The following is a 72,089-nucleotide window of genomic DNA, read 5'->3' as shown; positions in this document are numbered from 1 at the left end:
TTAAAAAAGAGGTTGCGATGAATGGTTGGCTAGGTGCCGTTGTGGGTCCCTGGGCATGGCGGCCTGATGGTGGGCACAGCCCTGGGGGCCTGGCCCAGGCAGGGGGAAGCTGGGCGCCTCTGCAGTCAGCTTTCCACTGGAAGTCTCTTAGTGGGAATATGAATGCTATACATGCGTATATACGTGTACAACACACATCTCTGCTGGCCCTAGCGGGTCTGGCCTGTGTCTGGCCCCTGGCTGCCCATCCCCCAGCTGCTGGCACCGGGGCCTGCGAGCCCTCAGGGCCCACAGCCCCACACCAGTTGCTAGCACGGAGCCAGCTGCTCATTTGGGAAAAATTCCTGTACAACTGAGCAAGCTAAAAGAGAGCTTCGGGCTGGCAGGAGGAGTTCAAACAAAGCCTGACAAGCCTGAGGCCTCACAAAGTCAGCACAAAGCCTGTGGCCTGTGGCTAGCAATGGCAATGCTGCGCTGGCTGGGCTGCGACCTGCAAGCTGCAGTGTACGCAGACAAGGGAAGCTGAGCAATAGGTCTCAGGGTTATAAAGTAATGCCTGTTGGAAGTGGAAAATTCAGCTTAGTAGTTTCAGTTAAGCATATTCAAACATGTACTGAATTTGGCACCATAATTTGATAACAGATTTCACTAAAAACATACGCCATGCAGTCTATTGAAAACTTGCACAATAAGGTAGCATATTTATAATAGCGCGGTTTAGCGGTGTGGATTATTTGGTCTTTAGATGTAACCAGAAATCAGCCAGTCCTATTGTAGTTGTAGCTCCAGGTTTTTTTTATTATTATTTTTGTTTTTAAGCTTGCATTGCAAATCCAGTGTGACCTACGCAAAACAGTTTGCTGGATGATGATGATGATGAGCATTCCTATAAACAGGAAAAAAGCATTGGTTCTGAGGGGTTTTATAATGTTTATCAGTAGGAAAACAGAAGTAGCAATTGCTTTTAATTGCCCAATAATTTTATTATTCAAAAGATGGAATTTACAGGAAGCAGCTGCAGTTGTAACTGAACCAGCTCTTTTAATGTGTTCCTGTTTTTTCTATATTACATTATCTTACAGTGATAAGCTGCCGGCTTCAATCAAATTTTCAAGTACAGTAAGAGTTGTGTTATCAAACCCTGGGATGAATACTCCAGCACTAGCACTAAAAGAGACCTTTGTTTATTTGATGGTTCTGAATTGTCTATAGAAATCCCATTTCTTGTATTAAATCAACTTTGATTCTTTGTTCTTTCAGTGCACAAGAATTTTAAGATTCATAACCTATTTCTGTTTGGTTTTTCTCCCTTTGTAGTTTTTCTACCCGTCTTTGTTTTGTTATTCGGTGCGTAAGAAAATGCAGCCCCACAATGAACATGCACTCTGAATTAATTAGCTACTCTCTGTAAATACAAATAAATGACAGCAAGATCAAAATGAAGAGCAAAAAGGGGAGGACTAGCTACTGTCACACCCATAGTGTTAGCGTTCCTAATTTAAAAAGATGTTTTAAAAGATACTGCAGTTCCTGTAGTGCTGAATGCTGTCCATGGCCAATGATGCTGCATGTGGCAAGGTTTCACACCACAGAGTTGTCCCTGAGGCTTGCACTGAACCTAAAGCAGATGTATGGTTTCCTTTAAGCATCAGATCGTGTTTGAAGGGCTGTGAACAGCTATTTAGCTAATATGACTAATAGAATATAACTGACTTATCACAGATGACCAAAATTGTCAGTAGACCACAAAATCCCCTCAGCACTTTTGAGATTGTGTTGAATGTAACTTGGCCTGCTCAACAGTGAAGAAATGAGGTGCCAGTTAATGTATATGTTCATAATTCTTTCACAATATGACAGGTTTTGTCCAGTGTTAAGCAAATGCTCCCTGTGTGATCAGGGATGACTACTTCCAAGAGAAGCAGACTTTGGTGGAGCTGTCTTGTTCATGGCAGACTAAGACAAGAGTTTACTGTTCTTGCTACCATGCTTTTCAGGGATTTTTGGTAATAGTTTTGATTTGCTGGCCTGGCATTGCTGAAAATCCCATTTGATACAATCTCAGTTCACAGCTGGCAATAGAGTATATAAATCTGCTATGTGGCCTGTTTCAGACCAAGCATAAAAGATGGGAAAATTAATATTTTAATTTGCTTATACTCAGTTACATGTTTATTTAAAAATAATTGTGTTCATAGTTTATAGAACTTAAAATCTTGTGTAATGGTATTTTCACGGAATGTGAAGAAGGTAATCTTTAGCATCATACGTCATGTTCTAGAACCAACTTACCTACATTCAATATTAATATTGAATAGGACTCCAGAGAGATATGTCTGTGCTTTTTGTTAATCTGGACAGGCAGTTATAAAACACTGTTGTAATTAAATTTCTCTTTTCATTTGAATGGTGGAACAAATATTTTCCTTTGGAGAAAATAACAATTTTATGTTAATTGTGTCTATCTGTTTCTCAGCATTGTTAAATAAACTATTGTAAAAGCTACTTAATATTTCTAGGGGAATGCCATATATTGCATAATTTACTTCCTTTGCTGGTTATTTCATTTCATGGTTAAACGGTAATTGGAATGAAAGAAATAAAGAAGCACTTGTGGGTTGGGAACCACTCAAGGGATTGAGAATCTAAAGCAGAGCAATGATTTAACATCTTTTCTTTTGTTAGGCTTTTTTCTTTTCATGTGTGAACTACATGTAAGTAAGAGAGATTATAGGGAGAAAAGTAAAGGGAGAATGCAGAACTCATTTAGATCAGACTCACTGTGCCTAATAAGCAGACAGAAAATCTACACACTGTCTAATCTTTACAGTTTGTTCTTAGCCTTCTTAGGTGTTGTAGAATTCACAAAATCATTCTGAGAAAGGAAATTAGCCTATTAAAAATGAGAAAACACAAAAACAAAGCTTCAACATCCCACTAAGAGATATGTGGCTTCTAGTTACTGTGGAAGGGGCAATCAGTAGAAAAAACAGGAAAGGATAGAAAAAGCATACGCAGCAGAGATTTCCTGGAATGAAAAATGTGCTTGGATTGTTACTTTATTGAATTTTGCTATTGTAGGACATATTACAGGACAAATCAACTCTCAAGCATCCATCCAAAATATACAAGGTATTTGCATGTGAAAAATGTCTATAATTATATGTTCCATTTTTAAATACCCAGTATCAGGAGAGCTTATGGGCTGTGGAAAATGCAGTAGAGCTGATTACTTATAAAAATATCCATATATGTATATGTGTATGTAATTTTTTTAAAAGATGGGGCTGTCCTGTATCTTGTCCTGGCTACTGGGATTTGAGCCAAGGAAGGTGTGTTTGAGGGAGAAACTTGTTCTTTCCTGAAAACAGCCAACCATATTCAGCTTGAAGTATTTTCCTGGAGCACGGGGTAGAATTGGCAGGGAGACACAGAGTAAATTGTGTTTAGGATTTTGGCATCCTAAGTGGAAGACCCCTATGAGGATGAGGCCAGTTCCACCTCAGGGCTCTGGGCATCTTGGAACTTGTGGAGAGGTTCTGAGCCAGGAGTTAGAGAATTATGAATCAAATGTTTTAGTGGAGACACATGCATCTGTGAATGTGACTGTCTTTGAAGGGAAGATGAAATTGTTAGTGACATGTTAAGCTATTGCGATTGTTCAGCTTGAGCTGTGGATCAACCAGTGTCACCAGTTTTTCTGAGGTACAAAATGAGATTTTCCCCTGTTTCTGTCACAGCATGAGTCTGTCCTCCCTGCTGAATACAGGCTGGTTTATGAAACCAAACCAGCTATGTTGAAGAAGTGAACTACTGATTTTGCAATTTATCATGAAACCACAGTCATTAACCGTGTTTTCACTTATGACACCACCCCCCAATAAAAAAAAAAAAAGAAAAATTGCAACCAACTTTTCCAGATACTTAGTGGTTATGTATTTTATGTAAAAAAAAATAATAAATAAATTAAAGGTACAGGTAAAATTCAAAGAAAAATATTATTTCAGTGGACAAATTTAGATACTGCACTCCACAAGGTATTTGAAGTGTATTCTATCTTTATTTCAGTGTTCTGAAAAAGAATAACCCTGACTTTTGTGTGTGTGTGTGATTTTTCTCTTAACTGAATTGTGCCAATTTGACAAATGAGTAAAATTTTGCTCATCCAATTTTGCGTCTTTCTAACCAATGAAAGATGTAACTGGTTTTCTTTGTTCACCTTTACTCTTAGTCAATATGGATTTGGTCAGTACCTCATTATAGCTCTTTTTTCTGACTGTCTTGTGGATATTCCTCGAGGCAGACACTTTTCTGAGGTGATTGGTTCCTCAGACTGTGTTTCCAGCACTGGAGCTAGTGCCAGGGCTATGCTTGGGGTTTGGTTTTTTTTGGTTTTGTTTTGTGTTTTTTTTTTTTTTCAGTTTCCCCCTCATTCTCAGGAATTAAAACTTCTTGCACATTTTCTTCAAGGGCAACATGACAAGATGGCCATGAATACAGGCTTAGCAAAGGAAGCTCTTCAATACAAAAAATATGTCAGTTCATGATGGAAAATGCTTTGAAAAATGCTTTTTATAAAACTAATCTTGCTGCTTTTGTTAACATTCTTGCAGTAGACTTTACATGTTTTCTACCCTGGCTTGTTTTATTTCATGTGATTACCTGAAGGAGCTGTAGACTACACCATTCCCAAGTCTTGTAGCACCAGCTTAGTTTCTGTTCAGATTCATCTTTAGTAAGTATTGATATAAATCTACCTATGTATGGGAGTTAGCCAGCTCTGGTGATGCTCAGTGGCATTGTCACAAATCTTCTGGTGTAATCTTTCCAAAGTGTAAACTTCTGTCCTAGCAAATGACTAATTCAGAAAGTGTACATAAGGATTACGCTGCTGTTCAGAATGTGAAGTCGGAGTTTTTGAAATGCAATAGTATTCACAGAACACAGGAGCCCACAGTTTGATATGCAAATACGTCTGGTAGGCTGGAATTCCATTTTTCTTCTTCTTTGATATGGAAAGTTGCTTTTAGATTAAATGATACTATTTATTTACTCAAAAAAAACCAGTTTCTGAATGCTTAAGTGGATCACAGAGAGACATTTTTGCTTCAATGAAATGGAAAGAAGCATATCTCAAACTGGGGCATTACTGGCCTGCATGCAAATCTCGAAGTTATTCTTGGCATTTTTAATGTGAGCACTAAGAAAAATTAGATATGTTGGAGCATTTTGTCTCTTTCATTGAAAAAATACACATTCAAATACTGTTAAGGATTTTGATTAAGTATAGTTAGGTTTAAACTGAAATGTTACTATTGTATTTTCCTTCCGTATCCACCTTTTAATTACATATAAGAAGTGCATACCTATTTAATCATACCTTGCTTTAGTAAGAGTATTTTCCAGATTTTTTAAATTTTTTTTTTAATCATCACTTCTGTCAGTTTAAAGCCTGGAAGCCCCATCAGGTATTTAGAATACTTAACTTGTTTTTCTATCTTTTAGTGTCCTAGTAATGTAACTAAATACCCAGCAGATGTGCGTTTGCACCTTAAGGTGTAAAGAATAAAGCCAGAAAGGTAAGAGCCAGGAACATAACCCTCTGTGCTTGGATTTACAGGCTTTCATTGCCTGCTTGTACTTTTCAGTCTCACAGTTGTTATTTCATTAGCAAATTTTTTTTTGCCTTCAAAGCTTTACTGGGCTCTGCGTGTTTTTTACAAAGTATTGTATAGACTGCTGTACCTCTTACAAATAAATGCTGAAGACTAAAAATATAGGTTAGCAATTAAAGAATTAGAAGTGTGGTTTACAGTTTCCTTTTAAGTCTTTCTCCCAGTATGTCTGAAAGCTTTTTTGTACTACAGCCAATTTTGGAATAGCTCAATTGCCCATTTTAAGTAACAAGTGAGGAATTTGAAAATGGAAAAACTGTAATAGATTGCAATAGGTCAGGCTAGTTGTGCCTGGAACCATTATGTAGGTAACTGCGTGGCCACGGCTTCCTCATCTGGGAGCAAACAAAGACTTGGTCAGAACTTTTCCGAAGCAGGAGGAAGGATGAGGAAAAGATTCACAGAAGTTGGTATATGAAGTTTTGTGCCCTTGGAAATTAGTTGGGTTTTGCCAGTATTTTTCAAAATAATTGTAATTGGTGACTGGAACAGTAATTTCCTTCTCCAGTAGACAGGGGATTCTTGGTCTTTGTTACAGTATTAGCCATACCCTCACAACTGGTAATGTGGTGCGAGAGGGTCAGATCGTTAGGTAGAAGCAGTAGGTACTGAGACCTCTGCAGCAACTCTACATGCAATTTGGAGTTTCATTTTGTTCCCTTGATGCAACAGCCCCATCATTCATGTGGTTCAGAGCTGTGACGGACCAGTTACTGATGTGGATCCATATGTTCCCACAGAACCTGTGATGAACCAGGGAGTTCAGTTCAGCTTCCTTTGGATAGCAGTTTGTATGCACCAAACTCACCATGTGACCTGACCTACCACATGGGGGGTCAGAACAATCAAGGAAGTTCTTAAAAACTTCTGTACTACTGTCAAACAATATATTAGTATAGATGCAGTCATATCCATGTGGATATTCTGGTATAACAATGATCATTGACAGGGGAGACTAAATTTATATGGGATGCGACATCCTCTTTCTTTTCCAGCAGACTCTGCAACCTTTATCTAAAAGCTGCCTACTTTGTTTGGTGAGAGGGGAGTTCATTTGGGTTTACACCCTTCTTTAGGCAAGACCAAGCCTTTTATGTTCTAGAAATTTTTCTAAAAATTTGAAACTTTATTGGATGTGACTGATTTTTTTTTTTTTTTTTTTGGGGGGGGGGGAAGGAGAGCTGTAGAAACAATTTGGTTTGTGAAATAATTAGTTCTTTTCTGCTTTGATATTTTATTTGCCTTGTGTGTTCTTGTTTTGACATTTTACAACTAATTCATTAGGAACTAACTGTAAAATTGGAAGATAAAATTGGAAGAGTCCCAGCTCTAGAAGTAGGCATTTTTCCCTGATATTCTCTGAAGACTGTTATATAACTCCTTACAAATGTGGTGGAAAATGAATGATGGAAATATATTTGAGCCTTTGTAACTACAACATTTAGAAGTTGGATTATATATTAAATACCCTCCATTTTGCAATACAGCTGTTGTAGTCATGCAGTTGAAATATTCTTTTATAAGCTTGTTTTTACAACAGATACTTCTTGAGCTGTTCTGTTTATTCATTTAAGGACAGGATGAGCAAAATTTGGGCTGCTGTACCTAGAGGCAGCAGCAAGAACTGGGATTCAGAACTGACCTGGCAGGAATCAAGACAGGAGTCACTGGTTTTGATGGAAGCAGAAATCAGGATGGGTGGTGGTTCATACTGGAGCTAAAGCAAAGACAAGACACTGAATACTGACTGTTTGGCTTCAGGGCCTCTCCACACTACAAAGGTTTCCCTGCAGGAGACCATCTGACTGGCTCTCTGGACACAAGTCTATGCTGATAACAGCACATCATTAAACATAAAAATAAATAAATAAATAAGTAAGTAAATAAATAAATAAATAAATAAATAGAAAATGTAAATAGATAAATAAATAAATAAATGGTACCTGTCAATGGTAAGGCATTATGTGACTGCTGCAGGAGGAAGTCTTTTTATGAGAAGGAGAAAGCTCTTTTTTTTTTTTTTTTTCTTTTAAAAAAAATAATGCTTAAGAAATTCTATTACTTCAAAAGTTGGATACGTAGTTGTGTACTTCAAAAGTAGCATAATGGCAGCATCAGACATTCCTTTAAGTGTAATCCTGAAGGAGAACAGACACAAAGTGTGCAGGCATTTGTTTGAGGAATCAGTGGAGGTGAAAATACAGAGACCTTGGGTCACCTTGCTTTATCTTTCCTTTAAACACACTTGTGTGGTGATTGATTGCACCTATTGCTAACTAGGTTAATAAGAGTAGAGAACAGTAATAGGAACATAATCTTACCCCAGAAGTAACACACGTAAGTTTAAGATGCTGGAAGATGTCCAGCAGCAGAGGGGGATTCTTAGTCTGTAGAAATGTGTAATTATCTGCCCCGAGGGCATACGTGGTGCAGGCACAAATGGAAGAGGTTTATTCTCTGGAGGAGATAGTGGCTGAAGCAGACCAGCTAGGGAATTAGAAGCTCTTTACAGGGATGTTGTCCATGTGAAGATACTGTGTGTGAACAATTTGTATCTTCTAATACTAAACAAATCCTCACATATTGTCAGCAGGTCAAATTTACATTCCTTCTGACACAGGCCTCTCTAAGGCAGAAATGGTGGTTCCCTTCACTATCCATAACACTCAGTTTTCTGACTTCAGCTGGTGGCTGCCTCTTTTGCAGGTTTTTTAGGGTTCACAAGAACTGAATTTGTGGCCTTTTTTGTGTTACAAGATTTGGAGGGAGATTTGGGTACAGATTCTGAAATAGGTGATTAAACTACCAGTGTGAGAATGGACTGAAGTTGAAGAACAAGAGTCGCTCCTGAAATCTAATAGTTTTGCCAGGCATGAGCTGGAAACGGAATTTTGACTTTATAGCTGAAGTTGCCTTGAGATAGAAGTCTTTCAGTCTTCTGTTAAGAAAATTGGCCCACCAAAATCTCACTGTCAAAGTCCTTCCCCTCCCCTACCAAAAGTGTGTGATAAATGTTTAAAGTAAAGGGTTTCAAATGATTTTTGCAAAGTCTCATAAATGTTCCATATGTCACTTTCTCTAAAATTATAATCTATTATCTCACTCAAGTGGAATAATAATGCATTGAAAAAACTAAATTTATCCCAGGTGCCCCAGCAGGTTGATTCTTCATTATGTGTTAATCATTAATGGCAATTTTCCATGGAGCATCTGCCAGTTCTAGTGAGAAGAGCTTCCAGAAATGGTATTTTAATTTTAAGCAAAGACAGTAACAGAAGATAAAGAGTGGGGTGTTTTAATCAATACTTACTTTATGTGTATAAACTAGCTGGGCATAGATATTATTTCAAGCAACAGTACAAAATATTTTGATTTATGGAACTGCACAAGATTATTTTTTTTTAATTAAGGTCCTGGTGAAATGTTTTTATTTCTGAAGTACTGAGTATTCACCTATCGTATGCATAAGGCCATGCCAATTATCAGCTGAGATAGTATACTAGTGTTTTTATGTATATGTATGTACATATTAGTAATATAATAATACTATACCGTATTAAGGTTTAGAATTAGGATTAAGCTCCATTGGTGTTGGGGAATTTCACTGTGCCACTTTACTACAACATGATATATGTCTATTTCAGTTCTTTTTTCAGGGTGAAAGAACTGGTGAAAAAAATATTGAAGTAGGATAAAAATCAGAATGTTCTTAATTTTTTTGAGCTGTGCTCTTCAGCACCATAGACACTGTAGATCTAAATGAACTTGCTTAAGGTGATTGCATGTATGTCTTCACTTTGTCCCGTGACTTTAAATCATCAGAGTATATTTTATAAATACATAAATGAATAATAGTAAGCTGTAATTGTTTTGAGAACATAAAAATAATTGAGGTTTACTACATCCCTTTGGGATCTATCTTTTGGAGTATATCTAAATTATGGTCTGCTCAAGTTGGTTATGCTCTCACGTCGGGGTGTGTCCTTGGCTGTGTCTTAATTCCATCTTGTTTAAGAAGAACTGAGCTCACAAGGTAGGAGGAAGCAGTCATTCAGTTTGTTGTGATCCCTGGTCCCGTATGGTTGTGTGACCAAACTCACAGCAGGTCAAGGCATAGTCTTTGAGTGTTTCAGCATGCCTTCTGCTTTTCATAGGTTGAAAGTTCATGCTACAGGATTGGAATGTATCTGAATGTTGTTTCCATAGTAAAAAAGTATACTCCAATAATGTATTAGCAAAAAATATATCTTATTTTGATTATATTATTAAATAATGCTATACCTGTATTAAACAATTACATTATAGCAAATAGGTGTATGGTGAATATTAAAACTATTTTCAAATTATGTCCAAGTAGAGGAACAAAAGGAACAGTGCATTTAGGATTGCAATTCCAGTACCGTGCTAGCTACTTCCAAAATACATGGAAACAAAAACATTATCTTCCTGATTGTCTTAAGTCTAAATGGGCAAAGCAAATATGTTGGAAATACAGATCTAAGAGAGATGGAGAGCAACGTGGTGTGACCACTTGTATTGATGGGAGACACTAAGTCAGTGGTTACCATCTACAAGTTGTTGATTCTTTTTTCTTTTCTTTTTTTTTTTTTCTTCACCTTTGAAAGCTGAGTCATTGAATAGACAAAGATAAGGACACCCATAAGTGAACAGCTACAGTAGCACAGAATAGAGCTAACATCTGATAGGGGTTTGAGGGTGTGTGAATAAGCAGTTATGAGCAGTAGCGTTTCTGTCTCAGTTCTTTCACAGAATAAATTATAACTGGAGGACAATAAAACAACTGAAAAATTAAAATACATTAAAAATATCAAACTATGTTATATCCTTTTCTGTGTAATCTAACACACACATACACAGAAAGATGCATAAAAAATAACATTTAAAAAGTTTTTTAAAAGTGACTTGAAGAGGCTTCTGGTGAAAAAAAGTATAATGATGTTACCTGAAAAAAATTCGAATTCAGTTCCTGCTTGTGTCATTGAAGTGTGTTGTGTTTCCAAATACACAATAGATTTCCAAAACAACTGTGCCATTTTAGGCTGGGATAGAGTTAAATTTCTTCACAGTAGCTGGGACTGTTTTGGATCAGTGCTGGAAACAGTGTTGATAATGTAAGGATGCTTTTGTTACTGCTGAGCAGCGCTTACACAGAGCCAAGGGCTTCTCTGCTCCTCACCCCACCCCACCAGTGAGCAGGGGGGCACAGGGAGCTGGGAGGGGACACAGCTGGGACAGCTGACCCCACCTGACCCAAGGGATGTCCCACACCATATGACAACATGCTCAGTATATGAATCTGGGGGCAGGAGGAGGAGGAAGGGGGGGACGTTCAGAGTGAGGGCGTTTGTCTTCCCAAGTAACCATTGTCATTGATGGAGCCCTGCTCTCCTGGGGGCAGCTGAGCTCCTGCCCACCCATGGGATGTGGTGAATTAATTCGTTGCTTTGCTTTGCTTGCATGCATGGCTTTTGCTTTATCTATTAAACTGGCTTTATCCCAACCCACAAGTTTTCTCACTTTTACTCTTCCGATTCTTTCCCCCATCCAACGGGGGGGAGTGAGCGGGTGGCTGCGTGGGGCTGAGTTGACAGCTGGGGCTGAACCACGACAATTTCTTGCACACTTTTCATGTTCAATATCAACTTCTGCTGAGAACTTTGTTTATGTTGTAGAATTTATACACAAGCTTTGCTGTTTAAATGACCCAAATAATCAGGAAACTGGTTATATAAAACATGTTAAAGATGATGGGAAGAAAAAGCAGACTCTATTATTCCGTTTGTAAACTTCTATGTGTTCTTTTTAATGATAAATACATATTTAAGTTGAATATAATTCAACCTGTGATAAATATGTCAGTATTTTCTTTATACATGGGCAATTTCCCTTGAAAGTCAGGAAAGCAATGTAGTCTCTAACACTTTTGCTTGTAAAATCTTTGTTTCACATGAATGCAATCCAGACAAGTGAATTAGAAACATATAAAAGAAAATGGGCATTCAATGTACAGGTGTTAACTGTTCAGTTTTCATAATGTCTGAATAGAGGAAGAAAGTCTCTTCATTACAAGATAACAAACACCTTAAGCTTTTCAAATACTTACTCTGCAGAAACCGAACACAAAATTTTGGGAAGGCATCCATGAGAAAAAGATGAGTTCTCTTTTTCCTATTTGTAATATAATTAAATGTGTAGGATTTTATCCTATGAGGAAGACAGCGGCCAGTTTGCTCCCAAGCTCTGAGTGTTTATATTTGGTACTCAAATTAATTATCGTGTTTAGTTTTTCACAGTCTGGTTGAAAAGAATAGATATCTAAAGTTGGTAGATATCTAAAGCATGTATTTATGTAAAAAAAAAAATATCTGCTGTTTACATTTCATGCAGTTTTAAGTTTGTCAGGAACCAGGCAAAGAAGCAGTATGACCAAAGAGAATCGACTATGGGAATATAGAAAATAGCAAGATGAGCTCTTGAGGATAGATCAGAGAGAGTTCATATCTCAGATAATGAAGCTGTGCTTTAATTCAGATTTCAAGAGTGGCTGAGTGGATTTCTAGGTTAACACCTGGTTGTGGGGAATGCTCTATGCAGCTTCTGGATTCCTCTTTTTGTAAGCTTTTATAGGAAAAATGCTTGAACATCTTGCAATTTGTACCTCAACTTGGCTGTTAGGTGAAAATGCTGAATATAATGTTAGATTTAATAGTGGGGACTATAATAGTAAGAATTACACATGTACTTGTGGTGCTCGGGGGGATTCTGGAGGGAAATTTTTTTGTCTTTAGTAGTTCAATTACTTGGTTTGGAAGGGAGGTTCTTAAAAGTAGCATTACTTTTATTGGTCAATTAAACTGTTTGCTTGCTATAAAATTGCAGGATGTAAAAGCAAGTCTTTGCTGTCAAATCCTAGTTCAGAATTTAATACCTCAGAGCACTCAAGAGCTTCAGGAAGAGTCCTGCATATAATGTGAAACTAATGGTTTCTGATGGTTTGATAGTTTTCTATTATTTTGCCAGTGTATGTATTTATTTCTCCAAGTGAGCAATTTAAAAACATTGCAGGAAAGTCTTTTGTCCACCATTAAAACTACAAAGACCTAGTAATAAGAAGGCCACGATATGATTCTGATAGTGATTACTTGGTCTCCGAGCTTTCTTTTCAAGCAGAGTTTGAGCTTGGGGCGTTCTCACATTTATAAATTAAGAAATACACTGTATACATGCAAATAGATTAACAGCCTTGCTGAAGAACTGGTCAGGTATTTAAAGAATACTGTAGTGGTTTAACCCCAGCCAGCAGCTAAGTACCACACAGCTGCTCACTCGCTCCCCACCCCACTGGTGGGACTGGGAGGACAACTGGAAAAAGGTAAAACCTGTGGGCTGAGAGAAGAACAGTTTAATAATTGAACTAAAGTAAAAATAATAACAATCAAAATAATGACAATAATGAAGAGGAGAGGGAGAGAGAGGAATAAAACTCAAGGGAAAAAATACAAGTGATGCGCAATGCAATTGCTCACCACCTGCTGACCGATGCCCAGCCAGTCCCCCAGCAGTGATCGGTGGCCCCCAGCCACCTCCCCCCAGTTTATACAGGGAGAATGATGTTCTATGGCATGGAATGTCCCTTTGGCTAGTTCGGGTCGGCTGTCCTGGCCATGCTCCCTCCCAGCTTCTTACACACCTCCTCACTGGCAGAGCATGGGAAACTGGGAAGTCCTTGACTTAAGAGTAAGCACTGTTTAGCAACAACTAAAACTTCAGTGTGTTATCAACATCATTCTCGTGCTAAACCCAAAACACAGCGCTATATCAGCTACTAAGAAGAAACTTAACTCTATCCCAGCCAAAAGCAGGGCAAATACTTAGATATGTTTGTTCTCTGTTGAGTAGAAATCGCTTATATAGAGGGAAAACTTAGGATTTCTGAGGTATCAAACAGTTGCTTATTCAGTTACTCTAAAATTTTGACAAACTTCCAAGGCAGGGTTTGCATTTATCTGTAGACTGGAAACTGAATTTGAAGTAAGAAAAATAATCGTGGAAAAAGTTAACCCTTTGAACTCCAAATGATGCCATCACATTTACTATGAATTTATTGCTTGGCCAACTGTACCGTGGGAAACACTGCTCTGTATTTTCCAAAAAGCTTTACTCCTGCTGTGCTCATGGAGGGGGAACATCCCAATAGTCATTGGGTTTGTGTAGGGACTCCAAATGTGTCCACAAAGTTGTGACTAGTCATGCTGCTTTACAGAGCTTTGCTGGGTACTGTTACCACTATTAAGTTCTAAAATGCCTAATAATCAGATGGTTTTATTTGCTTAAGTGTACCTGACTAGAAAATGTCATTGTTTTTTTTGCAGTCCTGAAGTCATTATGTCTGTAATGCAGAATAGATTAATCATGTGCTGAAGAACAAAAGGGATGACACGTTTAAAAACAAAACCTAAACAACCAAATAGAAAAGTTAGAAATGTTTTGGCTACGTCCTTGCGCAGGAAACATAAGTCTTGAGAAAGGAGCCTGACATCTTCCTTTGACATCATGAACTAAAGCAATGTACGTGCAAAATTCTTTGTTACAGGAGTTTTATGGTTACATAAAGTTCTTTCATAGAATAAGAAGCTTAATGGAATATTACCTGAGAATGTTTCTTAGGTTTATGAGACACACAATATGTTTATGTGTTTCTCTAATGTTTCAAAGATCATTTGAGTTCTCATAGAAAAGGTGTTATGCTTTTGAGGTATTTTTCCATAAACTTTTTGGAATTTCAACAATGGGCCATTTCTTGTGAAATTTCCTGTCAAAATCTGGAAGTGTCAGATGTTTCTGTAAGTAATCAAACGAAGAAGAAAACTAAGTGTGGTGGGTTGATTGTGGCTGGTCACCAGGTGCCAACCAAAGCCACTCCATCCCTGCCCTCCTCAGCTGGGCAGGGGAGAAGAAACACATGAAAAGCTCGTGGGTCGGGATGAGGGCAGGGAGAGCGCTCAGCAATTACCATCTCAGGCAAAACACACTCGACTTGGAGAAAATTAGTATAATTTATTACCAATCAAATCAGATAGGATAGTGAGAACTAAAACCTAAATCTTAAAATATGTTCCCCCCACCCCTCCCTTCTTCCTGGGCTCTCCCTCCTCCCCTCCAGCAGCACAGAGGGATGGGGAATGGGAGTTGTGGTCAGTTCATCACACATTTCTGCCACTCCTTCCTTCTTGGGGACAGGGAACCCTGGCCCCAGATGGGTCCCCCCGCAGGCGCAGCACCCCAGGCCCAGCTGGCCCCAGGGGGTGTCCCTGTGGGGTCCCCAGCCCAGTCCCCTCCCCACGGGGCCACAGGCCCTGCCAGGAGCTGCCCCAGTGCCACTGCCCACAGGTCACGGCCTCCTGTGGGCACCCCCTGCCCTGGGGTGGGGGGTTCCTGCCTGGGCTGCAGGGGGGTCTGCTTCCCCAGGGGCTCCCCTCGGTCTGGGGGCACAGCCTGCCCCCAGGGGCTCCCCTCGGGCTGCTGGGAGCCTCTGCTCTGGTGCCTGGTGCCCCCCGGCCCCCTCCTGCCCTGGCCTGGGGGCTGCAGGGCTGTTTCTCACATTCTCACTCCAGCTGCAATTGTGCAGGTTTTTTCCCTCCTTCTTAACTACGCTGTCCCAGAGGCACTACCAGCATCCCTGCTGGGCTCAGCCTTGGCCAGTGGTGGGTCGGTCTTGGGGCCAGCTGGTGTTGGCCCTGTCAGACACAGGGGAAGCTTCTAGCAGCTTCTTACAGAAGCTGCCCCTGTAGCCTCCCTGCTACAAACACCTTGCCATGCAAACACAATACACTAAGGAAGGGGATGTTCTTCTGTGGAAGAAACTACTCTTCCAATGGTGTCTTTAGCCTAATTAATTCAAGAAATCTTTTTTATTTATTTATTTTGCTTCCAAAATTCTCTTTCTGTCTTTACTGATGAAGTAATATTATTTTCCAGACAATGTTGTGGAAACTAGTGTTTAAGTCTAGATGAGCACCCTCTTGAGTTCTTGCTTAGAAGAACTTTATTCCTTGGAGGTCATGGTTTCAAATAGAATTAATAGGCTGAAGTCTTGTTGAAACTGCTGAATTCCTCATCCAGGAAGATTTGCAGGGAAGATGCAATGACTTTCGAAGCAATAGCACTTTTTTTTTTCTTCATTTATCAATATAGTATCTAGATACAGTTGCTACTGATTTTGTGTGTCTCAGACTATTTCTGTTGCAGGGTTGTTTGTTTTTTTTTAATGTTTACCTTGCTTTTTGAAAAGTACATGATTATCCTTGTGTCATTTTCAAACCCCCTCTTGCATAATAACTAATCATCTCCATTCTCTGATTTTTGGTCAGTATTTGCAGGTTGCTGTTGGATGTTCTTTACTGTATGTACCCTTATTAGGTGTCATATAATGTGACAGTGATAATAGGTTCTGAAAAAGAACAAGCGGTGGCAATCCATTTTGAAAGATTTATAGCACAATGGGAGATGTTCTCTACTAATCATGGAGGAGCATGCTCCAAATAATTTTGTTCACCAGGGGTGACTATTTATTTTCAGTCTTGTAGTGGTTGGAGCTATTTATCATTTTTAAAATGTTTCCAACATAGCACTGATCTCCTGCTGTTGATCCGACAGATCAAACTGAAGACCCCTGTATTTTTTGCATTTAAAGTAAATTCAACAGGAAGGCAGCAGAAAGGAATCTGTAATCTTCTATGAAAAACTGTATGTAAGTAGACCATATCCTTATAAATGTAATCTTCAAAATAAAAGAGACTTGAGCCTTTAAGACCTATAAAAATGTTTTAAAAAAAACCAAGTTGCAGAATTTATGGAATACATCCTTAATGCACTTGAAATTGCTCTTTGGTATTTTATTAAGTAAAAACACCAAAATCTCAACCTCTCTGAATGGAGTTTGGTTTATAGTGTAAATAAATAAGTTTTTACACACTAGATCATTCTGCACTCATTGTTCAGAGGTTTCTGAGACCAACTCTTATCAGTGCTTATGGGAATTAAATGAAGTTCCTAATACAGATATGTTTTTTTCCAGGTTGCAAATACAATTATCCTTTCTGCATCAAGAAGGAAATTCACCAGGGTACCTTGTGCAGATAGCAGGGCACAATCTTTTCAAATCAATTTAATGAAATGTGCTTGTCCCAAATTCCATGCCATTTTTCCAGCCTGTCTTTGTAGATACTCCTGTTGCCTTTGTTTAAGAGAACTACCTGGTGTAAAGATTTGTATATATATACACATTACAGAACATTGAATTTTATTAGCTATACAGTTTTTGTATGGCAAAAAACCCTGATCTGAGTAGTAATTAATATACTGAGAATAGGAAATACAACACTTACTTAGCCACTTGAAATTTTAAAAAAGACGTTTATCTTTCTGAGATTAGTAATTTAGTAATCTTAAATTAACGCTTCATTGCTAATTGCAGCAGTATTTTCTTTCCCTGCACTGCATTTGTCCACATACCAGTAAGTCTACAAAACATCAGTTTTCATGGAGTTAGATGCTACTTGGAATTTTCTGGAAAACCTCCATTTAGCTTAAATATATTTTATGAATAGTTCATCATAATTTCATCCAATTTAATACTCCAGGGTTTTATAGTTCTTCTCTTATTATTTCTACCAATAAATTAAGTAATGTTACCTTTTCATAACACCCTGTCTAGTATTCTCATTCTGTTGCTGAGATGTTGATGGTGATTTGCAGGGTCTGCTAGGTTAACCTATCACTGAGAAAAAAAGAGTAATGCACTAGCTAACTTGTACTGTGTTCTGTAGTACCTGAGACTTGGAACAGAATTGGCAAGCAAAATCCCATTCTACTAAATTTCAGCCCCTCAGTACTGTTCAGTTCTGAGGAAGGTATTCTGTCTGAAATGTTGATAGTAGTGGAACAGATTTTTGAAAAAGGAAGGAAAAAAAAAAGCAAAAATCCACAGTCCCTGTTGCTCAGCAGAACTTTGTTCTTTGTTTTCATAATTTAACAATACATTCAAGCATTGTAAGCTTAACAATTACCTGTCTGCCAGCTTAAAAGACTATATGTGATAGTGTTTCCTGCTGTGATCTCTGAAGTCAGTATTCCCTATGCTTTTCCTCCACCATCTAACCTAGGAAACTTGGAGATTCTCTTTTCCCAAACTGTTAAGACACTCTGTTACAGTTTTTTATCCATTTTTCAGTTTTCTTTCTTGCAGTACATTGGTTCTGTATAATTTCTGAGCCATTTCTGTGGTACTCTATCCACTCTTTTCAGCTAGTCTTAGTTTCTCTCTTCGAAATCAGATCCTTTTTGGAATATGTTTTGCTTGTAAAATTTTAATAAGTATTTCTAGATTCTTGCATTCATATATTAGTTGAAGCCAGATCTGCAGGATATTTTGTGATTGGGAGGCAGAAATAGAAAACAGTAATCAAATACTTCACTTTCTTCCCTCTCTGTTCAAATAAGGGGGAAAAAGCAACATACTACAATTGTCTACAGAGAAAAAATGTACAATAGTCCCAGCCTGTAAAGTGAAACCTCCCAATAGGTTGCTTTTCTTAAAAAAGAATCCCTATACCTGTGCTACAGGATACGGTTTCTGCTATCAGATAGAAATTCATGGCTCCTGCCAAGAATACAGGTTATTTAAAAAATAAAACCTCGACCAAACAAAAAACCCCCAAAACAACCCCAAAACTCACAAAGAATGAAAGCATCCAGAAGTCAAAATTATGTTGCAACTCTAAAGAAAGAAAGAGTTCATATATTTTACATGCTTTTGAATAAAATGCAGTATAAGTGATAACACAGTAAACTTGTTTCTGAGCATAGGAGAAAAATTGCAAGATACTTCCAATAAACATTGGAGTTCTTCTGGTATAAAGCAGTATGTTGGACAAATAGAAGGCTTTTATATACATTGTAAATATAAACTTAAAATATATTCTCCATTCACAAGCTCGATTTAGTAAGTGTAGCAAGTAGGTCAGGTGGTCAGTAGAGAGAAATTATTCCTAAAGTTTTATTTCTTAGAATAATTAGCTTGTTGCATTAGTTAACTGGAATATTATGGGTGGCAAGTTTAAAAATGAGGTTTCTATAGTAAGATACTATAGTAAAATACCTTTAATATTCTCAGCTCTTTATAAGGCAGAGCGTGTCAGTCCTCAGGAAAGCTTCATGATGTGTCTGGGGACAGAGCCTGGTGGATGCTTATGGTTTTGTCTGTCCTCACTCTGCTTCCAGGAGTGATCTGACACCCTCTGTCCATACAGCTGCCCTTTGGGTCAGACCTCATTTCTTTGATACTGTTTTATTTACTCATTCCTAACCCTACACATACCTCTCCCATGACTTGTATAGTTGTGGTTCATTTCTAAACATTAAAACTATAGCGTACTCTGAGAACTGGCTGATCCAAAGGGAATCAGATCATTAAAGAAAGAATCCTTGAAACAGAGGAAGAATAGAAAAGGCCAAAATGAGAACTGGTTTTTAGAAATTACTACCTAAACCAAAATCTGGAAGCCTGGAAAAGATAAGAGGGATATAGAGATGCTGCTAACATTAAGAATGGTATAAAGTAATGATTAGTTGAATTATCCTCTGATCCCATAGAGGAATCCACAACTGGCCCCACAAGAAGCAGGATAATATGCTAGATTGATCTTGGTCTCACATAGTGTGATTCTCCTAATGATTTGTTCATGACTTCCTCATTCTCATTCCGTTCATTTGTCTTTGTTTAAAAGCTACAGTAACATCAACAACAAAAAAACCCCCAACAAATCATGGAGAGGTATGGGTACAATTATTGTATTGGGTTGAGGTTTCTGCATAAGGAAGCTTTTAAAAAAACATTTTGTAATTATTCTCGTAATTGAGACCAGATTATCTCTTGAGATTTCAGTGTAAAGGCTTTCCAAATGTTTATCACTCATTTCTAATGAATCTTCAGGTTTTTTATTTGAATTAGGACTCAAAGCACAACATCGAAGTCCAGCATTTGTAGTTTCATTGAGCAAAAGAAACACCTTTGCTGTCATCTATCTGTCACATAGTCAGGGCAACGGCCTGTAATGCTAACCATGCTTCCACTTCAAGCACTGGAATTTCTTCTTTTGCCTGCGACTGCATTGCACACCTAGCTCAGCATGCCAGGTGAGTGCTTGCGACTCAGTAGAAGTGGAATATTTATTACCAGTCCGTGGAAGGGAAATATTTATCTTGATAATTCCATCAAACTTATCTTGTATTCTTGCTACAGATTCAGAACTGTGAATTACTAAGGGATCTGAATGACACCCCAGCTCTACTCTTGGGACAGAGGATATTAAGTATCTATGTGCAGATTCTGTGGTCAGGATCTAGATCTTGGGTTCATGGGATATGTGAGTAGAGAGAGAAGACCGTCTGTATGTGAACAAGGTATGTAAAAGATTAGAAAAATTGTAATGAATAATAATTACATTTGTTCTCTGTCATATCACAACATTATAAACAAGGTCCTGTGTGTAGATCATAGTGCTGTGCTGCTGTTAGCCATGATAGCCAAGGAAACAGTAAAGCCGCTTTGTGGTGGCCAAGCATGGAAGTAAATGTCTGAACTATGAAACAGTGACATGCTGTAAGAAGCGTGTTGCTTGGGGTTGCCTAGCAATAACTCATTATGGCTACTAATAGAGTGATAGGTTTGCTATGAAGAGCTTTTAAGAAAGTGAGGTGGGTAGATGCAACGGTGTAGTATTACATAGGGAAATTAAGAGGGAAAATAATCTTTATCAAAAGCGACAGGACTAAGCAGAGAAAGCGTATTGCAGTGGGATGCTGTAAAGATAATATAATCACAAGTTTAGCATAGGAATTTGCCTCAGGACAATTACTGTTCCATCTAGTTGCATGGGAATAACTGGCTTTAACCCTAGAATTTAACCCAACTTACAACAAAAAGCAAAAATGCTTCATTATTCATATTTGATTAAAGTAAAGCATTTCCAATGAAGTAGTTTCCATCTGTGTTATCCATCTGAAGTGCCCAAGTTACACATGTAAGAGAAATTAGTGATGTATGAACAGTTGCTAATTGAGTGTAGCTTGCGTATTACCTGAAGTCAAAGTAAAGACTGTGTGTGCATACACCCTTGCAGAGAACAAAGCGTATGTATAAGCTTGCAGGGGTTCCGTTCCGTCATTTTGCCACAACATTGTGTTCAACTACACTTATTCCCTGCTTTACGCAAGGTGGGGCATTTACTGTTTTAAACTGTTTTTGTTAAAATATCTGCTGTGTTTCCTTCCTGAAGCGATACCAATACAGATAAGTGCTTTGGTATCCTTTGGAATAAAGCAGTTTTACACATGTGAAATGGAAATTAAAAATCACTGGTAACTTACTGGTGACCATTAAGTTAGCTCATAGTAGTGAGCTACATGGGAGTCTTTTACATTTGCCTCTTTAAAATTTTTTATTTGATCTGTGGATTTATTTTGGGTTTCAGAAAGAGTGTGAGAACAGGCCTTTGCTATGAGACTGGTCTGGAACCGTACTGATGGTGGCCGCTCTAGAAGCAAGGAAAACATACACAAAGCTACAGGCTTTGTGCTCTGTTAATTATTGCTCCTGCAGTGTAAGTTTGCTTGTGATTTTTTTGTTGTTTGGTGTGTGTTTGGGTTTTCAAATAGACAAAGGTCACATAGGGGTTTTTATTTAATACTAAGAATACTTTAGAAGAGAAATCATAAATAAATCAGTGGATTAAAGATCCCAAGGTGCTTCAAGAGGTGTTAAAAGAGTTTTGAGTGGTCTTTGCTACATCTTGTAGTTGTTTTTTAATTCTTCCAACCTTTATGTTTCTCTTACCTCCTTTGTTTCATTGGATGAGCTCTCTAATACAAGTGTTCATGTATTTAATAATTTTTGAGAGTATTTTAAGTACCCTAATAGTCTATAGTATAAACTATCAATATAATAGTATAATAAAGTTTCCCTCAAATATCTTTTTATGTGAATACATTATATGTTTATATGCATTGCATGTATTTAAAGTCATATATTTGTATAATGGACCATGTATGGAGTGCTACCTTCTACTGGACTGCTAGAATTTCAGGCGTGGATGACTCTGGGACTTGAAATCTCTGTGAACTCTTTAAGAGTTTCCAAAAAATGTAGCTTGTAATCTTTCCATACCAGCACAGTTAGGTAGTGCTGCCATTTTAAACTGTGCTTTCAGAGAACACCTTTGTTTGCTGAAATCAAAATTGCATTTCACAGATTTTTGGACTGTCCACAGGAAAACCTAGGCCATGTGGCTATCCAGATTAGCTTTAGTTTATTCAGCGTTGTGTAAGTGTAGATCTACAAACAGTCACAGCCAGGCATTTGCATGTTCCCTTTGATCAGCAGCTGAATGTCTTGATCAGAACATGTTAAATTGCTACCTATCTGTTTCAGTTTGCTGGAAGGAGTGGTGATAGTCTTTGCTGTTTAAGATGGATGGTTCACTTGTTGTTCACAGGAGGAGAAAAAATTTCCAATCATTCTGCACCACTGGAGTCTGGCATGAGCTGCTGAGAAAAAGGAGGATAAATGCCATCAGAAAAAAGGCAGATGTGAGGGTGCTTTCCAGCACAGAAACTTACTCTTAGTAAAACAGGTGGCTAAAATGCACAAAATGCCAATCTAAAAGTGGTACAACTTCGACAATTTACTTTGTTTTAAGTAACCATTATGAATAATTTAGTGCAACTGACAAATATTTTTTTTTCCAAACCCTTTACATATGAAAGTCATTCAGTCATAGCAATCTCAAGGTATGCAATTATTTTCTTCTCATTATGGTGTTTTATTTTCCCACCTTTTTTGGAGAAGTGCTCTTTTCTGATCATATATTGACTAATGCCATGAAATTGTTTGGGGTTAGTTGTTGCCATCAACATAAAAATAAAAAAATCAATTCCAGGGCAGCACAATTTTTCCCATCTTCCATGCTTCTTGTGGAGAAAGCTCTGAGGATGTGGGTGAGTGGTTTGGGGAAAAAATGCAGGCATTATGTTAAATGTTAGAGCAGGCTTTAATTTGGAATTTCTGGCTCCAGACTTGATTTGTAAGTGACTTGTGGAAAGCTGTATCTGTTTTCTGTGGCTGAAGTTGTTGGGTGGAAGGGAACAGCAATTCTTACTCTTTTGTTAGAGTGCTTACTACTCTGCTCCTGATAAGACATTATTATGAATATTATTGTATAATTCACCACTTCGGTCAAAGGATAAAATCTTGATCAAAATTGGCTGTATCAATATGTATGCAGGGGAAGTATTTTAATTACTTGGAAATACAACTAGAAGCTCCCAGGGTTGCCATTTCCTTCATCGTTACAGGACAGTACTTTTAAATAGTCTTCCTCCTCCTTCCCTTCAGCTGCACTTCTTTACACAGCATACTGCGTCTCAAACAAAAGAGGAAAGGCTTAGACCTGGGGTTAGTGGCTTCCCAAATAGTACCAGTATATGTGTCTGACTGGGAGAGAAACAGTCTAACTAACTAAGTCTGATTTTGCTAGTGAATATAGTGTTTGTTGCTTCTTATATGTCTTAAGTCTTCTACCACATGCTGTTGCTAAGAAACAGTGCTATTATAAGTGATCCAAATAAAAGAACAAATTGCTATTATATTCACCATCAAAAAAGAAGGGTTATCTGCATGATATCAGGATTCCTGTTTCATGAAATACACCAGTCAGTTTCCAGTTTTTATGTTCTTGGTATAACAGTAGATGAAGTCTATAATGTTGAGTGTTTGGAAGAGGATCCAAGCTCAGTGTATTTGAATGATCCCTCCAGCTGCAAAGCCCATGATACTCTCTAAAAAGCTGATAGCTGTCTGCTGGGGAAACAAAGCCTCGCATGTATGTTACAGAACAGTAGAACACTGAATAACTGTGTTCTTTTGGTTCCTTAGCTGAAGCAAAATAAAAGAAAACAGGAATGGTCCAATATGACCTGAACCTTGAAAGTGTAGAGAAGTTGACATTTAAAAAAGAAAAAAATATTTTAGCTTGAGTTTAATGTTTCACTTTTTTTTTTCTTTTTTCCTCAGAAGTAAAAGAAAAACTTCATGTCAAAACACAGAGTATCACAAAAAGAAATCAGTGGATCATGAAAATTCAGGTAATACTTTTTTCCAGGTAAATTTTCTTGACATATTTGTCGTCAATTAGCAAATAAAAAAATTGTTTAACATGAAATTAATTTCTAATTTTAAAGTTCTGCCCTGAAACAGCTTTTAAATAAAGGAGAGAGCCTAGTTCTTCGAGATCTTCCAAATGCTCACACTCAAATCCTCAAATTGTGGCTTAGTGTGTGGATGGCAAAAAAGCTTTTGGAGCCAAAAATTATGTCAGTGATTTCTCCAGAGAACCCGATGACAGAATTCCATAGCATTTTCCAAGGCATAGATAATGAATTGCAGTATTTGTATATTAATGAAATTTTGTTACATTGCTATAAAGTATTTTTGAAAGCTTTTTTTGCTTTAATTTATGTTTGACTTTGAGTGAGCCTGAACTGTCTGTAGTGAAATGGAATAGAGTATGTACAGATGAAGCTAATTAAATACTAGCTGTCGCTCTTCATTTTGAGGCCCTGATTGTTTTTTAGCTTGCTGTCTCAACTTTGATTGTTAAAATACGTATGGTAGTTCTCACCCCACATTACCTGTGAGTGTTACTAATTAGGTGTCAGGATGTCAGTGATTAATGTAAAATCATGAATAAATTACAAATAAAATCCATACATATGTACAGAGCCATTTAACTAATTAAAATGCTATGCAGCATGAAGTACACTAGTGATAACGACTTCTGACCTTTGAGTCAGAGCTTCATTTGCCTGGAATTTCACTGATTGATTAAGTAGATGATAATAGTCAAGTCAGAGTCACAGCTGTAAACCTCATTTGTCAAAACAACGCAAAAGGCAATCTCTTTCTGTCATTATTGAAGAGAGTTCAAAAGATTTGATCTACATTTCAGTCCCGTACCTATTTGTCATTCAGCATTTACATAATACGGGAAAATATGATTAAGACTGCAGTCCCAAATAGTAGTTAAGGCTTAATCATGACAAAAACAAATGGGTAAAAAATAGACATAGATCTGAAAAATTTCAGCATTCTTGTTTAAATATGCCATCGGAAGGAGGGTACGGACATCAAATTAAAAATGTGATGAGAGGTGGACAGAATGCAATTGCAATCATTCTTGGTATACCTGGAGTAGAAGAAAAAGTAATTTAAGAAAGAAACTGTCACCACTGCTTAGGTAGAGGCATCTCTGGGCTTTGTTAATGCCCTGCAGGTTTTTTGACCTGCATCCAAGTGCAGTGGCTGAAGTCTAGACAAATTGATGAGTAATAACTGTGGGTCGTCAAATCCAGTCAGAGATGCTTATTCCTGTGCTGCTTTTGCTAAGTGGTACCAATGTCGTCTTGTCTACTTAGCTGTTCTATAACTTTAGGGAACACAGATCTCATGTCATAGCTGTTTGAGGGCTTTTCCCTGAACTGCTGACTGTTGTTTCCACTTTGTCTCATCTATTCTTTATCAGAGCCATTATGATGTTTTCATCTTGTTTTGTTTTGGGTATTTTAAGAAAAGAGGAGATTTTGCTCAGAGGCCAACCTAAAGCATTTTGATGTTTCTGTTTCTGTTTGAATGAGGAATTATAAAATAAAAAAGCCCCTAACAACAAAAACACCCCTAGCTCCCAAACCCAGGAAATAAAATATAATGCTTCCAAACAATATGTGCTCTCTCCGTACCCCAGCTGCTCTGTAAAATTGTTTTTTGTTTGTTTCAGTTTCTCTGTTTCTACCAGAATATCAATTTCCCTGAGCAGATGCAGGGCTCTCAGGATCTGTGCCTTATGGCTGCTCTGCCATCCAGACTGCCTAAGCGCTACAGGACCTGGGAACCCAGCCCAGAACTTCCAGGCTTCCAGCTCTGCAGGAGGAAAGCCCCAAGAGTCCTGGATTCAACCTGTAGTTTCAAGGTTTGCAGGTTTTCTAATGCCAACAGAGAAATGGATGGAACGACAGCTTCCCAGGCTCTTGGCCGCCTGGTTCCAGAGCGGGGAACTGGGGAACCACAACTAGTTCAAAGGAATGCAGCACAGCAGCGCCTCAGACGCGTATAGCTGCGGGATACCTGTCAGCCCTCCAAAGGCTGATCTGATCATGCGTCGCTAATGAAAACCTTGGTATCAAGTGAGAGTACTGAACATCTCTTTCCTGAATGTAATTCAACTCTAGATGCCTAACAGCTTCTGTAGCTCCATCCTTCCATGGTTTATGTTTAGCTTCATGTCAGCGATGCTGTGTAACACACTGGTTGCATACGTCCAGGTCCTATATCATCTTGACCAGATCTGTATCTTGTAGGTGCTGCAGCTCCCTTGCAACCCAAAAATGGAGCACTGGGGAGGTAGGAAAGGCTATGTATATTCTGATACATGTTCAGTTAGGAGTCTGCACCTAATTTTACTAGTATAATTTTAATGGAGATGCTTTTCATCAGATTCATGTAGGATCAACGTCTCCTGAAAATATAATCTGTTGGAGAATCATGGTTCTTTTTGTCAAAACACAAAGCTTTCAGCAACACAAATACCTTCCCAGTTACCAGATCCAGGATTTTCCAAACATCTCGTCATTCAGCAGAATTATATAGAGAAGTGAAATAAGTAACAGAAAGAAACTGAAATAAATTTTCATTACAAATCTGTCTGAAAATTTAAAGTCCAAGATGGATGGGTTTAATTAGCTTGGGACACTTTGGTTTTCCTATAACTCAAATGTGTCATCTATACAACATGCAGACCCTTAGGCCATCATTTGAAGTGAGCCATCTCTATTTTACAGTGTTAAAACTGGGCATATATTCTGGGTTTTGTGATATTCTGTAAAATCTGACAGATTTTGGCTGGGGCCTTAATTTTCATAACTGTAAATAAACAAAGAATTGTTTTACAATATTCCAGTAAGTCTATTTTACTATCAGTTGTGAAAAATCTCAGAGAACCATTTTTAGAACAGGCTGTGGCTGTGCATTATTATGCTTTCAGTTAAGGTAATGGGAATTCAATAGAGTCCTGTCTGAAAGGACATATCCTACCAATGGTGTAAGTTCAATAAGGATCAGTCTGATAGGCTATAATTACTTTAGTGCTTATCTGATGAAATTATTTTTTTTTTATTTTTTTGTTGTGAACTGGGTATTACAGATCTAGCACATATGCAGGAACATAGCCCTCTTTCCTCTCTCAGACTTTTAAATAGAGCAACAGTACAGAAGGTGCATCCAGCAGTGTGGAAGGAGACAGGCAATGTTGCTGGGAACTTTGAGTTCAGGTCATGCCGGCTTTGGATCATTTACTTTCTCTTCCTCCAGGATTATGTCGCAAGCTCTTTCCTTTAAGATGACAGGGCTTGCACCAGACTTCAGTATTGATGTGAATCTGAAAATGCATGAAATCAATGAAAACATCAGCCAGGGGCCAATTACATTGCATGCTATCAAATGATACTAGAGACCTGAGCTTCCCATTCAGAAATTATACTAAGAATCACACTTGTGAGAATATTTGATTTGCTTTATAAAAGGCTCTTCAGAAAAAGATAAGGTAAATTGCTAGTTTTATATAGCTGTATAGACAAATTGAAGCAATAGGTTCTAGGGTGCTGGCAAACTGTCCTTGCTCTTTGGCTTCTGTCCACATACATTCTTTGAGATCTTGTTTATTCTGGGGATTTGCTTCCATTTCAGTCAAGGACAAATTGCTGTCAGAGTAGCTAATCTGTTGTAAATGCCAGCTGGTGTAGGGTGTCCCATTACCATAGTCTGTCCTCTAACTTACTGTGGTTTCAGGGAGGAGACATTTGTGCCAGGACAAGTAGCAAACTTAATTACCTACACTAAGACTGGGGTCAGCATGAGGTTCTGAGCTGGGTGAAAATATTGCTGCTTACAGCTGTTCGTCACTGTTCTGTCTGCTCTGCTCTGGAATGAGTGTCCTCTCTCTCTCCTCCTGTTCAGCTCTGCTTGTTTAGCATCATGTGTGGCTGTTCCCAAGCTGCTGGGACATGCAGAGCTGTGAGGGTAAATTTGGAGAAGTGGCAGTTCTACCACGGGAGAGGAGTGAGGGCAATGAGATGCTTGGGGTGGCTAGTAAACTCAGCTGCAAGTAGGACTACTTATCTAACCCATTCCAAAGCTGCATTGTACAAATAATCCACTAGCTGCTAGCTACAAAGCCTAGCAATATTTTTGCTAATAAAAGCTTTTCAGAGGCAGCAGAGAAACCTGTTGCTAGTGACTGCATCAGTATTTAAAAGGTGTCAGATTGAACAACTCTGAGCAAATAATCTTACGGCAATCTGAAATGCGCTTGGATGATATCAGTTTTTGTCTGTTTGCAGAGCAGAATGCCAGGCTTCTGAAATGGACACTTTCATCATCTCTGTTAAGGACTAACATATTCAAAGTGATGACTTTTACAGAGGCTTCCTATAGAAGAATTCACTTCACCATGTTCATTCTTTTTGGTGTTAATCTGATTCTTTCCTCATTGCCAAAAAACATGAATAACAGCTTGAAATGCTGGAACCAAAGAGCAGATAACTTTCAGGATGTATAAAATCTTTTAATTCTCCTGGTTCAGATATACAAAACAGGCTTCCCGGGGGATGTTTTTCCTTGTTAACATTTATAAGATAACTGAAGCTACAGGTGTTCAGCTTTAATAAGGCATTAGTGAACAATTATACAAGACACTAAAAATAAAGGTAGAATCTTTGCATGAAGGAAATGAACAGAGAGAGAAAATATTTAACAGCAAAACTGCACTATCAAATGAGTGAGAAGATTTTTAGAAAGTAAAATTGTTGGATAGAAAGGATGGTGTTGAAAGAAGGAAGGAAGGACTATATATTTTTGTGTGCAAGATATGAAAAGACACCAATAATATATAAAGGAATAACTGGTGCTAACGCTTCTGATAAAATCATCTTCTGCTTGTATTAAAATGTTCTTTGAAATATTGCTTTAAAATAGTGCAGAGCCAGCTTTCTGCTATCAGGGAATGTTGTATTCCCTTGATTTATGAAATCTCATTTCAGTTGCAAACTGCTGGCTCTTCTGTGTTTGTTCCTGAGCACTGTATAATTCTGCAGACAGCTCAACTAGCAGCATCGCTAAGAGAAAGAGGAAATTAGATGTATTAAACCTGAAGAACCAGTGACATTCAAATAACAGTTTTGCTCTAGTATTTCTCATTTGTTAGGAGGAGTTCCTAATGAAAATTCTAACTTGTCTTAGTCTTGGAAACAATGATCTGTTTTAGTAACCTCAACAGAACAAATTTAGGGCAGAGGTTCTGACACTTTCTTAATTATAAGATGATGTCTGGTGAAGTGCTTGGCTCCCATTTGTCTTCATCTGAACTTACCTTTTTATTCGTCACAGTTACATCAGACTCCCTCTCGACTTCAGTTTTAATGAGAAATGGTAAACTGGACCAATGCTCATCTCTCGTATGAAATTCCATTTAGAATTTGTAATGATATGAAGTTGAGACAGAGGGAGGTAGGAACTTCAACAGTGTTTGGTGTCATAGGAGTGCAAGTCCTCCTACCTTCAGTGCAACCTGTGCTTATAAGCCACTAAATACGTTTGTAAAGTCTTCTGTAAAATACCATACTGAAGATCACATAAGATGCTATAACTCAGTATTTTATTCATGGGTATGTAGTTAGGTAACAAAGTGAGTTCACAGTGGCTTACCATTTACCCATCTGATGCTCTCAGGCAAAGTTAAGGACTGTGTAACAGAGGCATGAGTTGTGCAAGAAGGCTGAAACACTTCACTGTGTGTACATGGCTTTGAAAACACAAGAACGAGTCATTGTAATGAGTGAGTACATATCATTGTCCAGAGCTGTGAGTACAGTCTGCAGTTATGGCAATACCTCTGCAGTGCTGCTAACAAAAGGGCTTTGAGTGTAAGATGAATGAACAAGTGCAACATTTGCTGTACTTCTTAGTCATTCCTAGCAAAATGGAGAAAAAATGATTGATCTTTGTAGATCTGTGAGAACCACTGATACTGGACTTAATGTTTGTCTGTTCTTACAACAGACACAAGACATTGTCCAGAGTAATTTGTAGTAAATTTTGGTATTTTACTTCTGTTTGTTAGCCTGGCCAAGTGTTTCAAAGCAGGTATATATTTATATCTCTCCGCCTATATTTATGTACCTGTAAGTAGATGTATGTATATAATACATATGTGTTTATACACACACAGACAGAAGTTTCTCTTTCTGATTTTGTGGGTGTGCACCTACCTCTTGTTAATACTAGAGACCGTATGGTAATAAAGCTTTTTTTCTTTTCAAAAAAATGTTTAAGGTTGGAATTGGGACACTGTTTTTTTACATGTCTCTTTCAGACATTTGTAGATAGGCAGTTTAATTACAGAAACCAAATAACTTTTAAATTTTTTATTTATTTATTTGTTTTGTACCCTCCTGTAAGTTCATTAAAAGCTTAGATATTTTCTAGGGTTATTATTAGCTTGGTATTGCTACCTGTAAGTCGTAGCCAAACCCAGAAAATTCAAGCAGCTTGAAATAAGTGTCAGAACCTGGAGGCAGTGTTAGGTACACAAGCATTTTTAAAAGATAATATAAGTTTGAATTAACATCTAGAATAATTACATTACACTGGGAACAGAAAAGCAATCTGTTAACTGTTACTTATGTCATGATGCCCTCCTCTTCTGTAAAACCTGGAAATCAGTTTTATTCTGTGGGTTTTATTTGTTTCTTTGTTAATGTAAAATCTCAACTGTTTCAGTTCCATGGGAGAAGGGTCTTAAGCCCATGCTCCCCACTGGGAAACTGAAACTGTAATTGTGATTGGCCAGTTTATACCGGAATATATTTTTCCATGGTGTCTTAATGGAATAATAGGTATTCTGTTCTGGTTTTCCTTTCAGCTCATCATTAGGTTTGTATTGATTGAATTATATATGTTATAAAGTTTGTATTAAGTATATGCAATTCATAGCGTGACTAGTAACAATTCTGACAGATCCTTAAATTTTGGAATTTCATACTTCTCTGTCTGCTTATTTCGATTACACCTTTCCGTAGCTAGTGAAACATATGTGATTTGTTTATTTATGCCTGAGGGCCGAATTTATTCCTGAATAGTGTAAAAACATATGCAAGGACAAGTATATTGAATGGCAATCAGAACGTTTGCATAGATGATGTGTGAGCAAAGTTAACTGAAAGAGATGTTAAAGCTTTGGCTCTAGCTCTGCCTGCTCAGTGCAGGTGGAAGCATGTTGACATTAACACTTGTGTGAGTGGAAATTCACCAGAGGCTGCTTAAGAATGGCTAATGTTATTTGACAAAAAATTAGTAACTTGTATAGATTTTTACCTTAAACGGAATTAAAAGTAGCAATCGGAATGGCTCAGACATCCATGAGCTATTTGGCAAGATCTGTCCATTTGCTTTCCTGCCCTGTGCTCTGCTGGCAGATTCTGAGCAGAGTAGTCTTTATACAGCTATCTAGAAAAGACAGCAAATGAACATTCACATTTCATTTTTCCAGTATATTAATATTTGAAACCAGGCCTACAGTATAAATATTTCTTCTAAAATCTGTTTTGTGAGATTTCAAGGCAGCTTCTGGTTTAGGAAAAGGCTGATGCAATTCTACCCAGGATCAACAATTTTAATTTCTTTCCCTGACGCATCTAATCATTACTACTACATGGAGAATTGTGGTAATCTCCTTTTTTAAAACCTGATATTTTTCAAGCAGTACAGATAAGATGAAGGGAAATCCAGTTTGTTTAATTAAAAAGGTATCAAAATGCTACAGACTTATGTTAGTGGATTAGATTTTCTCCCAGAAATAACTGAGTGGAATTGCATCATGAATGAATGGGGTCCAGTTCATTTTATATTTCTATTTTGAAGGAGTGTAGAAGTAAGGAAGAATGGGGTCTTATATCCATCTTGTATAAAAAATTCTGCCTTTGATATTTCTTTGACTGAGAAACTGCTCTGATTTTTATAGCAGCACAGTGGGTGCAGAAGTTGCATGTCCTTCATCCACAACACCTGCTTTTCTCTGGCATCTACAGTGATGTGCAGTGTCAATACAGTTTTGCTCATAAACTTTGATAGATTCAGTGTATAATCTCTGTCCCTGCAGACAGTCTTCAGCTCTGCTGTCCATGTTGTGGAATTAATGCCACACAGCTCGAAAATTTGCCTTGAGCATGTCCTTGTAATATTTGACTGGCCTATCTCTCACCCATTCACTGTGATTTTAAATGGCCGTATAGATATAGCTCTGAGCAGTTTTTATCCAACATATGCATTGAATGCCCACACCAGCACAACTACGCTTGAAGGATCACTGGTTCAATGCTTAATATTTTACTGTGAGTTTAACTTCACATTGGCTATATCGGCCAGACGGCCTCTACGGGGATTGTGTTGTTCAGCTAATCAACTAGCAGAAATTAATTGCAAGTCTATGTGCCTCATTATGGATACAGAATGCTTTTCTTGCAATAAAGGAATTCAGCTAGGTTCTGGAGTACAACATAGCTCATGTTAATTTAGAAAGGCACTCCCTTCAAGTATTCTTAAATCTTCATTATTTTATACAGCACCTTGTTACATATTTACACACACACAAAAAATCAATGCTTCTGATTTTATAAATGCAAACCCATCTTCTGTATTTGAAGAAATTTCAACTAATGCATATTCTTTCCAAAACAATCTAATGGACAAAAACTACACAAATTTATAACAGATTATTAATCAAATTATTCATATGAATACAAAATACTGATCATGGGGTCTGATGAGTGGGTTGCTTCCCTAAGAAATTATGATTAAAACCAATACACATTGGACACTGTATTTGTAAGCAATAACTTTGATGAGATATTAATGCCGCCTGTAAAGAGAAGGTCAGTGGTTTTTTTAACGCCAATTTTCCTAGAGGAACAAAAGTCTTGCCTTGCACAGTTCAAATATTTTGTCTCATCGTTTAATATGTAAGTTCTAATTGAGGAGGAAAGGTACCTCCTTACAGTGTCTTTTCATCATACTTGGAAAACACAATATTATTTAGGTACTAAAAATGAGTCCTTATTGCTAGTAAACTTCTTTGCTCAAGTGATTAATTGTATGCTTATTTTTATTAATAATATAGGTAATATACACTGGTTGGGGAATATGAAAGAAAACAAATAAATGAGTTCCACATGTCACACAGAGATAATAAAAAGGGCAGCCCAACCCACTGATACCCACTAGATATCTATTACCTTGTTTTAATGACAACCTGATTATTTTTTCTTTTTTCAATGCAAGTAACCTGGAGGGGATGGCCTTTTCCTAATGGGTAGCAGATATATTTATTAGAAACTAAAAAATGATTGCAATTGAATTGCTTTAAGAAACTTGCTTTCTAATTTGTGAAACTGGAGTTTCTCCCATATAATCTTTGCTTCAGTGACCTTACCTTAAACAAAGAGAAGAATGTGAAAATATTCATTATTTTCAGTCAGCTTTCTACTACTAAGATGCTTGTGGAATGAAATAAAATTAACTATGATGGATGTGTCTGTGTATTATGATAATACATTAGTGAAAGTAAGTTAGCTGATACCTAGTAAAATGCCTATTCTAGATTTATTGCTGTTTCATCGGTAAGAAATAATAACTTGTTTGATAGTTTTAGTGGTTGTGTGCCATTAGTGTCTTGTACTGGTGACTGTTTCAATGCAAAGGATTTGTCTTCCTCCTGCCTTTTGTCTATTTTTTTTTTTGAGGGAAAAATAGAAAGCAATCAAAAATATAACTCTGGAGATTTTTCTTAAGGAAATCCACAGATAAACGTCTCACAGTAAACCAGTCTATCCAGGTTGTTTTATTATTTAAAATCACACTGGTGAGTATGTGTGTATATGTATGTGTGTGTGTATGTTTGTATTTTACCATGGATTATAAAGTGCACCATTGCCTGGGAAGGGAGTTCCTCAGAGTAAGTATCCCCTAGGCCATAGCTGTATCTGAACTTGTTAAGCCAGTTAAGACCAAGTATCTGAGACCTTCCCAAAAGAAAAGTGTCTGCTGTTTTTGTTCTGTAACTGGGACTATTTTATGCTTTATTATTTTAGGGGGCAAGCATACCTCTGATCACATGCCATGTCTCCCTTTCTGGCTGATTTCCCTTGCCTGTGTGTTGCCTAAGGCTATTCTACTTCAGGTGAGCATCTGATGTCGAGGTTGCCTTTGAATTTCAGCATTACCATGCATCAGATCACAGAGTCCTCATCTATTGTGACATGGAAAGTAGTTACTTTCTACCCTGAATTAAGACAGCTTGCATATGGTTTGAGCTTTAATTATTTGAGTCATATTGAAGTCATTAAGAAGATGTAGCCTGAAGTTTTATATGCATATGCGGGCAAATGTTTGCAGAATCAGACTCAGATTTCACAAATTAGTTTTGTGGTGAGACTTAAGAGACTGGTAGAATTTTATAGATTGAAGGGAAGGTGGAAAAAAGAACAGGTTTTCAAGAAAGTGGAAGGTTAATAGAAACCATATGTAGGACTCCAAGTGATTCAATGGGGTCTAGACAGTGGCCCTTTCTGTTCTAATGTCATGGGCAACAATGACTGAAGCCATATGTAAGCAGCAAGTAAACCTATCCTAACTCATGTCTTCTCTGTTTAAAGTTTAATCCGTCTGTTTTAGCTGAAAGAAGATGGATGTTTTAAGAGTGAAAATGTCACACAAACAGCATATCAGCATATTACACCATGAGGTATGTTATGATATTCAAATCATACTATGCGTATTAATTCCTTAATAAAACAGAGTGAAAATAGTAACTCCAAAATCTCTAGCTATATTATGATGGTATTGATTCTATTAATTAATTAATATAACTATATTAATTCTATAAATAGCTATATTATTTGGTATTAATTATTCTGTATGCTACCCTCTACTTGCGTTCTGATTTTCTTGACTTCATATGCTCCCTGGGTATTTTTTTTGACTGGATGTATTTCCTCATTTTTGTTTCTTTTTATCACCTTCCCATCTGTTTTTGAGCATGCTTTTCCCCTTTAATTTCTCTTATTGCTGATAGACAGTCATGTGTGTTTCTCAATGCTTTGTCTGCCTGCCTCTTTTTCACATGTGAATCTCAACTTAAATTTTAAAGGGAAAAAGAAAAAACTTCATTACCTGTTTAAAAAATTTCATAAACAGTTTCAATTCAGGAAGAAAATCTTGTCAGGAACTTTGATTCCATTTTCAAGACTGATTTTGGCATAAAGAAAGACTCTAGGTTTGAAAAACTTTTGTAAAGGATCAAAAAAGTAAGAAGGTAAAGAGACCAGATCGTAAATTCCTTGAAGGTCTTAAAATGATGCCGTGATTGTTATTTAAAATGGAGGGGCTCAGAAGAAAGAACAGGAAAAGTACACATTCTTCTAACGGTTGTACCTAATAGTAATTCTGAGTCTTTAAATGGCCTGTTTTGTCCTTCAGTTTCTCCTGATCACAAAAGCTGGTCTTCAGTTGCCTGCTTCCCCTATAAAACTTTATCTTGACGTGCTGCTTTTGCAGAAACTTTCTGGCACAGGGTTGGTTTTTTTTTGTTGTTGTTGTTTTTTTGTTGTTTTGTTTTGTTTTATTTTCCTGTTAGTGTTATGCCAATATGCTTGCATCTTCTCTGCCAGACTGGAGTAGTACTATAATGCAATTATATCTCATTCTTTGATATTTCCAAACTATTACAATTATGTTAGCTAGGTAACACCATTTTTTTAACAGTGGTAAAGAGAAATAAGAGGTAAGTAAGGTAAAGAACATTTTTCTTCATACTGCCATGAAATTTTAGGTGCATGTAATGGAACTAATTATCCCATATTCAGGGGGATTCTTTTTTTACTGAGTTTTTTCCTCAAAAACTGCATTATGGAGTGTTGGATGAAATCAGGAGAAAGCTGACTCCTTAATTAGCATCAAGTCTTGTATATCTTGCCAGGGCTAACAGTTTGTCAGTTGGTAAATAAATATTTAACTCAAATGTAATCAGTGACTTCAGCATTTACACATTGTATAGCTGTCATAATATTGGGAAATTAGATTTCTCCTAGGCCAGTGCAAGCCTTAATGTTCAATCTGTCACAAAGCTTAGCTAGGTCCTGACACGCTTTTAAAGATTTATACTGTAACAGTACATTTAGTAATGGTAATAAACTGACTAAATATTATATTTCACTGTAATGTGCATTTCCAAGGAGTTATAAGTTACTCAGTCGCTGTGAAAAGAAAATGCACATAGATAGCAAGACCTGAGATCTCTGAATTGGTCTCACTTTTAAATCAAATTATGTTCTATATTAGCAAACGGCAGTATTAACCGAAGCGGAGTAGAATAATTCTGCCAAAGTAAGTACCCTAAGAACTGAACTATTTTCCTTTGCATCGTTGCAATTTTCTGTGTAACTAGTCTAAAGAGCAAGACTTTCTGTTCATTGGGTTTATGGATATAGTTCAGTTTTCTTAGGATTTATAATTGATCCAGCTTTTCACTGCAAAGTATTTAGAAATTCAATGAATTGCAACCAAACACAAAAATATCTTAGCAAAATACATTTCGCAGTTTTATTGCTGAGATTTGGAGCTCAGCTCTTAAGGACACACCACAAGACAAAGCACTGAACATCTGCAGTAGCTGAAGAATCTCTTGTCCTGCCTTTGCACTATTACTGTGCTCGCACTGTGGCATGACATTCCCTCATTTGGGTTGGAACAATTTCTGCAGGATTGCGCTTTAAACTGCATCAAGGATTTGCTGTGTTTTCTTTTAGAACCTGGGTCACAGCAAGGCCTTACAGTGTAAACTAAAGGGGAGGTAACCCACGAAGAAGGCCAAAGACAGAAAGCAAATTATTAAATCAGAGTTGTCACTAATCCTCTCTGTTGGGGAACTGTTTCCTTACCTAACAGCAGAAGAATTCTGCCACCACCTGAGGTGGACTCTCATGCTTCTGCACCATTGTATATGTCATGTTAGGTGTCTGTCATTCCAAAAAGTGTCAGTAGTTTTTTTAACAACTACTCTCAACTTTTGGGAAATAATATTTTTGGATTTATTGAAAGTCTTTCAGTAACTGAGCTTACTAATCAAGTATACATTATAAAACACTTACGCAAGTGAACAGTACTGCTGAAATAAATTTTGTCAAAAGATTAAGGAAATCCATCAACTTGGAACAAAGAATAATGTCCAAGAATCTACAGAAGATGATTTTTCCGTAACACTGTAGAAGAGTTTTTATTATAATAAGGAAATCTTTTTTCCCCCAAAACTAAAGTGCCTCATTTCTGTGGCTTGTTTGTCTATACTGCCTATATCCTCCTTTATCCTGATGAAATTTCCATAACGTTATGCATGTTCTTATTAAATGTGTGATCAGACCCTAATATTTATTTCAGGTAATGGAAAAAGTAGCTGGAAATTGGATTTCTGTATTTTGTGAAACACACAGAAAATAAATTATCTTCTAACTTACTCTAATCTTTGAGCACTAACCTTTATATTATTTACAGTTCAAGAATGTTCCAAAAAATCTCATTTAGTGAATGAAATTATTTTTGAGAGTTTTATTGTCAGTTGCCTTGCTGCTTGCTTGGGCAGCTCATGTCAGCTCCACTTTCTGTCTATAAAGGCTTCAAAACCACAACTTTGATTTTCTCAAAGGACTTCAAAAGTCCTTTAGAAAAGTTTATATTTTCTGTTGAAAATAATAATCAGGTAAATCCTATTAAAAAAAAACCAACCCACAAAACAAAACAAACAAAAAAAAGCAAACTGAAAAAGCCACATCTTTGAACATATTTGATCTACCTCTTTCCCCAGGGCAGTATATGATAGAAGTTGTGAACAGGAGTCTGTAGATACCTGATGCCTAATGCTCCTGAGAAGCCTGGCTTTGCCTAGTAAGATGTCCATTCAAGACTAGTCCAGGGTCCTACAATTTACTTTAAAATAAAATACAATGCTTTGATACCATTATTTTTTTTTTATAGTGAAAACCATCAACTATAAATTTCATCTTGGACATAGGAATAAGTAATATTTCACTAATTTTTATCAAAGCGTTGAAGACAACTGACTTTAAGCAAGTCAGTATTTTTTGTGTAGGATTAATATAAACCAATAAACTACGCTAGGCTTTTGTTTCAAGAATGGGTAACTAGGGCCTTTGAAAAAAATCTCATGTGCAGTGAGATGAGAAGACTGGGACTGTTTATCTTACAGAAAGAATGAACAAGAAGGGGCACAATAAAAGAAATCACAAAAAGTGTGTGTGCTCCTTGATAGATTAGTTTATTAGTTTAGGGCTTTATTCATTCTTTCTAACAAAATAAGGCATCCAATCAATTTGAAGTTTATGAATGAAAGTAATTTCTTTACCACTCCCAATTAACATACTGAATTCACTGCTGCCATAAAAAAATGGGGACTGTTTCTTAAGATTCAAGAAGGGGAGCTGACAATTACCAGGGTAATGTTAACATCTGCATTTCCAGCCTCACAAAATGTCTAGTACTTCTACAGTATGAGTAATCCCGTTATAAAAAAGTATTTTACAGGAAGTGTATTTTATCACTACTTAAGCAATCAAAAAGTGAGGCAAAGAAAAGTATTGGGACTTCTCTTTAGCGATCCAGTTTTTAACTGACTTTACAGTAGTCCCAGACACTGAGAACTTGTCTGGTATTTTCTCTGTTGATTTGGGAGAAAAATGGACACTGCTTCAGAAAACAACTTGACATCTCACCAGTGTTGGCTGGAAGGAACATGTAAATGGAGCAATTTAACTTGGAACAATCTGAATACTGCAACCTTTCATGGGGGACATCTGTTGTTGCCCGTTTCACAAAAGTAAAATGGATCACAGAGGACCACTGCAATGGTTGGGTGTAGTGGTACTGTGCTACTAAACTTCAGAAAAAAAACACCAAACAAAGCCCCACCTTGTTATTACTGCAAGTAACAGTAATATGTCCATTCCCACATGTTGTTTCAAGGTCTGGTATCTTTAAATATACCATATGCCATTTGGTCTAAAAGTAGGCATTTTGTAACTCACTGATGCATTGTCTTTCTTCCATCTGGTAAGAAACCTTTTGTTTTCTTTTTCTCCTTCTGTCCCCTTCTTTTAAGGAACAATTTAATTTTATTTTTTTCAGTATAATAGCTTCAAAAAATAGGGACATTTTCTTCAGAATTGTAGTTCAGTTGTGTCATTTTGTTATGCTACTGTTATCCAAGATGTTCAGTAATAGAGATTGAAATTGTGCAAGATGGAGCTGGAGACAAGAAAAGTAGAATGCTGAGCAGCCAAGAAATTCAGCTGAAGATAAGGCATAAAAACATAGGGTAAGGAAAAGGAAATGAAAAGGGAATTAGAAGAATTAGTTGTGATGAAAGACAACAGTGAAGAAGATAGAGAAGCAAACAAGAGGCAGTCAAAACACACTGGCACGAGTAAAAGTATTTAACATTCTTTGTCCAGCAAATATTTGCTGGTGTATTAAGAAGTCCAGAAGATACAATGCCTAACAAATCTGAACTCCCCAAAATATCCCATAGCCATATAAAATGAGAATGTAGTCCAGAACAGTGCTGGTAGGTTGATACTATATTTTCCTGTCAAAAAGTTAATCACAGGCTCTCTTTTTATTCACGTTTCTCCCTTTTGTGTTATGAATGGCTAGCCAGAATGTTTTATACTTAAGATGTTTTTAGAAGGGAGCAAAAACTGTCTTTATTTTATGTTTTATTTTGCTAATCACACACTATATCTTAGTGTGGCAATATTCTCTTCCCGTGAGTGGTTATTGTGAACAATTACACACCTAATCATTAATTGTTGTCTTTAAACTGCACTTTAATTAGCCAGTTTCACTGATAGGATAGCTTCCTAGAATTGTTCCTTGATATCAGCAGTGACTGAGACCTAAACGGCATCTGTAACTCGGTAACTTAAACACGCCAAGCTCCCACTCTGCTTCCCAAATGGAGCTCTTTGTTTCTCACTGTGCATTTGTATAGGTGGTGACTTATCTTCCTTGTTAATGCAGAAGGCTAATAGAGTTTAAGATAATTATAATATTTCTCAAGATGATGCTGCAGTTCAGTGGAAACAAATGCAGTAATTTATCTAGAGACCAGACTTGTGTTCTTATGCCAGGATCACTATTGAGTCATCTCACCTGTACATTTATTTATCATTCCCTTTAACATCCCCTTTGTTAAAACAGAAATTAAAAGTGATTAACACATGAAGTGCTGTAACTTGAATGAAAACTGTCTGCAATGCAGATAAGACTGGGGAGAAACAAAAGGAAATCGGTGTTTGGCATCTGACAAGAGCAGACAATGGAGCCTAAACATGCAAAACATGCCGAACTAGAAAGCTAAGCTTAAGCAAACTCAAAAGAACCAAGGCCATGGTTACATTTTAAAGCACTGGACGCAAATTCAGGCATCCTATAAAATGATAAAATTATATCATTGTTTCTGGAAAGAAGCCAGCAGTATTCTGCACATGTTGGAAAGGAGATGAAGTAATCCCTGACTAAGGATTGCAAGAGTCTCTTTATGAACATTGAACCGTGCAAGGAAAAAAAAAAAAGAAATTGAATTCAGAGTCAAGGCCACACTGTTCTGTACTTGGTTTTATTCTATATGTAGTAAGGGATATCAAAAAGAGATTTTCATCTATGTTTGGAAGATATCCTGCCTGGAACATTAAAAAGACACAAAAAATTGGAATGTATGAGAATGCCCTATACACCTCTATGAGCTAAACCCCAGAGAGATCTGTATTACTGTTTTTTCCTCAAATACCATGTTAAAAATCAAGGAGACGAATCTTGTGGTCTGACTGCTGCTTTAGCTACCTAAATCCAAAAATTGTATACCTCCACTGCCAGCAGTAAAGTCCCCTTGATCTCCAAATTGTCATTCTTAAATCTTACCAATGTCAAAAGCTAGGTGACCCTCAGACTTAAACCTTCAGTTCCTTTGTCACCAACACAGAATAAAGTAGCAACATAGCAAATATAGTGGTGAGACATATATAAAAAAGAATAAAGAACAAGAGAAAACTACTTTTGTCATAGTAGTTTTATTACTTGTCACTATTTTTTATATATATTTAATTGTCACTATTAAGGAATAGTGCCAAGTAAAACATTTTTGATATGTCTATCCGAGTAAGATAAATTTGTGCCTTAGCATGTAGTAAATTGTGTGTCAGACAGTAGGGCACAGGAGGGATAGTCACTTGTACATATCTGCATTGGGGTTTTGAACTTTTTCTTTGATGTATACACAAGCAGGTGTTTTTCAGCAGTCTCAGGTCTGCAGCCGCAAACTTTTATATAAGGAATAATAACGTCAACTTTCTGTTCAACTTTCTTTCAGCTTTCTTTCTGGTGCTGAGAGGCACAGGTTACTGAACCCATTGGTTACGTCAGTATGTTTAGCATTTTGTCATTGAGCAATGGCTAGCATGTAATGCTAGGTTATTTACCATATTTTTCGTTTACGGTAGTTTGTGGGTTTTTTTCCTATGACACCGATTGTCAAGTGGCATTGATTTTAAGATAACCTGAACATCTACTAACAAAGGCTTCATAGTGGCCTGTAACATACCAGTGACATAAGTAGAATCTGTTTTAAGTTTCTGCTGCTACCTGCAATGAGACTGCATAATCTGGATTTCTGAATTTTCCTATGCCACATTGTCAAAACAAGATAATGGTAGTAAGGAAGACCTTAAATATTTTTTTAAGAATAAGTACAGCGGAGAAATTCCAGGAAGTTTACTCCCTCTGTTTGAACAGAATGTGTGTGAGAACACAACGTGAACCAAAGAGCCTGGGCTAAATCATCCTGCAGTTTCAGTTACTTCAGTTCCTTGGTTGTAGACAGGAGCTGAGGCTTCAGGATCTGATGACATTCAGAGCCAAGTGAGCTTTACCAGTTAGCTGCATGAACCAGGTAGCTACAGTGTAGTTTTGCAAAGCAAAAGCTAATGACTAGCAGTTGCCCTGGTGTATGCTTTTACTCCACAGGAAATAGCAGATCACTCCAATTAGGTGAGGTATTTACGTTTACTGCAGGAGAACAAAATGCATATGGGCAGTTACTACAGTAATTAATGCCCCATGTATCTGCATTTTGCATGTGGGGTATTTTAATGGTTACTGTATATGTAATGCTTCTGGTTACACTAGGGAATGCCTAGATTCTTTAGGCTCAAAAATGAGAACTCCTTTACACAGATCTCTGGTTGGTTCTGTTGCATAGATACTCGTGGACCAAGTGTTTAGTGTAAAAAAAAAAAAAAAAAAAAAAAGGGGCATGGCACAGGGTAATGCTCGCATGGGGGGTAGAATCTCTTGAACAGGGTTGTTGGTGACTGTCTGGGTGCTGACAGAAGTGTCTGTTGCAGGGGTCCTTGTAATGACAGGTTCAGCTCCCTAGACTGTTGTTCTGCTGAATTCTTTTATGCAGCTCACCCGTAGTCCTACGTGACCAATCCAGCACATGCATGATATCTGTAGTTATTAGTTATCATTAATTACAAATAAGAAAAAACCACCCCTCTAACTATATGAGCCATGTAGAAAAAGAATGTCTTACCATTTCTGCATCTGCGCAAACACATTCTACTATTTACAGATGTCTAACCTATGGACTATCTGATCAGTTTTGCAGTGGGAAGTTTCTGGAAGGGCCAGACATTCCACCAAGGGTGTTGAAATCAATTCATTGCAGCATGGAAATGTGTGTAGGCCCAGCAGAAGCTGCAAGGAGGAATCTTTGTAACAGACTAAAATTCCCACTGGAGAGTCGCTGTGCCTATTAGTCAAACACTTAATGCAGAAGGTGGTTAGGAGTTCAGTGTTTGGAGGTGATCAACTGGCTCTGCTGTGCAGGTGACTGGCCCAGGTGTTCCTGAGCAAGCAGGAGAATTAGTAGGTGAAGTGCTCTGGGTGTGCGCAAGGACACAACCCTGATGCCTATTTACACCACAGTTACACCTAAATCTCACTGACAACTTTGGTTCCAGAGCTCTGGCCACAGGTATGTTGAACTCTGCTGGAATTTGGAGATCTTATGTATTAATGCAGAAAGTAAATTACAAACTGCTGAACCGTTTTCATTCGCTACCTGTATATTCATTTTCTTCTAATCCATATCATATCAGCAATGCTGTCTTTGGGAAATGATTGTATAGAGAAAAGTTGATTCTACTTGCAATAATTATGTGTCCAATGTCTGTTGTTATTAATGCAAGCAATTTTCATAACTCACTGTGCATTGTACTGAAAAAGTGCACCTCAATGTCATCTTAACAAAGATCTGTGATAGGGTGAGACTTCAATTCTGCCAATGATTTTTGTTGAATTACAGTTTGTATTTCAGCTCAAAGCTAGTTGGTGCATAGTGACAATGAAGACCAATTACTGTTGGAGCTCCTGTTGTGATGTTTAGATTCTTAGCCTCTGAGAGAGTGAAAAGAAAAAAAAAAAGTAATTAGTTTTATAACTGTCATAGTCCATTTCTTAGCTTGATCAGTCAGAAACAAGAAAACAAATTAAGGAGGAACAGATACTAAATTAGGGAGAAGGCGCTATTGACATAAAAGTGGGCATGGAGCATTATCTGTTATATGTTCCTTTGCTAGGCAGTCATTGGTGCTACAGTGCAGTATCACAGCTGGTAGGAGTTTGGGTTGTTTTGGTTTTTTTTTTAATTATTTTATTTTATTTTCAGTCATTAAATTAAACCAGTTTGTTTCTGCAATAAACCGATCAATAATAACAGAACCCAGTACTGCTGTATAACTAATTCTCACATGCTGTAAATGTGCAGACATTTAAATTACTGTAATTTGCTAGCAAAAAAAAAAAAAATATATTACAGCTTGGAAGATTTCTTTGTTCTATTATTTTCAAGAACACTTATCAGGCATCTTTAAGCAAGGTATTATCATGTGTCTGTGGCTTACTGATGAGATGTGTAATTATCCTGTTTGACAGTTGCTCTGTTGGCCTTATAAATTATATCCAATTCTGAAGTGAATTTGTCTTGCCATGCCCAGGACGAGATCGGGCATAGTTTAACTGAAAGTCTTAACCACTGAACTTACTGCCTGTAACATACTTATTATTATCACTAGCATTTGTCTTGCTTTGATATGAGAAAATATATCTAGAAATTAACAGTATTTTTTATTGTAAGTATGGACGTATCTGTATCTCTTTTCATGTTTGTTGAGGAAAATATCTGGGTTTGTTTCTTCCTGAAGCTTGTACTGGCTTTATCTAATTTATTTCATTTCAAGCAATAGGTTGCTTGGAGAATTTCACTGTTACTAATAGCTCTTTCATAATTTCAAAGTAAATATTTCTTTTTTTCTTTTGGAAGTAGTGGTTTACATCTTTGCTTTCAAAGATTAATAAAGCAGAAAACTTAGCAAGAATGTTTATAAAGCAAAAGCACTAGAGCTTATAAGTGATTGAGAAAGGATAAACTTGCAGAGATAGAATATTGCTTCAGCATGGGAAGTTCATTTACTTAATCCTGTGCTCCGACTCTGCTTCAGTGGCTGAAGATTGAGGTTTTGAACAGGCGTATAGAGCCAACGGCAAAGTATGACCAAACACAGAACTGTGGAGATGTACCCATAGATATTTGTGACCTCTTCTGCAGGCGGCCTTTGTTCTCCTGAACCTGGTATCATGGGCTAGAGATCTTTCTGCTGACTCCATATAATTAGTCTTCCCTTTGTTTTGGGAGAGCAGAATCTCTTCCACAGCTTTTCCCTTAAAACCTTGGTGAAAATGATTCCTGTTTTGTTTTGGGGTTTGTTAGTTGTTGGTTTTTTGTTTTGGTTTGTTTTTTTTTTTTTGATACAACTTAAGGGGAAAGCTAGATGTTGCCTATGATGCAGGTTTTCTTGTTTGGGCCAGAGTGACACCATCCTAGCTTTGAGAAAATTGGCATCAAGAGATTCCAGAGCTTCTCTGAACTTCACTCTCTTTCTCTCATGTTTCATTCCTCCTGCAGTCCTGGCATTTATTGAGCTTCTAACTGAGAAACAGCTTTGTGTGAATAAAATCCAATCTTGTATTCATTCACTGTACAGCTCAAAAGTGCAAGCGGTCAGCTCAGCCCATCAGTTGGTTTTGCCCTCTACCTCTTGTCAGCATTGCCGTCTGTCAGAGGGTCACCTCCTAGTCCCTGAGGAGGAAAGTGCCCTCTGTTAGCTCTGCTGGCCTGTCAGTTTTAGTCACTGGACTCTTTGCAGTAAGTTGGAGTGAATTTGCATAAATATTCTTTGTCAGGTACTTTGTATTTTCTTGATTAGGTGAAATTAGTATTTGTTCCTGTGCTCTCACCTGAAGATACTTTCTTCTTAGTGCAAAAGCCACTGCACATCTCCAAATCTTTGTAGTCCCTGTTAGTATTTGAACATTTCCCACGCTAGTATGTTTGTTTTGTCCCAGAAATGCACATTGCAGCCTCTTAGCAAACATGTGAAAACTCAAGGAAATTAAATAATTGGTTAATGTAGGACACTGTCATAAAACAAGTCTTCCAGATATTGAATTTTCACGCTAATGGTCAGAGTTGGTGGATGATCCTTCCTCCCTTGAATACTTTCTAAGCAAACTTCCTCTTATATTTTCTTAAGCTATTTCCAAACTGTCCTTTATTGCATGTGCAGGAGCCCCTTCTGTAACCAAGCTGATAAAGTATATTCTTTCCTGGCTAACAGTTAAGGTCATTTGTATATTTGTTCTGTCCCAGTTGAAACTAATATCCTTTCCCCCCACTACTCTTCTCTCCGGCATCTGTCTTTCCTGGCTGCAGTCCTTCTGGATTCTAATTAGGCTTCCAATGGCTTGGCTCAGGATGTAACCATAACCAATTTATCATCCTCTTCATCTCCCTCCGGGACATTCATTGAAAGAACAGTACCTGAATATTTCCCCTTTATCTACAATTTCCAGTCTATATCAAACATGAAATCTTGACAGATGGAGTCCAATCTGTCATTACTAACAGTGAGTTAGTGTATTTTGCTTCTGATTAAATTTATTTATTGCACAAAGAAATATGGAAAATTTGTGAAGGTGAATATTTAAATTTGGGATATAGAATGGTTAGTTGGGTTGGGTGCTTCTTTTGGTTTGTGGGTTTTTTTTTCATATATATATATGAGGATCTGGATTATGCAAGATGAATGAGAAAACAATGTAAGACTTGTTTCTGTTGTGACAAGAGGAGGGACAGATCTGATCATAACAAAAACAGATGTAATGTGTAAAGCCATAAAGTAGTCCCTCATGTTATCCACTACACTCTCACACTGACCGGCAAAGAATGCAAGGAAACATTCTGCCTTCTGCCAATAGAGCCTCTGCCAGCAAATCAGTGAGTAAGATAGTTCCTGAAATACATTCTGCCGTAGAAAAGTGTGATAAAAAAATTATTCTGCCAAAGTGCTGGGCCAATCAATCAAGTGTTAATGATGGATCATGAAACGCATTTGTTGACAAATAAAACCTTGTGTGCTGTGCCAGTGAAACCAACTGTGTCACCCGTCTCCCAGTGACTGCCTGAAATATCATTTGCAGAAGCAGAATTTATTGATGGAAGGAACTAATACCATAGCTAGCCCATGCAACTGATTTTGCAGGTGCATTGTAGTCTTAACTCTTAATGGTGCTTGGCCCCGCTGAGGATATTGAAGTGTTCCCTAGATCAAGGGTTCTGTGGAAGGGGATGGACCAAGACCAAGTATAACACAGGCTTACTCATTTAGACCTTGCAGCTGGTTTCAGTACTTTTGACCACGTGATGCAGATAGCATGGCTGCAGGCTTAAACAGGAATACTAAATTAAATGTTTTATTCTGGGAGGCAGTGGAACTGAGCAATTATGTTTAAAACCTCAGAGGTTCTCCAGTAGACATGAGAGCTGGAATTCCTTCTATTGCTATGCCTACAAGCAGGGTTGGGAAGCTTTCTTGGAGAGACTGAGTCAGCTGGCTATCAGTGTGTTGGTGCTCTTTGTTGCTCACGAATATTTTTTTGTTTTGTTTTCCAGCGCTTAGCTGACAGGAGTGAGGAATAACTGACTGTCCAAATAACTCTGAGCGATGCTGTGTGAGATTGCCAGTGTAGGAAAGGGAGGATTTGACCAAAGTGTTACTGAAGTGTGTATTCAGGGATCCCTGGCGCTCTACCTGCCTTTACATGTTAAAGCAGCAATGCTTTATACATAGAAGTCAAGAAAGGAAAGTGTGATATAAACCATGTCACTATTTGTTACTTCATATTTTCAACTACTTTGACCCAGCCTACACAGAAGCAAAAGGCTAGGCTCTTCAGGAACTTTAATATTAAATTGTAAACCACCTGAGAAATAGCATGGTTACCTCCAGTATAGCAGGTGATGACTGGGTGTTGTGGATTGTGATACCTAAAGACCTCTGTATAATGACATTCATTTCTTAGTTTCATCACACTGTTTCTGCTGCTGATCAGTTCATTTTTCTGTGCTGTGTTTTACCTGAAAAGCATAGTAGCATAAGCTCTACCATTGAAAGAAAGCATATTTTATATTGCCTTCCTATTCAAAAGGACTGCTGGGATGAAAATTTTCCTGGGAGAGATTTCTCGGGAGAATTTTTGAGCTCTCAGGATTACTTAAATTATGTGAAAACCCTTTGATTAATGAACTGGAATTTGTTGTAGTGCCCTTGTGCAAAAGAATCACTTGTGCAAAAGGCACTTCTTAATAATACCTAATGTTAGGAGAACTAAAAGGGCAATCTTTTAACCCTCAGTAATACAGATTTTGAATTCCATTAGCAAAGGGCAGAAGCTGCCTTCTAATGGAAAGCTTGGGTGAACATTGAGATTTCGAGGGTTTCATACCAAATTTTTGATCTGGCATTCACAATTCATTTTTTGTAAAAGACATGCACCCTTCTTCCTCAGTTTCCCCCTGCCCCCTTCCTTAGCTTTGAGAATATTTTGTTAGCACCTATTATGCTACATGCCGTCTCACTTTAAAATGGTTAAGGAAATAGAAACTGAAATGAAAAAGTCAAAATTCTTCCAGAAGTGACAAATAATTTTCCAAAATAATGCATGCCTTCTGCAGTGCAGAAAGTACTTGACTGATTTGTACAGGAATCTCATGAAATACTCTTTTCTTACTTGCAGCGAAGCATGAGAATTTTATTTTGAAAGATTTGATTTATTCAGCATGGTGTTAGGTGATTGATGTCATATTCTGGCATAAAAAAAAAAAAAATTGATTATAACTTAAATAGGAAGCCAAAAGCTACAGTTGTGAAGATGAGATCCCTTTGTCATACTTTTCACAGGCAGATACAAGTGGTTGCAAGAAGCCTCTCTTGGTCGTATCGGTGCTTACCATGCTGAATCCTTCAACACCCTTTTGATATGAAAGGCATTGGGTAACACGTAAGAGTTCACTTCACTGACCAACCAGCTTGCTTTTGGAAAAAAGATCCACGCTTTTTTGTGCCTTCAAATGTTGCTTTGGGTTTTGGACACAGAAAGACCATCATATGCTGCAGCAGTCTGTGCTCTTCCTAGCACAGCACAACCCCCCCCTCTCTCTCATAATCTCTTATGTTAGAGCAACAGCTCCCCAATCATTTACAGGCTCATAAACACAATCCAGCAGCATCCGTCTGCCCAGCAGACCAGGGAAACAGCTCAGAAATGAGAGCCAAATAAAACAATAACTCACAGCAAACAAACAGGCAACTACAACAATCAGATCATGCTGCAGGAGCTGTTCCAACTACCCAGACACTTCATTAGGCATGGAATAACAAAGGAAAATAGACCAGAGTCATCTCATTTAACTCTCTTAGGCAAGTTACCTCTCTCAAATTTTTTTTTGCCCAACTCCTATTTATTCTTATTTTCTGCTTGATGTAAGGAAATGCAACTTAGGTCTGGACACAGAATGAGCTGTGTTCTGCAGCCACAAGGCTGGGCAACAAAGAATTCTTGAGTTCTAGTTTTGCTTTTGTCATAGACATTTTTCATAGTCTTTGGCATTTTAGTAATTTTTAAGCTGTGTTTTTGGTTTCTTAATATATACTCTGTTCTACACTTGACCATAGCTTTAAATCCATAGTAGAACTATGTAAGAGAGAGAATTGCCCTTCACCATGTATCAGTTATGGACAAAATTTTACCTGGGCTTTATTTGATTCATTTGAATTTATTTTTCTTCTTAATTCCTTAAATTACAAGCCATTTGAAACCAGCGTTTAGCCTTGTCCAGAGGGGAGTTACAGCATTAAATCAGTTAATGGTTGTCCATTATTTTGCTGATACGAATTTTGGTTGAAATAAGTAAGATTTGAACTATTATTGTAAGATCTGCAGTGCCGTCTCCTTTTAATGAACTTTTCATGTGTTGTTTTTTTTCACTCACAAATGCTGTGTTTTGTACCAGTCTTCACTTTACAGTGCTGGTTCCAAGCCTAGGAAGCTGGTTGTTACTGCTGGCCCCAGAGCAGCTCTGTGGTCTGGCCCCATCTTCTCTCCCCTTCCTGCGTGCTCAGACACGCTCACAGTCCCTGCAAACTTCCCAGACTGACATCTGTTCGGCCTCAAGTGTGCGGTGGGGGCTCCGTGAGGAAATAAACTAAGGTAATGTCTAAAGTTTAGATCAGGGGTCCTCAAACTTTTTAGACGGGCCGGCCCGGATGAAGTGGCAGGCAGTCATCTGCGGCTGCTTGGTTTCCCCCCAACCCCTGGCGGGGGGGGGGGGGGGGGGGGGCAGGGCACAGGGGGGTGTGTGTCTGTAAATACTGGGGCCGGACTGAGGACCCTGGGGGTCTGTATCCGGCCCGTGGGCCATAGTTGGAGGACCCCTGGTTTAGATCCTTGAAAAGCCCTTCTCGCATGCTACCTAAATACTAGAGACAATGAAACATTTTTTTTTTAGAACTGTAATGTTTGGTGTTTTTTTTTTTAATTCAGAAGATAAGAGTTTATTCAGTGGGCTAAATCTGATGATCATGAGCGCTTAGGTGTACCTCACACGATCATGGAATCACAGAATCGGTTAGGTTGGGAAAGACCTTTAAAATCATCAAGGCCAACCACTAACCCAGCACTGCCAAGTCCACCACTAACTCGTGTCCCTAATCACCACATTTCCATGTCTTTTAAACACCTCCAAGGATGGTGACTTAACCACTTACTGGGTGCCTGACCACCCTTTCGGTGAGGACTTGTCCCTAATCCCCGATCCAACCCTCCCCTGGGCACCTCGAGGCCGTTTCCCCTTGTCCTGTCGCTTGTTCCCTGGGAGCAGAGACCGACCCCCCCTGCCCACAGCCCCTGTCAGGGAGCTGCAGAGAGCGATCGGGCCCCCCTGAGCCCCCTCTTCTCCAGGCTGAACCCCCCAGCTCCCCCAGCCGCCCCCCCCAGCCTTGTGCCGCAGCCCCTTCCCCAGCTCCGTGCCCGTCCCTGGACACGCTCCAGCCCCTCAGGGTCTGTCTGGGAGTGAGGGGCCCAGAGCTGAGCCCAGCGTTCCAGGGGCGGCCGCACCAGTGCCGGGCACGGGGGGACGGGCGCTGCCCTGGCCCTGCTGGCCACGCTGCTTCAGACACGAGCCAGGGCGCTGCTGGCCCCCGTGGCCACCTGGGCACCCTGCTGGCTCCTGCCCAGCCGGCCCTTGCCCAGCCCCCAGCCCCTTTCCCGCCGGGCAGTTCCCAGCCCCAGCCCCAGCCCGCGGCGCTGGGGGCGCTGTTGTGCCCCACGGGCAGGGCCCGGCGCGGAGCCGGGTTGAGCCTCATACAAGTGGCCTCGGCCCCTCGGCCCGGCCTGCCCAGCCCCCCCTGCAGAGTCCTCCAGCCCCCCAGCAGGGCCGACTCGATCCCCTCGCCCAGATGGTCAATAAAGACACTGACCGGGGCTGGCCCCAGCACGGAGCCCTGGGGAGCTCCACTCGTGCCCGGCTCTGGGCTCGGCCGCCCAGTCAGTTCTTTACCCAGGGGACAGCACCCTTATCCGGCCATGAGCAGCCATTTTCTCCTGGAGGTGCTGTGGTTTAACATCAAACATAAATTTAGCATTAAACATAAATAGTTTAGCAAGATACAAGTATTTTAAGTTTCCTAAGGGAAAATAATGAAACCAAGACATGGATTAAGACTGCAACGCTGGTGCTTGTACCAATACACATCATCTGTGGAAAATGCTTTCAAGTCATTATTGAATAGAGACATTGTAAACAACAGCTATTCTAAACTTTGGAAAAGGTCACAAAGATCTACTGACTTTCAGCAGTTTGTTGAACAGGTGGGTGGAATAGTAAATCTGTAAGGTACTTAAAGCAGTGCTAAACTTGCGACGTAGTAAAGCTGATTTCCTTACTTCAGAGAACTTCAGATATGTGAAGAGCATTTTAGAGCCCGGGGCACTGGAATACCCACTGCTGCAGTGAGGCGATCTTTATTAAAGAAAAAATAACAAATATAATATTTAGATCTTGACAGTCTGCTGTTAGGATCTTTCTCTAAACAGACTTCCATCACTTCTTGAACACACTTCTAAACATGCTTCCACCATTTATTGAAAGCTGACAGGCTTTACAAAAATTGTTGATCAGAGAACACTTTCCCCCAATATTATATGAACTGGGATTTTTCCACAAGATATCCGTGTGACGCTTTCCATGACTTGTTTGTAAAGGGGATCATTTTGCCTGCCCTGGTTATTGAGTTGACACTTGCGGCATTTGATACTGCAAGCAGTGGGTGATAATGATGGCACTTCTGGGGGGTTTTAAGGCAGTTTTGGCTGGCACATCACAGCTTCAGTGCTGAGCAGGCCGCACCGAGCCAGGCCATTTCAGTGATGGGCATGTCATTAGGTGAGTAGATACTAAGGGAGAAAGTGAACAGCAGAAGGTAACTTCAGCTTCTTTCTGTATTTCTTGTTGAAGGTGTAGGTGGTAGGCTTTACAGGAAGCATTTCAGGTGTGGTGAAGGAATAGTGCTGCTTGTGAATTATACAATGCAAACCTAGGTGAGTATCACTGGTACACGATGTTCAGCTGGTAACACCTCTCTGTGTGTGGAAATGTAGAATAATTTGTATTACTTTTGCCACTGGCTGCATATCTGTTAGCAAAATGCTAAAATTCTGCTACACCGACATCAGTTGAATGCACAAATGTGAGATACTGTGCTAGGACACTGGTGATTAGTGTGATTTTTATTTTTTTTTTCTGTTTTGTACCTGTTAATTTGCCAATGCACTGTTTTTAAAGTAGATAGCAGAAGTACATCATTTCAGCTTTAGAATAAAAGCTATTCTACTAAAGTACTTAATGCTTGTATGTAATCATTCAGTGATCTATTCTATCCCTTAAATATGTAGGAGATGTTCTATACATTATGCATATTTATTTCTTTGGAGAACGCCACCTTACAGTCTGTGTAACAGTAAATCATTGACCTGAATGCTAGCATTCAAATCTGGATCATTTCTTATGAAGATCTCAAAAACTTGTATGCTGGAGAAGCATCCTGAATCAAGGTCATGGAGCAGCCTGTATCAGTGGCAGAGGCACTGATGGAAATCAGATTGACTAAACCATAGCATTACCCAATGCTGTACAAAACTCTTGGATATTTGAGAAATAAAACTGTATAGCTAGATTTCCTGAGTGTATTTGATGTATCAGGTGTGAAAGGGAAGGGTATTTTTGTATGGAAGTACTGCACTCTCCTCCTTCCCCCTGCGCACACGCAGCTGGGTGCCGGTGAAGGTGCCCTACCTGGCTCCTTTTTAGCATTTTGTTTCTGTATTCTGTTAAGAGACACCCAAGTGAAAATGCGGCCTCTGATCAACACCTGTGTGGAGACAGGAGGAAATACCGCTTTATGCAGAATGGGGGACCCCCAGCACAGGAGGAAGTCCCATTGGCACCTATTTCTGAGTGCCTTAAATATTTAGTTTAATTGTCAGAGACCTGATTAATCATTCCTTATTGTTCCCTGCCTGTATCTGTATCCGGTATGGAGCAAAACTGCCAGTGTTGTTCGGTGTTCAGGTGCTTTGCTGACCAGGTTCTTATCTCTCTCCACAGACCAGTCAAATTCTCTGCAATATAAAAAATGTTTTCTTTACCTTCTCTCCAGCTAGATTTCAGGCTATCATCATTCATGTGAATGAAGGCAATCTTTCTTTTAGTTTTTGGACTGAAAGCCACTCTGTTCCAGTTCAGAGACGAGCAATCCCTTACCTTTATTTATCTTTCCTGGTGAAAATCCAGTGCCTTTTGACGCAGGCAGTCTTGCATAAGGAGTTTTTACAAGAGGCTTTTGCAGATGGTGGTGTGCCTGCCCAGTTTGCAACACCAACAAACTGTTGCACTGGCACGGTTCAGGGTTCAAGGACCCATCAGGGTGCTGCTGTTACACTGTAAACAAGACCACGGTTTATCCTGCTAATTTTGTTTTAGCAGCTAGATGTCTCTCTTTGCCCCATTATTGGAAGTAATAGTAGGTGAGCTGCTCTTGCCTTTGGAAAAGACTTGTTGCCCCTCCATCATTTGTCTATTTTAGAGGCAAATTTAGGATCTGGATTTGGCTATAAATCTGTAACTCACAGAGCATGTGGCTTGATTTTGCACGTAGCTTTTTCAGATCATTGATTGTTTCCCTCTATTAAGCTGTTTTGGCCTGAGGCTGACCTATGCTTTTTGCTTTTCATGTTCCTTTGTGCTTTCCAAGCAGGATTGTAGATCGAGACACTTCCAGCCTGTGGCATTCTTCTTTTCTCTTAATCACAGCTGTTTTCCATCTCATGTAATAGTTTGCATTTTGTGATATGTTTTAAGTCAGAAATACTGTCCTCATGCAAGAGCCAAATCTTTGGTGTAAGCAGTAGATGGTGTGTTTGTGGTTCTGGAGAGCGATTACTGCAGGGCCATAACTGCTGCTGGGTTTAGTGAAGTTGAGTGGAATACCTGAAGTCTGGGGAGAGCCTGGCATTTTTTTTTTCCTGCCATACAGTGGAAATCTGTGGGATTTTATTTTAGCAGAGCTTTCTTCTTGCTTATCCTTCCTCTTGCATTTCTTGTGTTACCTTTTCTTTGTTCAGGGTGTCCTCAGGTTATTCCTGCAGGTGTGGAATCACTGACAGAAACCAAACGAAAGATTCCTGTTTCATTATGTTATTTGGCAAAACCGATACGGTTCTTCTCATGCCTTTCTCTTAAGCTGTTAACTCGAAGGCCAGAATACCTCCAGCTATTCTAGCCCAGCCAGTCAATGAACACTTGTAATTAATAAAGTATGTGACTCTTCCCCTAATTAGAAAATGAGACAGCACAGATATAAACCCTTTTTTTTAAAAAAAATCTCTCTTTGTAGTCTTAATTTTTTTTAAAAAAAGCATTTTCTTTGAAGGGCATCCAGAAGTGGGCCAAGGAAAATTGTTCATTGTTATTAAATGAGAATGATTTTTCAGAGCACAGAAAAACTGAGTACACTGATGTTTGCTGTTGCATATACAGTGGTAGAAATAGCATTTATAAATATCACAGGTCTTGGCATTTTAATAATTTTTTCAAATATTTAGTGTAATTAACACCACACTTTTCAAAATCTGTAAGTAATATAAAGCAAAAATGATGCTCTGTAAGAATATGTCTCCAGTGTAAAATAGCTTTTCTACACCAATATAAAGAAATAGATAAACCAGTCCGCTTGTTTCATGATAGGTAGTGATGCTGGTATGTAGTGTGCTTATATATTGTATTTATACTAGGTCTTCGCTAAGAAATTTTATGAAACATTTAGGATAATACACCCTTTTGATTGTAACAAGGCTGTATGTCTTTGAAACCTAGGCTGTTTCTAAAGCTACCTCCTGAATCTCATTGATTTCATATTTAAGGTTGATATTGGGTAGACTAAGCATCTGAAATGCTTGTCTCAGGATCAAGACATAACTGTTTATTACAGTTGTATTTTAATTCTAAATATAATTCAGCAGCTTATTGGTTGCTTTTGCTCTGAATAGAAATACGTACACATACATGATATTTAATACACAGTAAATATATATTGTGCCATATGATTGTGATATATTTTTATATTTATGCTGTTGCATATTCTAACTATATGTTGCATAAAATATGTATTATAACACACGTATTTACATGAAATGTGCCAATATAATTTATTAACATATTATTGACATGAATACATACGTATGCCCATATACTATGTATTGATATAGATATGGGTATATATTAAAATTTTGTTACACATGCAGTGAAATATCAGCATAAGCATGTGGTACTATTTTACATATTTGCAAATGGAATTACATCCATGTAATTAAACAGCAAGCTTTTCTGAAAATTTCTGTGTATATTATAATTTAGTGGAGGAAAGAAGACAAATAGATGTAGCTTTTCTAAATGTTGAATTATTAGTTTGGCCCAGGAGCTTAGATTTTTAGCTCCATTTTTTTCATGTTTGGAGATATGTGGCTATGTGGGCAGATACATGTAATGTATTGTAAGTGTGTAAAGTAAATTGTACTTGCCACACTTCCATGTTCATTTTTGTAAGTTTTTTAGCCCTTCATTTTTGTTGGTTAGCAAATGATATTTAAAAGTAGTCACTTGCCTAAATAACAGTATTCCAAATGTGTTACTCATTCACAGAAGGAAATTAACATGTATTTGGTAAGAAGGTAGCAGAATTTATTAAGATCTTATTCACGGAAAATACAGACCCGTAAGGTCTAAGAGTGTTTGTGTGAGCACAGCTTTCCAGTTGAACTCATATACTAGAGGCTATGTTTTTAAAGACAAACAAACATTACCTACATGTGTGTACATAGACAGAGACTGTCTCTTTCTGCCTGTGCGCTCAGCTGGTCACGTCCAAGGCGGCTTTGGCTGGATAAGCCGCCTGGGCTCAGCACCCTGCTGAAGCCAGAACCAAGGCTGATGAGCACCGTACACTGCACAAGGGGTGCCTTAAATCGCATCAGTGTGAAGCAGAGGCAGTAAGCTCACACCGACCTCTGTCCTTCTGTGGCCATACGTGTTGGAGGAGAGTGTTAAGTGCGTTTCAAACAGCAATGCAGTGAAATCAGTCACTGGGGTCAGGAGTGGAGGCATTCGCAAGGTTGGTGTGAGTTCTCTGCCCCACATGGACTGACAACCACAGAAACGTGAGAGTCGCACAGTAACCGCTTACGTTTCTGGGAATGAGTCCCCTATGTTTATGAAAGTTAAACTCCTAGCATACATACTGTGTGCATGCTGGGCAGCAAACCTTTGTACCTTGGAAAATTTAATCCCAGTATCTTCTGCCTGTTCTACTGCAACCTACAATAATAACCCATTAATCAAGTGTCACCCTTCCTAATACAGAGGAGTTCTTTTTTTATTGCCTTCATTTATAATAATTTAGTTTATACTTTACAATGTTATTGATTTTATGAAATGGCTCGTTACATTTACACAAAGCTAAATCATTCAATTAGATGCTTTAAATTAAGTCATATAAATTTCTTACTAGATTTATTGTTGGATTGAATTGGAAATCAAGCCCTAAGAAATTATTTTTTGAAATAATTATTGGGAAGACATTCTTACTTATGTTATAGGCTAGCAAAAGAATATAAATTGCTCAGCAAGGTTTGTTTTATTTTTAAATTATTAAAACACAGATTCCCTTTTGCAAACTGCTGGGTGGCATGAGCAGTGGAAAGTTTGCTTGACTTCCTCTGCATGAACTTGAAAGGGGGAAAACACCATCAAAGGGAATTTTCTGTAGGTCCAGGTAAGTGAAAAACACCAGTATTCTGGAAAATGGCCCATCAGTCCCTTCATACAAATATATCCCTTCATACAAAAGCATATGCATAGAAACTGAAAAGACAGGGAGGAAGTGTCTTTACAAGACCTTGGCTTCCTCGTGCCTTTTGTGCTGTCCTGTGAAGCAGGGGTGACACGTGGCTGGCTCATTGCAATGGGAAGAGCTCAGTCCACCCAACTTCATGAAGATGGATGCTGTTCATAAATGAATTCAGTGTTTGGAGTTTTTTTCAGCTTTCCCGCTTTCCTCTCTGGTGATGCTGCTATGGAGATTTTTCTAATATATGAATTTAAGAAAATGAAACATTTTTTCACTGTTTTAAAAGTGAAGTGAGGAGGAACACACCTTGCAGGTATACAGCCACGTCAGAGGCTAGTCTGTTCTGAAGTGCCTAAATGAGTCTGGAGCGTTGGCCTTATCATCACTGATCTTAAATAACACAGTGCTTTTGAACAAAGTAACCTGCAGTTTAGAAGCAGAGAGAAGGACTCATCATAGTTAAAATCTCAGTAACTAAAACAATAATTAATTGTAATTCAGAAGTTATTTCCCTTTTATTCAAACTTGTCAAACTTTTTACCAAAGGGAATTCACTTTAAAATTGTATTCATCCTAAATCATCTATAACCAAATCATAGTGATAGAATTCGAAGGTAAGCTGGCTCATTTTTAGTTAAGATTCTACTTTTTCTCCCTTAGCTTTTCCAAAACTTTTTTCTTATTTCAAACTTTAATTTTACAGATTTCTTGGCAAGGAGTTCCTTTTACAGTGTCTGAAGAAAGCAAAAGGATGCAAGTCCTTTCCTTGCATTTGTTCCTAAAAGTGTGTTTTAATTCTTTCTGCATTTGGGAGGGACTCCTTTAGATTGTCCCTTCCATCTGTAAACATTTCTTTGGTGGACAAAAGGAATCATGAAACTGCAGAGTTAAAGTCTAGTAAAACAGCAGTTATCCCAGTAATAACATAACAACAGTAACTAGTGACGGATACTGTTAGGATAAAAGATGGCAACAGGGCCGACCGTGGCACGGCAGTGGTGCAAAATGTTTGCCACAGGGAAGGGCCGTGCAATCGCGTGTCCATTCAAGCCCAGCAGTGGAGATTAGGGCCATCACTGAGTAGGTGTCAGGATGTAATGCACTGGCTGCACAGCAGCACCTCCTATTCGCTTTCCATCACTTTGGCCCTAGAAAATAGGCTTTTATTTTTTATATTCCTGTGTCATCCTGCCTCTTTCTTTTTCAAGTTTCTGTCTTATTTTTTCTGTGTTTTCTTTAGTTGTCTTTTTTTTTTTTTTTTTTTTTTTTTTTTTTTGTTATGCTAGCTGCAGTGCAGTTTTACAGTTTGCCTTTTTATTCCCTTTGGAACAGTTTGTCTTGCTGCTCTTTCCTCGGCTTCTCTTTGTCAAAGATGACAGGCTTACCATCTTTAATTTTTTTGAATAATTAAAAGCTTCAAATCTTCGGTTACCCTCTGCTGGACTGTTGGGATCTGTAGCTTAAAAAAAAAGTGCTCTGAGTTCTTCACAGTATTCTGAAGGTTTCTTCTCCCTGTTAATAAAAGTAGCTCTTTGTGTTAGAAGGGAATCTATCTATTAATCACAAGAAATGATATTTGTGTGCATGTGTAGTTTCTATGGGATATTTTAATTCTTAATACATTTCAACCGCACCTTTTTTCTCTTTACCGTGATTTTTACTTGTTTCCAGTATTGTATATCATATGGCTAATGAAAAATTACCTCTCTTCATTTCATTGTCTTACGTTATAAATTATTGGTCTTTATGGTTACTATTCTCCTGTGTTTATTCAACACGACCTAGATGCTCTGGAAAAATGTTTTCATTCTTTTTTAACCTTTCTCTTTTTTGTGTGTGTCTCTTGCTTAATCCTTAGCAAGCCTTTTCACTGTGTCACCTTAGAAGCAAGTACTCAATCTCTAATCACACTTTTGAATTAAAAAAAAAGATACTTTCTTTTTTTAAAACGATGTTAAAGATTCTCTCCTTCAGTGCTTTTCTTCACAGTGTGATGTCCCATCACCAGTGCTTGACCCATTCCTGCTGCCTGTGGTGCAGTTCTCTTCAGCCTGTCAGCTGAATACAAAAGACCTTAAAGTTGAAAGAAGTCCTGCATCCCTGTCCCCTTCTCTTGTCATATCAACTTTGGGACAGTCTTATCGATGCCCTTGCTGGGAGAGAGCCCCTTGGCTGGGAGATCAGCAGAAGTACCATGGACAGTGTCTTCTGCTTCTCTTTTTTTGGCTAAAAATGGCAACATCAGTTAACCTCCCGTGCCACAGTGCTACCTGCAGTGTTGCAAAGGGCTCCTGGGTATCTCTGAGGACTCAGCATGGGTGAGTTGGCACTGCTTTGCCAAAATCTGAACTTCACAGACAACACAAAAACAGTAAGATGGGGACACACTGGGTGGAAATGGCTTATAAATCACGTCTGAGTTAAAGTTCTCAGCATTCCAGTCAATGGAGAAAGGGAATTGGGTAAAGGGATTAAGCAGAGGAGAGGAGAGATCAAAATCACCTGTTTGGTTTTGTTCATTATTAGCTCACTTCGTGTCTACTGTCTGGCTCAAGCAAGCATCTTATCCCACCCTACACTGGAGGGAAAACGATAAAGCTTTTTGGATTATTTTGCAGTTTTTCTCAGAAGGTTTTGATTATTTCAACCCCAAAGTCTCTGATATGGATTAGATTAGAAGTCTCTCAGTAGCTATCATCATGCTGTATTTCTACTCTAAAATTGGTTCCTCTTCATGCTTTTTTGTAATTGTTCTGCTATATATAACATAATTAAATATTTGTTGATTTAGAGCTTTTAAATTGGGTCTCCCCAGACCCATCTTGAGAGTCTTTACCAGAAAGACAGCATGTTTTCTCTCTGTCCCCCTCACTGAATTTGTAATTATTTATTCAAAAAGCAGTGGTTGGAAATCAGCAGACATCTACTCAGAATAACCAAGGAATTGGTGGTGAGAGTAATCGCCCAGGCAATGGCAGCGGGCAGCCTGATTGAATTGCCCACCAAGAGGGAGGCTTCAGTCCCTTCATTTCCCAGGTGAGCTCAGAGTGGTCCGAGGAACTTGCAGTGGCTGAAATCCTCCTTTTCCCCCTCTCTCCACATGCCTTTTGCTTTCCTGTGCAATTGAAAGAGATTTTTGTCACTGTGTAATACATAACATTTTTTGTTTCTCAACCAAAAAAACCCCAAACTATGGTGAATAGCTTGCTGAGAGATAGAGAAGAGTGAAAAATATTTATGTCGCAAATAAATCACAAAGAAAATAGGTAGTTTTGGAACACTGCACTTCATTCGCCTGTGGGGCATTAATGCCAGTCCTAGAGGACAGAACAGAAAGAATAAAATTGAGTTAAATAAACCCAAAGTGTTTAGCCTTACAAACTCACCAGCAGCCACCAGTGCCAAGCATTAATTCCTGTCCTGCTGGCAGCAGGAAGGTGGGTGAGACAATACCGTCAGTTGCACAAATTAAGTCACTGTGGCAGAAACACAACACAAATAAATAGGAAAAACAATGCAAAGGAAAACAGACTGTTGTTGCTGCATACACCTTCTTCCAAGCTGGAGGCACAGAAAAAGGAAATGTAATGACTTGGTGCATGTCACCTCGTAGGCTGACAAGCCCTCTCAGAACAGAAGAAGAGCGTAAGGTGCCAGGAGAGGTCTTGCTGCACATTCTGGTCGAGAGAAAGGGCTCATGGGTAGCAGAAGAATCCCCTTTTCAGCCAACTGAGAAACAGACCAAGTCAGCTGTGCTGGGAAGCTGGAAAGCTAATGGAAACCCTAATCAGGATTAAGCTGAAAGAGAGGAAAGATATGTGATAAGAACACACAGGGATTTTTACTCACTGTCATTTAACTGCCATAATATTACAGGCCCAACTTCTAAGACCTCTTTTCACAAAGAAAAAAATTAAATCTGTATTGAACAAAAAGATCTAGAAGTTTCCTCTCACCTAACGTAGAAACTACTTGTTATCTTGTAAAGATTATAAATTGGGAGGGGGATATATTTTCTATCACTTCTTATCTTTAATTATCATATTTCTATGCATTAGTTATCTGTCAATTTTTTGGTTTTTTCGAAACTTCCCACACGTGATCCTGTTTCTTTGTTATATTTCAAACTCATCTGTTTTCAGAGAGTTCTATTATGAGGATGCAAACATAACTTGAGGATAGAAATAATACCTAAGAAAAGGGATTGAGTACATGTCCCACATGCTTGTTGCAAGAAGGGACTGAGAAATTACTGTGGATCGACTTGTAATAATTTGAAGTCCACGCTTGTATGGTATTCTCTGTCTCTTCCATTCCAAAACTAGTTTAATTTAGCTATGCTGATTTGAAAGCAACACATAAAATCCAGTACCCAAAGCAATCTGAGTGCTCACTAACTGGAGATGTACTTCAATAGTCCAAAACAATGTTTCTTCTGTAACCAGTGCTCCAGACTGAGAGGAGCACAGGGGACTGGGATGTTGCCACGTCCATTAGCTAGACACAGTACTTGGGGAAGAGAGAACATACTGAGGGAATACCGATGTGTGTATCCTCTCTGGATAGCACTGGTTTAAGTTTTTTTAGTGAGTAGGTGTCAAAACAATCCATAACGTTATAAGCAAGTAACTGATGATATAGACAACTTTCTGTGGATGCATGTATTCTGTCTTAATAGCTACAATGGCACGTGGGTTTGTGTGTGCTGCAGTGCCTGATCCTGTGGTACTTTGTCTCTGCTCTGCCCACGATCAGTTTGCCCAGCTGGGTCTGAGCTGCCTGTGGCTGGGACAAAACTCAAACTTCTCAACTCATCCCGTCTCACACATACTTTGTCTCCCATCCAGAGCAAGCTCTGGGCAACATGGGGTTGAGCACAGGTTACCTTTACTGCCTGAATCCCTATTGTGGTGCTACATTAAGGTCAGGGTAGGTAGGAGTGAGATCTGAGAACACGAGCAGGATTCTCTGCCTCAGTGGCTTGGTTGGAAAGGAATGAGCCAGGTCAGTGACTGCATCCATACAGCTTTGGGGGCAGCAGTAATTTCACACCCGTTTTTTTCCACTTAGTGTATAAAAGTTTGCCCAGATGATGATCCGGTCGTCTCATTCCCAACTTGTGCTGAACTTGAACAAGGGGGCTGTCAAAACTTTTGAATTCCAGTGTGAGCTCAAACTGTGAGCCAAAGTAAGAGTCCAGATATCCTCTTTTGTCTTGACTGAATGTATACTGTAACGGCACTTGCTGTGAGGTGCTGGAGGTGATCACGCTTTTTTGAATATGATTAAGTATATCATCTTGTTTCTGCTTCACTGTCATCTCTGAAGACCCTATGTACTCAGCACACAGCACCAAAGTCTAAGAGGTCGTAAGGTCTTCCTAGCTGAAAAAGGTCGCTATTTTATAATGCCAGTTGGTAGCTGACATCCAAAGTTTATATTTATAGCCATGCTTTCTTATAAAGTGCTCCTGTCCTACAGGTCTAGTTGAAGACAATAAAAGCTTCGGCTTGGAAGATTCCATATGTTAACAAATTAAATTGTTAAGGTCATTAATTTTACTGTGAGTCAGTCAGATCACTTTTTTTAGGAGTTCAGAGGAAGATTTAATTCTTACACGCTTAACAATGGGTTCTGGGGAATGTTTTTCATCCCATCCCCAAGAAAAGGATGCTGATATCATCTGAAATGCAGCAAGTGTGTAAGCTCCAGAATAAGGGAAAGGCACCTAAATATATTTTTTTAAATTTCGGACATAGTGCTCCAGGAATCCCTAAACAAATATGATCAGTTACGCAGTTTTTTCTCTTAGTGAACTTTTGAGAGTACTGTAGTCTTAGGCTCACAATTCAGTGGTTTCAGCTTTTACGTTTGCTCTTAAGTCTGCCTTGCAGATACCTATGAAAAAGAGGGACGGCTGTAGCAGGGGCTGGGGAGCGTGTGACTTGCACAAGCTGCACAGGGGGCTTTGAGAAGCTGAAAAAAGGAAATGGGGAGGAAGGAACCTGCAGTGGGAATGCATTTTAATTTTAGAAAACTGAAATATTCTGCACATAAAATTTTTTGCTTTTTTTTTTGTTTGGGTTTTTGTTTTTTTTCCCCTCCCCCAGAAAGGAACTACTTTTAAGAATTTACTTCAACACTTTCCATCAACTGCATGCTTATGGAACATGTTCTTTAACCGCTATTGCTTGGGCAGCTGTTTGATTTGCCAGTCCAAATCCTTTGACAGCAAATGTTATTCTAATGAATGCTTTGTTTGAATTTTTAATTCTTTCTTATAATTCACTATGTTTGTTTGACTTGTGTGTCATCAAAGATATTAATGGAGTTCATTTAACCGTAATTTGCCTCCTTTAAGGAAGAATCCTTTTTTTAACTTGTCATACAGTAAACAAGTAAATAAGCATTTAATTTTAAGCTGCCTGTTTTCATCTACTTTATCTCATTTGAAAGTGAAGATTTATTAGCTTCTCTCATGTACAGCTGGATAGAAAGAACATGTTTAGCAGTACTCACTGATGAGAAAAATAGGTTCTCAATTGACCGCATGTATGTAAAGTTACTGGAAGTATAAATCTAAACAGTTGATATTTATTTATGAGAACTGAAACTTAAGTCTATTCAAAATGCCTTTGTTAGGTACTGATATTCTAAGTTTATGCTGGTTGTTAGTGATGCATGGACAAACAGGGACTTCATTAAATGAGCTGAGAAGGAGAATTCTATGAATCAAATATTTATGTGTATGTATATGTATTCCTTCATATGTATTATAAGGGCTTTTAGAATTCAGAAATTAACAAAAAAAATTGATTAATTATTCATATTGTGCCGGCATACAGAAAATAAGAATACAAGATTCACTTCATAATTTTTGTCAATAATTTTTTATAAGCTGTTATGAAAAATTTCAGGGAAAGCATCCAAATGTTTTAGTATACATGTAAATTAAATTATGGAAAATATTAACCTAGACTTCTATAAAATTAATAATCATGATACACTGGTAAAGAAGTTACCTTCTTGTTAATAGAAAATAATGACAAATTTCAACAGTGAACAAATCTGTAATAATAATAATTCAATTAAGCTAGTTCTTAGCTTAATCTTTCCCTTAATAAATGCTTTTGGGTTAGTAATTGCTAATTAGGAAATTAATTAAAAACATTGTCTGATACCAAAATGGTCTTTATATACTACATAAGAAAAAAGATGAGAAAATATATTCTCAGTGCTACATTTCACTTTTACATATTTTCTTTAAAAAAAAAAAGGTCTCTAAGAAGCTACAAAAGGCTCTTGAATACAAGGTTAAAACTTGTACTAATATACTGGAATGAAAAAAGAGGCATTCCTTGCCAGTATGTGACAGCTCCATGAACAAATTTGTGAAGAATACAGACAGGACCACTGGGGTTTCCTGCCTTTTGCGTTAGTTTTGCAATAAGCTCCGCCAAGAATCTTGTTTGTTAAATATGAATTAGAAGTCCAGGCTTCTGATCAACACTTTTGTTGATAATTAGTAAATTTAAAGCCTGCAGGAAGTGAGTGTTTCTTTTCATATCAGGATATGATTTATTTTGGCAAATTACTATCCCAGATCTCAAGTTACATCACTGGAGTATGGTGGGACATCAATCCCATGTGAGAATAAGCAAAGATTTACTTTCTAAATAGAAAAAAAAGAAAGAAAAGGGGGGGGGGGGGGGGGGAACCCCAACAAACCAAAAAAGAAAGCAGTGTGAACATTTTTCTTCAGCTTTATATCATAGTCATTGACAATTTGACGTTCATTCAAACCAGCCTAAATATGAGTGTGAACTCATTTTTGGAGTGGTCTCTGCTTTAATTTATGGGCAGAGTGAAGGAGGGCATCCTCTGGTTCTAGAGAAGCAAAGGGAATGAATTAATGTCAGGGTTGCCAAAACTGTGTGAATGTGTTGGACGGTGGGATACATTAATGGTAGCTCAGTTTTTGTGGTTTTCTGCTTTTAAGAAAAAGGAGAACAGGTCTGTGCAGCTAGCTCATCCTTACCTCTTTGCTGAGGAAGTGTGTGTGTGTGTGCCTGAAATCTGGACAATCAAGCAGCATTCCTGAGTTTTCAATCAGCATGAAGCAGTGCATAATTAGTCTTCTGCAGTTATTGCTGTGAACTTCCTCAACTCCTAGTTTAGTAATCATAAAAACTTGATGTTCAGCGTTTGCTTGTCAGCCTTGTTTTAAATGTCTTCCTCTGCTATTTATTTATATTACTAATATATAAAAAAGGGTATCGCATGACATTTTGCATGAAAATTAATTTCACTTAGTGTGGTCGGGTGGTGAGGTTGCACGTTTTAGCAGAACTGTCTGAAACAATGTTCCCAGGTAGCTGCTAGAACTGCTAGTTCCCGAAAATCTGAAATAATAAATGGAAGTCTGCCTTTCCCAAGGGCATTTTAGGAGTATTTAGCATGTGAACACATATGAAAACTACAGTGGGCTGAAAAGAGGAGTGAATTGAAACTCGGCATTATTGAAACTGAAAGGCGGTGAAGAGGTGTAGAAATGAATGGGCTCCTAGAGGCTTTTTTATAGATTATGGGGGGAGGATGTGTTATAATAAAAGGTAATAAGAGCTTTCCTGCCTCCGATAGACTCTACCTTCAACTAACCTACAGCTATCAAGAGTCAGTAATCCATGTTGGATAAAGAGACTTTGAGGAGCAATTTTATTCTATTGGAATGCACCAGTTTGCACAATGGATTTGTTCGCTCTTTGCAGGCAGCCTTCCTGAGAGCCAATATTTCTGAAGCTCCACAAAGTGCTTTTTCTGTTTTCGTTCTGCAGTTCTTTAATTGGATGAGTGGGCTGCAGGGGCCTAGAGGTTGGACTGAGTAAAATTTGCACTCTTTGAAAATCCAGCCAAACAAAACACGTCAAGCAGTTTCACATGACACTGGGATAAAATGAACATAAAAGAAAAGCCTATTTAAAGAACAGGTCATTCATGTTTTAGTGGTGTTCACTTCAGGCCGGTACAAGTTACCTGAGTCTTTTTCCCGTCCTAGGGAAGGAATCTGCTCCACGTTGACTGAGTGCAGATCCTTTTCACAGGAGGCTGAAGGCATTGGGAATGCAACAACAGTGGTGTACTGAACACGGAATTGGGATATAATGCCATAAGGCTAATTAACGTCGTGTACTCCCATTCTGTTCCCTTAGGGGGAATCGTGGTTTTAAATGATAAGTATGTAGATTGAGACATTCTTAATCTAGGCAAGTGTTGCAGTAAAACATTACTCTACCCGCTGAACAACAAAAGGAACACAAAATTGAGTATGGGCAGTATATTTCAAATAAAGTGCAGAGTGTCCTTTTTCCCCTTTTCATTGTGTTTAGTTACACTGATTTATTCATTGAATTGAAGATGGAAGATGTACTATTTCAGACTTGGAATATAGGGTTTGTTTTATTGCACTCTATAAAGATTTTCAACTTCTGATGGGTTTGTCCTTTGGAATATTTTTCCTTTGGTGCAATCTTGATGTTCAGCAATGACAGGGAAAGTCATGCAGAATCTTGTTGAAGGGTAAATAGAAATAAGTCCTTCAAGAAGCATTGATTTGCAAGTTTCTTCCTCTCATACGTTAGATGCTCCAAACATCCCTTATGGGGTACTGCTGTAGCCAACTCAGTGTTGCAGTCAGTATCTCCTGCTGCTTCTGGGCGTTCTGACTTTTCAGGTACTAGGTAGAAAAATACTTGCAGAGATGTGTCTTTTCTTTCCTTATCTCCTGTGCCCCAACTGGCACCCAGAACTTTTCAAGAGACTCAAGTTGAACTGCTGACCTAAGTTTTTTCTGTAACCCATTATGACTCTGAGAAATTAATCCTTTTATTAAAGACTTTCCTGGAGAACTTTTGCTCAATGTAAAGAAACAAATCGTGCATGACTTTAGATGTATACAGGCACGTGTTCAAAGAAAGTACTATCATCTTCAAAGTTGATGATAGAAAAATATTTCTGCATGAATTTAATGATGGAACTTGTTATAGACAGCAGTATTTGCAACTTCTGCTAGCCACTAATGGCATCCTCATAACAATGTAGTTGTGCATCCTCTGTGAAGAATTCTGTTTATTGACCAAATATATTCAAATATATGGTGAGAAACTCCTCACCTATGCACAGCAAATGAAGAGTCATGAGTGAGGTGGGGACCTTCAGGAGGGCTAGTTGGAAGGCTGAGACTTCAGCAAGATGCTGAATGTAGCTGCAAAAAAGGAGGAAGGTGCATTTTCTGGGGAGGTGTGAGAGATCCATGCTGGAAAAAGGGGAGTCTGAGAATATAACAAACAGCTTCAGGGTGAACCTGAGAATCAGACTGGCAATAGGAACAAGAGAAAGGTCAGAGAATATGTCACTTAAGGGTAAAACATTTGAAAGCTGCACAGGTAAACCAAGGTTTTGCGTGGGAAAGAGGCTTTGTAAATGAATCGGCACAGCTGCTGAGCTGTGCTGGGGTGAGGCGGACATGAGAATACATTGCTGTTTGGATTGTTTGTAGACATTATGGCTTTGCAGGACTTCTTTCCCTTGAACAAAATTTTTTCCTATTTTTGAATTAGGCAGAATCCATGTACCTCTAGTAGAGCTGAGGTTTGTGACATATCTAGGAATAGCAACAACTGTGCTTCAAACTTCAAGTATAGTGCAGATCACAGTTTAAAATACCTGACAGTTTTTGATTTGTCTTTTGTCACTGAAGGAGAGAGCAAGTTAAATAGTCAGTAGTAAAAAGCAATTGAACAAATCATTTTAAAAAAACAGCAAAAAGAATGCTTGTGTGTGTGTGCTTGGTTACTATCAGTAGCTTTTGGGTATTTTCAAAAATTCATATTTTGTAACAAAAAAAGTAGTGCTATCTGTTTAAAAAGCTGTTTATGTTTCAATATACATACATATGCCTGTATATGTGTCTAGCATATGTGCGAATACATACACACATTCTAGGTGTAAGTAACCTTAGGTCACCGCATCTAAAGAGTATGCAAAATATTCTTGACTTTTTCTTCATTTACCCACTCTTTCAGAAGACTGAAAACAGAAAGGTGCCATTTTCTGAAGTAGTAGATAAATACATATAAGCACAAAAATTTTTATATCTTTTGATCTCTTCTGTACAGTGGCTCTTATCACATGGGGAAAATGGTAATGTTTAGGGTTTGTAACTATTATCCTTTACATTCAATGCTACACATGAGCTGTCTCGGCCACAGAAAGGCGTATGGTTTGGAGATCATTTTAGAGGGCTTGTAAACCAAACATACATGATAGAGACAAATTAAAACCCATGTGCGTTATATTGACTGATGGGGATTTTTAGATTATATTTGACCGAAGGCTCAACACTTGCTTCTTGGGTGTCTGCTTGCTTTTAGCTTTTTTTTTTTTTTTCTAGAAGAAACAGTTGTGTAGAGGGTTTTTTATCTGTTTGTTAGACTGGAGGTTTTGGTCATTCCTACTATCGCCCCTTCCTTTCCCCTTCTTTTTATGTGCAGGGTGTAATACTTGTTGCCTGAATCATGCTGGAACATATTTTGGGAATTCATGGGATTATCACCAGGGCTACTGCTATCAGGCAGAACACATGCACATTTTATTATCTCATCCAACAGGTTTTCATTTTCTATGCACGTTGAGTCAGCAGAGGGGGAAACATGCTGCCATTACTACTGCCAGAGCTTGATAAATATTGTAATGGTCTCTTCAGTGCTGCAGAGGCTTGTTCTGTCATGATAATTCAAAATCTGAAAAGTTCTTATAGTCCTTATTTCCTATCTCTTCCTTCCTCTCATCTGCCCATCCCCAAAAAATGGTCTCCTGACCCTGAGCAGCCTAAAAGATGGTGCATGTTACTAGGCTATGAATTGATTTGATTAGTCAAATGAATTTGTGGAGCCTCTGAAATGTAAACATGCAGCTGCAACCAGTGTCCCCTTTCGGAACTGTGATCTCTGACAGTCAATTTGGAAGATAAGACAGGTACATCAAGTGAAAATACCTGTTAAAGAAACTAGTTACATCAGTTTTCTGATACCCTGAAGAACACCAGTCTGGTAGTTTAATAATCTGCTTGGACTGAATTAGAATTTGTTGCATACATACAGACTGCATAGGGTACACACCTCTAGCTTGAGTTGACTGGCACAGTAAAACCTGGTGGGTTTTTTGAGGAAAATACAAGAGATGAGACAAGGTTAGCTCATCACAGAAACCCTACCTGCGTAAAGCTGACTGTAGGACAGTCTTTGTGTAAGTGTGTGCTTCTCCCGTGGACACCCAGCGTGACCCCAAACTGCTGCTATGTACCAGCAGGCATCAGCAACTCACATCTTTTCCTCTTCACTTTCGCTTTTCCCTATTCTTCCTTTCCCCAGCAGGAAAAAAATAAAATAAAATCAAGTTTTTCTGGCAGAACTTTGTCAGTAAGAGTGCACATACCCTAACTACAGCTGACTGCTCACAGGTCAGCTGTCTATGTGCTTTTGAGCATGTTGCCTCTCCTGCGCAGCCTGAGGCGGTGCGACGGGAAGGGAGCACCGCACCACCCAGTGAGGAAGAACGAGTTGTGCTCCGGCAGAATTACCTATCAAACGGGTAATTTCCCCTCGTGCAATCTGCCTCTGGGAATGCCTTTGAAAGTTTGTTGTATGGACATGGTTTAGTATTTTAAACAAACATTTCCTTCTAATGTATTAGAGATGATGGAACTTGGTTAGTCTAAGGATAAAAATTGCTCCTGTTATTATTAACATCCTGCACATCTGAAATGTAAGGTTTAGAACTGTTGGTGAGACATGCAGTTCAACCTGTCCAATTCAATTAATTTTTTTGGTATGAAACAAAACTACCATTTTTCCTTTTCCTATTACAGTTTCTTTCCTTTGTAGGTGACCCCTTTCTCTTGGAAGAAATGTTTATATGTTTTGAGTTTCCTTTGTTGCTCATTTCCTCTGAATGTATTGTCACAACTACTTGTACCACTCTTGTTCTATCCATTTGGAACATGTGATCCTTTGCATGGATTTTTCCTCTGTCTTCCCACTTCTACCCTGTCACCCACCTCTCGGTCCATCATGTGCTGTTTTCAACTCTGCTGCCTTTTTTCCCCCCACAGTTAATCCACTGTTCACCATACTCTTTTTTCAAATCTTCACATTCAGACATATGCACAGAGAGTTTGAAAATACTGCCTGTTCCAGTTATGACAGGGAAAAGTTAGATTTGGAGTTTCTATCTCTCCTTGACCAAATTTGGAAAAAGTGTTCTGAAACCTTTCATTGTGTTAGTGCTAATAATTCTGTCTCTGTCTATTTTGAAGGGGAAAAAAAGCATTTCACTAGTCAGATCGTATTGTCACAATCAGAACCAGCCCATCTGCGACAAAGTTAATTGGAGATACTTTGCAGTTTAGGGCAAAACACAAAAGCAATCATTTCATTGTACTGGAAATGTAGCATTCACGTAGAAGTTAACTCTGGTAGTAGGAACGAGGCACACAGGCAGAGAAGAGGAAGGGCATTATGGCAACAAGCTGAGAAATCTTTTTTTTTCTAATTAAGCAGAATATTTTTAAAACTAAATAGCATATACTTCCTCCTACCTATCTCTGATCGCTTAATCAATGACAGCACTGTGAGAGCCAGCCTTTATTATCCCTGATCATGCCTTTCTTGGGTTTATAGCAACAAGACCCAAATTCTAACTCTATATTCAGGTGCTCTAATTGCAACTTCCTGAGCATGTCCCTGACACATTCACCCTGTGCATTTCAAGGTAGGCCTTGAAATGAAATGCAGGATTTTGAAGATATAATCTTTTGCTTGCTTCCCCCTATGCTGGAAGTATTTGTCGTGAATTTACAAGAAGAATTGCTGTGATGTGGGGCAGTCAGAAAGTACAAAGTGTTTCTCTTCAGTTGGTTGGAATAGGTTAAAGCTCCCTGCCCAGCACACAGCTAGGAGTGTGCAGAGAATCCATTACCCTCCATAACCCTCTAGGTAGTGAAGAACCTGAATTTTTCCTTTTCCAGCTGTGCCCTTCTCTGTTTATGTTTTTTTCTTTTATGAGCCTCATCATAGGTCTTTAAATATGGGATGTTGTTTGCTAAGAAACCACTCCATTATTCCAGGAACATATGTTCGTGACAAGTACAAGTGATGAACATTTGAATAGTCTCCATCTGGCATGAATTAACACAGTATCATAATAAATGAGAGGTGTTAATACTAAGGAGCTTGTCTAGAAATTCTAGATTTAACCAATATTTATAGTTATACAATGGTGTTCGGTTTTGGTTTAGCTTTGAAGAGCACAGATAAAAGCATGACGTACCATACCAGAACTGACTGCACGCCACATGATGCTTCCAGTAGTGTAATTCTTGAAATAACATGATTATAAGGTAAAGTCTGTGTGAAATCCCTGGGTGCTATTAGCTATTCAAAAATATTTCTAAGGAAAATGATAAATGAAAACATAGAATATACTGATGTATGGTGTAGCGAAGACAGCAATGCATGGGTGCCAACTCAGCATTATTTGTTAACATATGTACTTTAAACCCTTCAATGCCCCTTGAGTATATAACATATATCTAGCATCCATATGGCCATATGGAGACACTGCACTCATTTAAATAACAAGTGCACAGTAAAATTGTCTTGTCCCCAGAGTGCGTGTTGTTTATAAAAGGGAGTTACTCTTACTTTCTAAACTAAACAAAGTGAAAACCAAAAGGGTGTTTTGTTTTTTTTTCTATAGAACCTTAAGCCTGAACTATTAACCAATAGAAATTTTGAGACAAGAGAACAGCCACTGATCTTTATTCCCTCCTGCACATTCTGTAAACAGCCAAATATGCTTTAAAAAGTCAACGTTCCTACTGCAACTTTATGTTGATTACATATAAAGTTCTACTGTGCATTTCTGCAGTTTTCAAAAAGCTTCCTCTGTTCTGTTCTCCATTTATTTTGATAATCATGCAAAATTTTTGAATACATGGAAAAGGTACACAACATAATGCCATTACAGAGGCTGTACTTTTTGTTGTGGTCTTTGCTAATACTGATGTATTTAAGAACGCAACACCCCTGCTGCACTTGAGTGACTCTTTTCCCTAGCAAACTTTCCTTTTCT

General features: G+C 38.3%; 1 protein-coding gene across 1 annotated transcript; it reads left to right on the top strand.

Annotated features, from left to right (window-relative positions):
• The first annotated feature begins 19,502 nt into the window (after positions 1 to 19,502).
• Positions 19,503 to 37,723, top strand: LOC308053995 (uncharacterized protein). Its single transcript, XM_080366083.1, has 5 exons — positions 19,503 to 20,159; positions 23,827 to 23,897; positions 25,586 to 25,777; positions 34,005 to 34,093; positions 34,569 to 37,723. The coding sequence occupies exons 1-4, from the start codon at positions 20,075 to 20,077 to the stop codon at positions 34,050 to 34,052; spliced, it is 396 nt and encodes a 131-aa protein (XP_080222209.1). The 5' UTR covers positions 19,503 to 20,074; the 3' UTR covers positions 34,053 to 34,093; positions 34,569 to 37,723.
• Positions 37,724 to 72,089: the final 34,366 nt, after the last annotated feature.

The sequence above is a fragment of the Falco punctatus genome (genome assembly GCF_963210335.1).
Source record: "Falco punctatus genome assembly, chromosome: 15".
Classification (NCBI taxonomy): domain Eukaryota; kingdom Metazoa; phylum Chordata; class Aves; order Falconiformes; family Falconidae; genus Falco; species Falco punctatus.
Note: the sequence above shows the minus strand (reverse complement) of the source record. Positions and strands in the feature narration are given on the sequence as shown.

Excerpts from the sequence above, each read along its gene's own strand:
- LOC308053995 (XM_080366083.1), top strand. The coding sequence starts at position 20,075 with ATGTGCAGATTCTGTGGTCAGGATCTAGATCTTGGGTTCATGGGATAT. Across the intron at positions 20,160-23,826 it reads ACCGTCTGTATGTGAACAAG|AAGTAAAAGAAAAACTTCAT; the intron begins GTATGTAAAAGA and ends TTTTTTCCTCAG. Across the intron at positions 23,898-25,585 it reads AGTGGATCATGAAAATTCAG|TTTCTCTGTTTCTACCAGAA; the intron begins GTAATACTTTTT and ends TGTTTGTTTCAG.